The sequence below is a fragment of the Chlorocebus sabaeus genome, chromosome 10 (genome assembly GCF_047675955.1).
Source record: "Chlorocebus sabaeus isolate Y175 chromosome 10, mChlSab1.0.hap1, whole genome shotgun sequence".
NCBI lineage: Eukaryota > Metazoa > Chordata > Mammalia > Primates > Cercopithecidae > Chlorocebus > Chlorocebus sabaeus.
In genome coordinates this window covers 70,396,470-70,468,558 of record NC_132913.1, presented here as the reverse complement: position 1 = coordinate 70,468,558, position 72,089 = coordinate 70,396,470, and the positions used below count along the sequence as shown (strand labels likewise).

Genomic DNA, 72,089 nt, shown 5'->3' with positions numbered 1-72,089 from the left:
GATAACAATAACAGGAGGAATCTTGGAAAACTTCACAAGTATGTGAAAATTAAACAGCACGCTCCTTAACTACCAATGAGTCGAAGAAGAAATTAAAAGGGAATTTAAAAATATCTTGAGACAAACAAAAATGGAAATACAACATACCAAAGCTTACAAAATGCAGCAAAAGCAGTCCTGGGAGGAAAGTTTATAGCAATAAAAACCTACGCCAAAATAGTAGAAATATCTCAAACAACCTAACGGGAGAGGCTTCAAGATATCTGATTAGAGGCATCTACTCGCCTCCTCCGCTAAGAAGAACCAAATTAGTCAGTAGTCACCCTTCAAATAGATCATCCAGGAAAGAACACTGGAATTCAACAGAGAAGTGACAGGAAACACCTAAAGTAAGGAAAAAGAGGGAAGCGCGACAACCTGCTTGGTGGAGACTGAGATTGGCTACGAACCAGGAGAGACTCCCCAAGGTTGGAAAAAGATAAGTGAGGGAGCCCCAGCAATCCTCATTCCCAACACAGGATCCCTACAATCCTAGCCTCAGGAGAGCCCCTCAACATTCACTAGCCCTGAAGCTCCCTGGAAACTGCACGAAGGCACTGCTCCAGAGAGAGCACACACTGGATCCCACAAAACCCTGAATCCTAAGCAGTGGCAGCACAGCACCACTTTAAGAGCCTACCCCGGGAGGGATTGCATTGGGAGTTATACCTGATGTAAATGACGAGTTGATGGGTGCAGCACACCAACATGGCACAAGTATACATATGTAGCAAACCTGCACGTTGTGCACATGTACCCTACAACTTGAAGTTTAATAATAATAAATAAATTTTTAAAAAAAAAAAAAAGAAAAGGATTAAAAGTCATATCAAAAAAAAAAAAAAGAGCCTACCCCACACTGGACGGCATACTACCCTACAACTGGAGTGAGGAGAGAGTCACCAGCAGCAAACCTACCCCACTGCAGAGGGTTTGCCAAGCATTCTCACACACCCCCAAGGACAAATTCCACTGCCTGCAACTGCCACAGCTGCACTAGCAAGCCTATGTCTCCTAGCTGCCTGCCTAAGACTGCTCCCAGGAAAAGCCACTCTGTCCTCCCCAGTAGCAGGGGCACAGCACAGCCACTGTGTCTTCCAATTGAGCATTCTACTGGGGGTCTGGGGTCCATTCCACCACTGCATACCACCCCTAGCATCTATATGCACCTCTTGGGGCTCTAAAAGCACAGCCCAGCCTGCCTCCAACCCCCCAATTCCAGTACCTGAGCACACAGTCCAAAGCCCTGGGGAACGCCCAGCCAAGTCCACTACCAGTGGCACACCTGAGCACCCCTCATGGGATCTGAGGTCAGGTCCACTCAACCTGCTGCCACCAAACACACACACCACCCAGATTCATAAAGAAAATATTATGAGATCTAAAGAGATAGACTCCAATATAATAATAGTGGGGACTGTCAGCATTAGACAGACCATTTAGATAGAAAATAAGCAAATTAACATTGGATTTAAACTGAACTTTAGACAAAATGAACCGAAAAGACATTTATAGAACACTTTTTCCAACAACTGCAAAGATAATATTCTTCTAATCAGAGCATGAAACATTCTCCAGAACAGACCATATGTTTGGCCAAAAAATAAGCCTCAACAAATTTTAGAAAGTCAAAATCATATTAGGTATCTTCTCAGACCACAGTGGAATAAAACCTGGAATCAATACCAAAAGGGACTTTGGAAGCTATCCAAATTCATGAAAATTAAACAACATGCTCCTAAGAAACAATGGGGTCAATGATGAAATTAAGATAAAAATTTTAAAATTTCTTGAAACAGAAATTTTTTGAAAAAGGGAATATAGCATACCAAAACTTGTATTTTACAGAAAAACAGTGCCAAGAGGGAAGTTTATAGTAATAAACACCTACACCAAAAAAAAATAGAAAGATTTTTTAAAAATAACAATGCACTGCAAGGAACCAGAAAAGTAGAAACAAGCCAATCCCGAAGTCAGCAGCAAAAGAGAAATAATAAAGATCAGATCTGAACTAAACAAAATGAAGACTGAAAAAGCAATGCAAAGCATCAGTGAAATGAAAAGTTTGTTTTTGGAAAAGTTAAGTAAAATTGATAAATCACTAATTAGACTAACCAAAAAAAGAAGACAGTAGATCCACATAAACAAAATCAGAAATGAAAAAGAAGTCATTACAACTGATACTACAGAAATACAGAAGATCATCCTAGACTTTTTTTTTTTAATTTATTTATTATTATTAAACTTTAAGTTGTAGGGTACATGTGCACAACGTGCAGGTTTGCTACATATGTATACTTGTGCCATGTTGGTGTGCTGCACCAATCAACTCGTCATTTACATCAGGTATAACTCCCAATGCAACCCCTCCCCCCTCCCCCCTCCCCATGATAGGCCCCGGTGTGTGATGTTCCCCTTCCCGAGTCCAAGTGATCTCATTGTTCAGTTCCCGCCTATGAGTGAGAACATGCGGTGTTTGGTTTTCTGTTCTTGTGATAGTTTGCTAAGAATGATGGTTTCCAGCTGCATCCATGTCCCTACAAAGGACACAAACTCATCCTTTTTTATGGCTGCATAGTATTCCATGGTGTATATGTGCCACATTTTCTTAATCCAATCTGTCACTGATGGACATTTGGGTTGATTCCAAGTCTTTGCTATTGTGAATAGTGCTGCAATAAACATACGTGTGCATGTGTCTTTAGAGCAGCATGATTTATAATCCTTTGGGTATATACCCACTAATGGGATGGCTGGGTCATATGGTACATCTAGTTCTAGATCCTTGAGGAATCGCCATACTGTTTTCCATAATGGTTGAACTAGTTTACAATCCCACCAACAGTGTAAAAGTGTTCCTATTTCTCCACATCCTCTCCAGCACCTGTTGTTTCCTGACTTTTGAATGATCGCCATTCTAACTGGTGTGAGATGGTATCTCATTGTGGTTTTGATTTGCATTTCTCTGATGGCCAGTGATGATGAGCATTTTTTCATGTGTCTTTTGGCTGTATGAATGTCTTCTTTTGAGAAATGTCTGTTCATATCCTTTGCCCACTTTTTGATGGGGTTGTTTGTTTTTTTCTTGTAAATTTGTTTGAGTTCTTTGTAGGTTCTGGATATTAGCCCTTTGTCAGATGAGTAGATTGCAAACATTTTCTCCCATTCTGTAGGTTGCCTGTTCACTCTGATGGTAGTTTCTTTTGCTGTGCAGAAGCTCTTTAGTTTAATGAGATCCCATTTGTCAATTTTGGCTTTTGCTGCCGTTGCTTTTGGTGTTTTAGACATGAAGTCTTTGCCCATGCCTATGTCCTGAATGGTACTACCTAGGTTTTCCTCTAGGATTTTTATGGTATTAGGTCTAACATTTAAATCTCTAATCCATCTTGAATTAATTTTCGTATAAGGAGTAAGGAAAGGATCCAGTTTCAGCTTTCTACTTATGGCTAGCCAATTTTCCCAGCACCATTTATTAAATAGGGAATCCTTTCCCCATTTCTTGTTTCTCTCAGGTTTGTCAAAGATCAGATGGCTGTAGATGTGTGGTATTATTTCTGAGGACTCTGTTCTGTTCCATTGGTCTATATCTCTGTTTTGGTACCAGTACCATGCTGTTTTGGTTACTGTAGCCTTGTAGTATAGTTTAAAGTCAGGTAGCGTGATGCCTCCAGCTTTGTTCTTTTGACTTAGGATTGTCTTGGAGATGCGGGCTCTTTTTTGGTTCCATATGAACTTTAAAGCAGTTTTTTCCAATTCTGTGAAGAAGCTCATTGGTAGCTTGATGGGGATGGCATTGAATCTATAAATTACCTTGGGCAGTATGGCCATTTTCACGATATTGATTCTTCCTATCCATGAGCATGGTATGTTCTTCCATTTGTTTGTGTCCTCTTTGATTTCACTGAGCAGTGGTTTGTAGTTCTCCTTGAAGAGGTCCTTTACATCCCTTGTAAGTTGGATTCCTAGGTATTTTATTCTCTTTGAAGCAATTGTGAATGGAAGTTCATTCCTGATTTGGCTCTCTGTTTGACTGTTACTGGTGTATAAGAATGCTTGTGATTTTTGCACATTAATTTTGTATCCTGAGACTTTGCTGAAGTTGCTTATCAGCTTAAGGAGATTTTGGGCTGAGACAATGGGGTTTTCTAAATATACAATCATGTCATCGGCAAACAGGGACAATTTGACTTCTTCTTTTCCTAACTGAATCCCCTTGATTTCTTTCTCTTGCCTGATTGCCCTAGCCAGAACTTCCAACACTATGTTGAATAGGAGTGGTGAGAGAGGGCATCCCTGTCTTGTGCCAGTTTTCAAAGGGAATTTTTCCAGTTTTTGCCCATTCAGTATGATATTGGCTGTGGGCTTGTCATAAATAGCTCTTATTATTTTGAGGTACGTTCCATCAATACCGAATTTATTGAGCATTTTTAGCATGAAGGGCTGTTGAATTTTGTCAAAAGCCTTTTCTGCATCTATTGAGATAATGATGTGGTTCTTGTCTTTGGTTCTGTTTATATGCTGGATTATGTTTATTGATTTGCGAATCTTGAACCAGCCTTGCATCCCAGGGATGAAGCCCACTTGATCATGGTGGATAAGCTTTTTGATGTGTTGCTGAATCCGGTTTGCCAGTATTTTATTGAGGATTTTTGCATCGATGTTCATCAGGGATATTGGTCTAAAATTCTCTTTTTTTGTTGTGTCTCTGCCAGGCTTTGGTATCAGGATGATATTGGCCTCATAAAATGACTTAGGGAGGATTCCCTCTTTTTCTATTGATTGGAATAGTTTCAGAAGGAATGGTACCAGCTCCTCCTTGTACCTCTGGTAGAATTCAGCTGTGAATCCATCTGGTCCTGGACTTTTTTTGGTTGGTAGGCTATTAATTATTGCCTCAATTTCAGAGCCTGCTATTGGTCTATTCAGGGATTCAACTTCTTCCTGGTTTAGTCTTGGAAGAGTGTAAGTGTCCAGGAAATTATCCATTTCTTCTAGATTTTCCAGTTTATTTGCGTAGAGGTGTTTATAGTATTCTCTGATGGTAGTTTGTATTTCTGTGGGGTCGGTGGTGATATCCCCTTTATCATTTTTAATTGTGTCGATTTGATTCTTCTCTCTTTTCTTCTTTATTAGTCTTGCTAGTGGTCTGTCAATTTTGTTGATCTTTTCAAAAAACCAACTCCTGGATTCATTGATTTTTTGGAGGGTTTTTTGTGTCTCTATCTCCTTCAGTTCTGCTCTGATCGTAGTTATTTCTTGCCTTCTGCTAGCTTTCGAATGTGTTTGCTCTTGCTTCTCTAGTTCTTTTAATTGTGATGTTAGAGTGTCAATTTTAGATCTTTCCTGCTTTCTCTTGTGGGCATTTAGTGCTATAAATTTCCCTCTACACACTGCTTTAAATGTGTCCCAGAGATTCTGGTATGTTGTATCTTTGTTCTCATTGGTTTCAAAGAACATCTTTATTTCTGCCTTCATTTCGTTATGTACCCAGTAGTCATTCAGGAGCAGGTTGTTCAGTTTCCATGTAGTTGAGCGGTTTGGATTGAGTTTCTTAGTCCTGAGTTCTAGTTTGATTGCACTGTGGTCTGAGAGACAGTTTGTTATAATTTCTGTTCTTGTACATTTGCTGAGGAGTGCTTTACTTCCAATTACGTGGTCAATTTTGGAGTAAGTACGATGTGGTGCTGAGAAAAATGTATATTCTGTTGATTTGGGGTGGAGAGTTCTATAGATGTCTATTAGGTCTGCTTGCTGCAGAGATGAGTTCAATTCCTGGATATCCTTGTTAACTTTCTGTCTCGTTGATCTGTCTAATGTTGACAGTGGAGTGTTGAAGTCTCCCATTATTATTGTATGGGAGTCTAAGTCTCTTTGTAAGTCTCTAAGGACTTGCTTTATGAATCTGGGTGCTCCTGTATTGGGTGCATATATATTTAGGATAGTTAGCTCTTCCTGTTGAATTGATCCCTTTACCATTATGTAATGGCCTTCTTTGTCTCTTTTGATCTTTGATGGTTTAAAGTCTGTTTTATCAGAGACTAGTATTGCAACCCCCGCTTTTTTTTGTTCTCCATTTGCTTGGTAAATCTTCCTCCATCCCTTTATTTTGAGCCTATGTATGTCTCTGCGTGTGAGATGGGTCTCCTGAGTACAGCAGACTGATGGGTCTTGACTCTTTATCCAGTTTGCCAGTCTGTGTCTTTTAATTGGAGCATTTAGTCCATTTACATTTAAGGTTAAGATTGTTATGTGTGAACTTGATCCTGCCATTATGATATTAACTGGTTATTTTGCTCGTTAGTTGATGCAGTTTCTTCCTAGCCTTGATGGTCTTTACATTTTGGCATGTTTTTGCAATGGCTGGTACCGGTTGTTCCTTTCCATGTTTAGTGCTTCCTTCAGGGTCTCTTGTAAGGCAGGCCTAGTGGTGACAAAATCTCTAAGCATTTGCTTATCTGTAAAGGATTTTATTTCTCCTTCACTTATGAAACTTAGTTTGGCTGGATATAAAATTCTGGGTTTAAAATTCTTTTCTTTAAGAATGTTGAATATTGGCCCCCACTCTCTTCTGGCTTGAAGAGTTTCTGCCGAGAGATCTGCTGTTAGTCTGATGGGCTTCCCTTTGTGGGTAACCCGACCTTTCTCTCTGGCTGCCCTTAAGATTTTTTCCTTCATTTCAACTTTGGTGAATCTGGCAATTATGTGTCTTGGAGTTGCTCTTCTCGAGGAGTATCTTTGTGGCGTTCTCTGTATTTCCTGGATTTGAATGTTGGCCTGCCCTACTAGGTTGGGGAAGTTCTCCTGGATGATATCCTGAAGAGTGTTTTCCAACTTGGTTCCATTTTCCCCCTCACTTTCAGGCACCCCAATCAGACGTAGATTTGGTCTTTTTACATAATCCCATACTTCTTGCAGGCTTTGTTCATTTCTTTTTCTTCTTTTTTCTTTTGGTTTCTCTTCTCGCTTCATTTCATTCATTTGATCCTCAATCGCTGACATTCTTTCTTCCAGTTGATCGAGTCGGTTACTGAAGCTTGTGCATTTGTCACGTATTTCTCGTGTCATGGTTTTCGTCTCTTTCATTTCGTTTATGAGCTTCTCTGCATTAATTACTCTAGCCATCAATTCTTCCACTTTTTTTTCAAGATTTTTAGTTTCTTTGCGCTGGGTACGTAATTCCTCCTTTAGCTCTGAGAAATTTGATGGACTGAAGCCTTCTTCTCTCATCTCATCGAAGTCATTCTCCGTCCAGCTTTGATCCGTTGCTGGCGATGAGCTGCGCTCCTTTGCCGGGGGATATGCGCTCTTATTTTTTTAATTTCCAGCTTTTCTGCCCTGCTTTTTCCCCATCTTTGTGGTTTTATCTGCCTCTGGTCTTTGATGATGGTGATGTACTGATGGGGTTTTGGTGTAGGTGTCCTTCCTGTTTGATAGTTTTCCTTCTAACAGTCAGGACCCTCAGCTGTAGGTCTGTTGGAGATTGCTTGAGGTCCACTCCAGACCCTGTTTGCCTGGGTATCAGCAGCAGAGGCTGCAGAAGATAGAATATTGCTGAACAGCGAGTGTACCTGTCTGATTCTTGCTTTGGAAACTTCCTCTCAGGGGTGTACTCCACCCTGTGAGGTGTGGGGTGTCAGACTGCCCCTAGTGGGGGATGTCTCCCAGTTAGGCTACTCAGGGGTCAGGGACCCACTTGAGCAGGGAGTCTGTCCCTTCTCAGATCTCAACCTCCGTGTTGGGAGATCCACTGCTCTCTTCAAAGCTGTCAGACAGAGTCGTTTACGTCTGCAGAGCTGCTGCGTTTGTTATTGTTTACTGTGCCCTGTCCCCAGAGGTGGAGTCTACAGAGACAGGCAGGTTTCCTTGAGCTGCTGTGAGCTCCACCCAGTTCGAGCTTCCCAGCAGCTTTGTTTACCTACTTAAGCCTCAGCAATGGAGGGCGCCCCTCCCCCAGCCTCGCTGCTGCCTTGCCGGTAGATCACAGACTGCTGTGCTAGCAATGAGGGAGGCTCCATGGGTGTGGGACCCTCCCGGCCAGGTGTGGGACATGATCTCCTGGTGTGCCTGTTTGCTTAAAGCGCAGTATTGGGGTGGGAGTTACCCGATTTTCCAGGTGTTGTGTGTCTCAGTTCCCCTGGCTAGGAAAAAGGATTCCCTTCCCCCTTGCGCTTTCCAGGTGAGGCAATGCCTCGCCCTGCTTCAGCTCTCGCTGTTCGGGCTGCAGCAGCTGACCAGCACCGATCGTCTGGCACTCCCCAGTGAGATGAACCCAGTACCTCAGTTGAAAATGCAGAAATCACCGGTCTTCTGTGTCGCTCGCTCTGGGAGTTGGAGACTGGAGCTGTTCCTATTCGGCCATCTTCCATCCTAGACTATTAAGAATAACTATATGCTAACAAACTGAAAAATCTAAAGAAAATGGATAAATTTCTGGAAGGATACAACCTACCAATCATTAATTAGGAAGAAATAGAAAACCCGAACAGACCAATAATGAGTGGTAAGATTGAATCAGTAATAGAAAGTCTCTCAACAAAGAAAAGTCCAGGACCAGGTGAATTCACTACTGAATTAAAGAAAAGTTAATACCAATCCTCTTCAAACTATTTCAAAAAATTGAAGATGAGGGAATCTCCCTAACTCATTCCATGAGACCAGCATTACCTGAGACCAAATCAAAGACACAGCAAAGAAAACTATACACTAATATCCCTGATGAACAGACACAAAAATCCTCAAAAGCGCATAAAAAAGATCATTCAGTATTATCAAGTGGAAATCCTATCAGGGATGCAAGGATGGTTCAACATATGCAAATAAATGTGATACATCAAATCAACAGAATGAAGCACAAAAACCACATGATCATTTCAATACATGCAAAAAAAAAAGCATTTGACAAAGTTCAACATTCTTTAATATTGAAAACTCTCACAAAAAAACAAAAGGTATGGAAGGACTATACCTCAACATAATAAAGGCCATATATGACAAGCCCACAGCTAACATCATACTAAATAGCGAAAAGTTGAAAGTTTTTCCTCCAAGATCAGACACAAAACAAGGAAACCTATTCTCATAACTTCTATTCAACAAAGTACTGGAAGTCCTAGCCAGAGCAATTAGGCAAGGAAAAGAAATAAAAGGCATCCATATAGGAAAGGAGGGAAATCATCTCTGCTGATGACATGATTTAATATTAAGAAATCCCTACAGATTCCACCAATAAACTGCTAGAACTGATAAGTTCAGTAAAGTTGCACATTACAAATTCAACATACAAACATCAGTAGCATTTCTATACACTAACAGTGAACTATCTGGAAAAGAAATCAGGAAAACAATCCCATTTATAAGAACATCAAAAAAAGAACTTAGGAATACATTAACAATCAGTTGATTTTTGACAAAAGGACCAAGAACACATAATGGAAAAGGACAGTCTCTTCAACAAGTAGTGTTGGGTAAACTGCATAACCACAAGCAGAAGAATGAAATTGGACCCTTATCGCACACCATATATAAAAATAAAAACATATAAGACTTCAATTTTAAAGCTACTAGAAGAAACACAGGGTCTCAACACATGAAAATCAATTAGTATGATATACCACATCAACAGAATAAAACATTTGTATCATATGATCATCTCAAAAGATGCAGAAAAAACATTTAACTAAGTTCAACACTGTTTCAGAGACACACTCTCAACAAACTAGAAATAAAAGAAAAATGCCTAAACACAATAAAGGCAGTACATGAAAAGCCCACAGCTAACATCATACACAACTGTGAAAAAAAATGAAAGCTTTTCCTCTAAAATCAGGAACAAAACAAGAAAGTCCACTCTCACCACTTCTATTTAACATAATACTAAAAGTCCTAGATAAAGCAATTCAAAAACAAAACGAAATATAAAAGGCATCTGAATTGGAAAGAAGTAAAAATATCCCTGTTTGCTAACATGATCTTATATAGAAAACCCCAGGCTGGGCACAGTGGTTCACATCTATAATCTCAGCACTTGGGAGGCCAAGGTGGGAGGATCACTTGAGTTTAAGAGTTCAAAATCAGCCTTGTCAACATAGTGAGACCTTGCCTCTACAAAAGAAAAATTTTAAAATTAGCCAGATATGGTGGCACATACCTGTGGTCCCAGCTGCTTGAAAGGTTGAGGCAGGAGGATCACTTGAGCTCAAGAGTTCAAGGTTTCAGTGAGCTTATGATTGCACCACTGTACTCCAGCTCAGGTGAGAGAACAAGATCCTATCTCTAAAATAAAAAAGATAGAAAATCACGAACACTTAAAAATATATATTTTAAATAATAAATGAATTCAGTTAAGTTGCAGGATACAAAACCAACATACAAAAATAAGTCGCCTTTCTATACATTAACAGCAAACTACCTGAAAAGGAAATTATGAAAGCAATCCCATTTACAAAAGTACTGAAAAGAATAAAATACATTGAAATAGGAATAAACCTAGGGAAAAAAGACGTAAAAGATTTATATACTGAAAACTACAAAACATTCTTAAAGAAATTAAACAAGAGACAACAAATGTAAATACATCTTGTGTTGCTGAATTGGAAGACTTACTATTGTTCAGATGTCTATACTACTCAAAGCAATTGACATATTCAATGCAATCCCTTCAAAATTTCAAAGACATGTTTTACAGAAATAGAAAAAGGTTATATACTTCACATAGAGCAAAAGATTATGAACCAAATCAATCCTGACAAAGAACAAAGCTAGAGGCATCACATTTCCTGATTTCAAAATATTTTATGAAGCTACAGTAATCAAAACAGTATGGTACATGGTACTGGCATAAAGACAGCCATATAGACCAATGGAAAAATAGAAAACGCCAAAGTAAACCTACACATATATGGTCACTGACCTTTGGCAAGGATGCAAAGAATACATGTTGGAACAATAATAGTCTTTTTCAACAAATGTTGTGAGGAAAACTGAATATTCACACGTACAAGAATAAAATTGAACCCTTATCTTACACTATATACAAAATCAACCCAAAATGGATTAAAGACTTAAACCTAAGACCTGAAACTATAAAACTCCTAGAAGAAAACATAGGATCAGGACTCCTTGACTTTGGTCTTGGTTGTGATTTTATGGATATGACCCCAAAAGCAAAATAAATAAGTAGGACTATATCAAACTAAAAATCTTCTTTTTTATTTTTTTATTTTTTTATTTATTTTTTTTTTTTGAGGCGGAGTCTCGCTCTGTGGCCCAGGCTGGAGTGCAGTGGCCAGATCTCAGCTCACTGCAAGCTCCGCCTCCCGGATTTACGCCATTCTCCTGCCTCAGCCTCCCGAGTAGCTGGGACTACAGGCGCCCGCCACCTCGCCCGGCTAGTTTTTTGTATTTTTTAGTAGAGACGGGGTTTCACTGTGTTAGCCAGGATGGTCTCGATCTCCTGACCTCGTGATCCGCCCGTCTCGGCCTCCCAAAGTGCTGGGATTACAGGCTTGAGCCACCGCGCCCGGCCACTAAAAATCTTCTGCACAGCAAAAGAAACATTGACAGAGTGAAAAGGCAACCTACAGAATGGGAGAAAATATGAAAACAATATATCTGATAAGTGGCTAATGCTCAGAATGTACAAGGAATTAATACAGATCAAAGCAAAAAAACTAATAAGCCAATAGCAACAACAACAAAAATGGGCCAAGGGCTTGACTAGACATTTCTCCTGAGAAGACTTCAGCTTTTCCAGTTTAGAAAGGATAGTGGAAGCAGCATATCTATTGTAGCTAACATTTTAGCATAAAGACCAGAGGAATGGGAGTTTTTTTCTTAAGAATGCTTATATATTATAGTTCTATCACTGAAGAGTGATTTTTGAAGCTAGTGGTCTTCTAGTATACAGTAAGGTCAACTTATTTTGAAACACAAAAGCACAATAGAGGATTAGCTTCCATCAATATACATACTATACTGAATACAGCCGGTTTGAGGAAACCTCTTTTTAAGAACATTCTATAAGTGACTGCTAAATCCTATTTCTGATCTTTCTACATGTTGGCCCAAAAGTTTTCCTTTGTCATATTCTCCTACAGCTATAATTTAACCATCACTGATTGGAGCAGTTCTGTTGTTCCAAGCTGAAATTGATTGCCTCGGATGGAGGTAGGTCTTTTTTTTTTTTTTTTTTTTTTTTTTTTTTGATACGGAGTCTTGCTCTGTGCCCCAGGCTGGAGTGCAGTGGCGCGATCTCGGCTCACTGCAAGCTCCGTCCCCTGGGTTCACGCCATTCTCCTGCCTCAGCCTCCCGAGTAGCTGGGACTACAGGCGCCCGCCACCACGCCCGGCTAATTTTTTCTTGTATTTTTAGTAGAGACAGGGTTTCACCGTGTTAGCCAGGATGGTCTCGATCTCCTGACCTCGTGATCCGCCCGCCTCGGCCTCCCAAAATGCTGAGATTACAGGCTTGAGCCACCGCGCCTGGCCGGAGGTAGGTCTTATTGAGCCACTATTTCATACAAATTTAGAAGACAGTTATTTACTGATGATCAATTAATAAATCTCATGTGCTGTTACTGCTTGAGGCAGCCAAATTGGAATGCTGTGAAAAATATACCCATTTTTTTAAAAAATACTGAAACATGGGCTTAGAGACAATATCTTTTTATTCTTCACTAAATTTTCAGCAACGTTAGTTTTAACAAGGACTTAGTTTGTGGGAAGAAAGATGAAAAAAGAAAAAAGGTAAATGGAGGGTCAGGACTGGCTTCAGAGAAAATTTAGGCTTGGCTTTGCTACCAAAAAAAAATATGTCATTTTTCCATAAATGAATTAAATAACTTTAAACTTATTTAATTGTTCCTGATCATATTAATCTGGATTTCCTGGAAAAAATACATACATATTAATGCTGAAATCTAGTATAAAAGGCTTTTTGAACTGTCAAAATTCAGTGTCTGGTATCAAGGATATAAATTACTCAGCTCTACTACTAAAGCTGAAAGGATTTTTACCTTAATGAGAGATTGTGAGAACCATTAACAGGTCATGGAAATTTACATGATAAGACATTAGTCATATCATGATTACTCCTCTACTCAGAAGCATCCAATGTTTCACTCAGAGCATATTAGTTTTCTATGACCACCATTACAAATCATCACAAATTTAGTTGCTTAAAACAATGCAGATTTATTATTTTACAGTTCCCATAGGTCAGAGTCAGGTGAACTCAGATGAGTCTCTGCTTAAAGTCTCACAAAGCCAAAGTCAAGAACTCAGCAGGGCTGCATTCCTTTTGGGAGCCTCTAGGAGAGACTCCGTTTCTTGCTCATTCAGATTATTGGCAGAATGCAGTTTCTTGCAGTTGTAGGACTGATGTCTCCATTCTCTTACTGGCTGTCAGTTGAGGGCTATTCTCAGATTCTAGAGGCTCTATCTCTGACAGGGAAGTTAGGAGGTATCATGTTTAAAAGCTAATGTGAATGATTAGATTGGACCCACCTGAATAATCTATGATAGTCTCCCCATCTTGAGGTCTAGACTCTTAATCACATCCACGCAGTCCCCTTTGCCATGTGATATATGTAACACATTGACAACTTAAGAATCACACAATTTATAAATTTTAAAAGGAGAGTTTATTTCTTATGGAAGTTACAACCTGCAAGCTAAGAAGCAGCCTCTGGTCAAACTCAGAGGCGGGCACTTCGAAGGAGGAGGGACTAGGGCAGGAGCTTTATGCTGAAAGGGTGGTCTAAACATACATATTCAACAGCTTGCAGGAGTAGCTAGATGCACAAAGGAGGTTTACTGAATAAACATTATGTTACATACAACCCAGGTTCATTTTAGGATGAAGACTTAACATTTAAATGTATTACAATTAGGCCCGCACATCAAAAAGTAAAGCAGGGGCATGAAGGCATTCAGTGCCTCTGTAAATCAGCCAGAACCAGTCCATGGCAGGTGACATCTTATCAAGAGAAAGTTACTGGAATGAGTCTGTTGTCCAATCGAAGCTGTAGTTATGGCTTGTGGAATAGGGGGTTAGTCAGTGTCTAGCAATGGATGAGATGCAATTGTTTCATCTTGCTTATCTCCAGGCCAGTGCTTGTTTAGCTGCTAGAGAAAAAGAAAAACCTTGTGGCAGTTAGAACATGGCTTATTTTTTAAATGTAGGGGTGCATGATTTAACCCTTGCCTAGTATGGCCGTAGGTGTTATCATTTTGGTATCTTATTGCCACAGAGTCCATTCCACTAATCTTATGATCTCTATTTTATTAATGCTGGTCAGTTGTGTCTAAACTGCAAAAGGAAGGCGGCATAATGAAGAATGTCCTACCTCCCATCCCATCATGGCCAGGAACTCAGTTTTTAAGGTTTCTCTGTGGTTCTCTTGGCCAAGAGCGGGTTCGTTCAGTAAACTGGGGGGCTTAGGATTTCATTTTTAGTTCTCAATATTCACAAGTACTGAGAGTTAGAATGCTGACATCTTTATTCTGCCTACCACAAAGAGTAAAAGCCAGTCTTTATAAAGGTCTAGCAGATCCCATGCAACCTAAGCTCCCACTACCTCTGATCTCTTTTCCTACTACTATTCCCCTTGCTCACTGAACTCTAGCCTCCTCCATGCCGTTCCTTGAACACACCAGGCAAACTCCTGCCTTTGTTCTTAATGTTCACTCTGCCTAGAATGTTCTTACCCAGAGTCCATTCTGCTAACAACCTCATCCCCTTTAAATCTTTGCTCAAATCTCATCTTTTCAATAAAGCCTACCATGAGTGCCCTGTTTTAATACTCCAGCATTTCTTATCTTTTCTCCCCGTAGCACCTATTGCTCTTTAACTTACTCTATACCTTATTTACTAGAATCATTTCCTACTGTTTCTTTCTGCTAGAATGTTACCTCTGCAAGAGCAGGTAACTATCTTTCTTCCTCTGATGTATCCCAAGGCCTTGCACATATTAGGAGCTCAATAAATATTATAATACTTGTATTGGTTGTTGAATGCAGTTCTCCAAGTATTGACTGATGGAATGAGTTATATACAACCTATGCTGTTCTCGCAGCTCCTATAGACTGCAGTAAAGCTGCTTGAAACACTGAATTATATTCTCTTATTCTTACTCATTTCTAGTTTTTAAATCAATGACATAAATCAATGCCAAAATCCAATATTCTTTTTATTCTGGCTTTAAAAAAAACCCAAAAGTTCGGGCGCAGTGGCTCACGCCTGTAACCCCAGCACTTTGGAAGGCCAAGATGGGCGGATCACGAGGTCAGGAGATTGAGATCATCCTAGCTAACACGGTGAAACCCCGTCTCTACAGAGCAAGACTCTGTCTCCAATAAATAAATAAATAACTCTGAAAAAGAAAAAGTATTTTTAGAAAAATGTTTTAAGAAAAATGTTTTGAAAAAGTATTTATGCCTGTTCATCACACTCAAAAAACATTTCTGATCCTTTCTAATAAAAGTAAGTATGTATAATAGGACTAAAACCAAGTCTTAAGAAAGGTGAAAAGGAAAAAAAAATGTAAAGGAAAAGTTGTCAATCTTCCTAAAATCTTAAATACAGCAACTGATTTTTATGTCAGATTTTCCAGCTTTTGTATTTAAATTTTTCTCTAGGAGTTCCTGGGCAAGATGGCTGAATAGCAACAGCTCCTGTCTGCAGCTCCCAGCGAGATCAACAAAGGCGGTGGGTGATTTCTGCATTTCCAACTGAGGTACCCAGTTCGTCTCACTGGGACTGGTTAGACAGTGGGTGCCGCCCATGGAGGGCTGGGGCGTCAACTCACCTGGGAAGTGTAAGGGTCCAGGGACCTCCCTCACCTAGTCAAGGGACTGTGCTATCCAGCCCAGATACTACAGTTTTCCCACAGTTTTTACAAACTGCAGACCAGAAGATTCCCTCGTGTGTCTACACCACCAGGGCCCTGGGTTTCAAGCACAAAACTGGGTGCCTGTTTGGGCAGACACTGAGTTAGCTGCAGGAGTTTATTTTTCATACCCCAGTGGCACCTGAAACCCCAGTGAGACAGAATCGTTCACACCCCTGTAAAAGGGGCTGAAGCTAGAGAGCCAAGTGGTCTCACTCAGCAGGTCCCACTCCCACTCTTAGCTTGCTGGAACCAAGCAAGCTAAGAACCACTGGCTTGAGATTGTCGCTGCCAGCACAGCAGTCTGAAGTCGAGCTGGGACACTTGAGCTTGGTGGGGGTTGGGAAGTCTGCCATTACTGAGGCTTGCATAGGCGGTTTTCCCCACACAGTGTTAAGGAAGCAACTGGGAGGTTCGAATGTGTGGAATTCACCCCAGCACAGAAAAGCGGCTGTGGCCAGACTTCCTCTTTAGATTCCTCCTCACTAGGCAGGACATCTCTGAAAGAAAGCCAGCAGCAGCCCCAGTCAAGGACTTATAGATAAAACTCCCATCTCCCTGGGACAGAGAACCTGGGAGAAGAGGCAGGCTGTGGGCACAGCTTCAGCACTGAAACGTTCCCGCCCGCTGGCTCTGAAGAGAGCAGCAGATCTCCCAGCACAGCACTCCAGCTCTGCTAAGGGACAGACTGCCTCCTCAAGTGGGTCCCTTACCCCCATGCCTCCTGACTGGGAGACACCTCCCAGCAGGGGTCAACAGACACCTCATACAGGAGAGGTCTGGCTGGCATCAGGGGGATGCCTGCTAGGATGAAGTTCCAGAGGAAGAATCAGGCAGCAGCAATCTTTGCTGTTCTGCAGCCTCTGCTGGTAATATCCAGGCAAACAGGGTCTGGAGTGGACCTCCAGCAAACTCCAGCAGACCTGCAGAAGAGGGGACCAACTGTTAAAAGGAAAACCAACAAACAGAAAGCAGTAACATCAACAAAAAGGACACCCACACAAAAACCGCATCCAAAGGTCATTGACATCAAAGACCAAAGGTAGATAAATCCACGAAGATGAGGAAAAACCAGGGCAAAATGCTGAAAATTCCAAAAACCAGAATGCGTCTTATCTTCCAAATGATCACAACCCCTCTCCAGCAAGGGCACAAAACTGGACAGAGAGTGAGTTTGATGAACTGGCAGAAGTAGGCTTCAGAAGGTGCGTAATAATAAACTCCTCTGAGCTAAAGGAGCATGTTCTAACCCAATGCAAGGAAGCTAAGAACCTTGATAGAAGGTTACAGGAACTTCTAACTAGAATAACCAGTTTAGAGAAGAACATAAATGACCTGATGGAGCTGAAAACCACAGCAGGAGAACTTCATGAAGCATACACAAGTATCAATAGCGGAATCAATCAAGTGAAAGAAAGGATATCAGAAATTGAAGATCAACTAAATAAAGTGTGAAGACAAGACTAGAGAAAAAAGAATGAAAAGGAATGAACGAAGACTTCAAGAAATATGGGACTATGAGAAAAGACCAAATCTTTGATTGATTGGTGGACCTGAAAGTGACAGAGAATGGAACCAAGTTAAAAAACACACTTCAAGATATTATCCAGGAGAACTTCCCCAACCAAGCAAGACAGGCCAACATTCAAATTCAGGAAATACAGAGAACACCACTAAGATACTCCTCACGAAGAGCAACCCCAAGACACATAATTGTCAGATTCTCCAAGGTTGAAACAAAGGAGAAAATGTTAAGGGCAGCCAGAGAGAAAGGTCAAGTTACCTACAAAGGGAAGCCCATCAGACTAACAGTGGATCTCTCTGCAGAAACCCTAGAAGCCTGAAAAGAGTGGGGGCCAATATTCAACATTCTTAGAAAAGAATACTCAAACCAGAATTACATATCCAGCCAAACTAAGCTTCATAAGCAAAGGAGAAATAAAATTCTTTACAGACAAGCAAATGCTGAGAGACTTTTGTCACCACCAGGCCTGCCTTATAAGAACTCCTGAAGGAAGCACTAAATATGGAAAGAAAAACTGGTGCAATCAAATTAGAACTCAGGATTAAGAAACTCACTCAAAAATGCACAACTACATGGAAACTGAACAACCTGCTCCTTAATAACTACTGGGTAAATAACAAAATTAAGGCAGAAATAAAGAAATTATTTGACACCAATGAGAACAAAGACATAATGTACCAGAATCTCTAACACAGTTAAAGCAGTGTTTAGAGGAAAATTTATAGCACTAAATGCCCACATCAGAAAGCAGAAAAGATCTAAAACTGACATCCTAACTTCACAATTAAAAGAACTAGAGAAGCAAGAGCAAACAAATTCAAAAGCTAGCAGAAGACAAGAAATAACTAAGATCAAAGCGGAACTGAAGAAGATAGAGACATGAAAAACCCTTCAAAAATTCAATGAATCCAGGAGCTGGTTTTTTGAAAAGATTAACAAAGTAGATACACAGCTAGCAAGCCTAACAATGAAGAAAAGAGAGAAGAATCAAATAGACACAATAAAAAAATGATAAAAGGGATATCACCACAGATGCCACATAAATACAAACTACCATCACCTCTATGCAAATAAACTAGAAAATCTAGAAGAAATGGATAAATTCCTGGACACATACACCCCCCTAAGCCTAAACAAGAAAGAAGTCGAATCTCTGAATAGACCAATAACAAGTTCTGAAATTGAGGCAGTAATTAATAGCCTAGCAACCAAAAAAAGTCCAGGACCAGACGGATTCACAGCTGAATTCTACCAGAGGGACAAAGAGGAGCTGGTCCCATTCCTTCTGAAACTATTCCAAACAATAGAAAAAGAAGGACTCCTCCTTAACTCATTGTATGAGGCCAGCATCATTCTGATACCAAAACCTGGCAGAGACACAACAAAAAAAGAGAATTTTAGACCAATATCCCTGATGAACATCAATGTAAGAATCCTCAAAAAAATACGGCAAACTGAATCCAGCAGCACATCAAAAAGCTTATCCACCATGATCAAGTCGGCTTCATCCCTGGGATGTAACGCTGGTTCAATATATGCAAATCAATAAACATAATCCATCATACAAACAGAATCAATGACAAAAACTACATGACTATCTCAATAAATGCAGAAAAGGCCTTCAATAAAATTCAACACCTCATCATACTAACAACAATAAACTAGGTATCCATGGAACATATCTCAAAATAATAAGAGCTATTTATGACAAACCCATAGCCAATATCATACTGAATGGGCAAAAGCTGGAAGCATTCCCTTTGGAAACTGGCATGAGACAAGGATGCCCTCTCTCACCACTCCTATTCAACATAGTATTGGAAGTTCTGGCCAGGGCAGTCAGGCAAGATAAATAAATAAAGTGTATTCAAATAGGAAGAGAGGTAGACAAATTGTCACAGTTTGCAGATGACATGATTGCATATTTAGAAAACCCCATCATCTCAGTCAAAAAACTCCTTAAGTTGATAAGCAACTTCAGCAAAGTCTCAGGATACAAAATCAATGTGCAAAAATCACAAGCATTCCTATATACCAATAATAGACAAACAGCCAAATCATGAGTGAGCTCCCACTCACAATTGCTACAAAGAAAATAAAATACCTAGGAATACAACTTACAAGGCATGTGAAGGACCTCTTCAAGGAAAACTACAAACCACTGCTCAAGGAAATAAGAGAGGACACAAGCAAATGGAAAAACATTCCATGCTCATGGATAGGAAGAATTAATACCATGAAAATGGCCATACTGCCCAAAGCAATTTACAGATTCAGTGCTATATCCATCAAGCTACCATTGGCTTTCTGCACAGATTTAGAAAAAAACTAATTTAAATTTCATATGGAAACAAACAAAGAGCCCATATAGCCAAGACAATCCTAAGCAAAAAGTAACAAAACTGGAGGCATCACACTACTTCACACTATACTACAAGGCTATAGTAACAAAAACAGCATGGTAGTGGTACCAAAACAGATATATAGACCAATGGAACAGAACAGAGGCCTCAGAAATAATGCCACACATCTACAACCATCTGATCTTTGACAAACCTGACAAAAACAAGCAATATGGAAAGGATTCTCTATTTAATAAATGGTGTTGGGAAAACTGGCTAGCCATATGAAAAAACTGAAACTGGAGCCCCTTCCTTACACCTTATACAAAAATTAACTCAAGATGGATTAAAGACACAAACGTAAAACCCAAAACCATAAAAAGCCTAGAAGAAAACCTAGGCAATACCATTCAGGACATAGGCATGGGCAAAGACTTCATGCCTAAAATACCAAAAGCAATGGCAACAAAAGCCAAAATTGACAAATGGGATGTAATTAAACTGAAGAGCTTCTGGACAGCAAAAGAAACTAACATCAGAGTAAATAGGCAACCTGCAGAATGAGAAAAAATTTTTTCAATCTATCCATCCGACAAAGGTCTAACATCCAGAATCGACAAGAAACTTAATCAAATTTACAAGAAAAAAAACAAACCCCATCAAAAAGTGGGCAAAGGATATGAATAGGCACTTCTCAAAAGAAGACATTTATGCAGCCAACAAACATATGAAAAAAAAAGCTCATCATCACTGGTCATTAGAGAAATGCAAATCAAAACCACAATGAGACACCATCTCATGCCAGTTAGAATGGTAATCATGAAAATGTCAGGAAACAACAGATGCTGGAGAGGGTGTGGAGATATAGGTACACTTTTACACCATTGGTGGGAGTGTAAATTAGTTCAACCATTGTGGAAGACAGTATGGCAATTCCTCAAGAATCTAGAACTAGAAAATACCATTTGACCCAGCAATTCCATTAGTGGGTATATATCCAGAGGATTATAAATCGTTCTACTATAAAGACACATGCACACTTATGTTTACTGCAGCACTATTTACAACAGCAAAGACTTGGAACCAATCCAAATGTCCATCAATGATAGACTGGGTAAAAAAAAAGTGGCATATATATACCTCAGAATACTACGCAGTTATAAAAAAGAATGAGTTCATGTCCCTGCAAAGGACATGTCCTTTGCAGGGACATGAATGTAGTTGGAAACCATCATTCTCAGCAAACTAACACAAGAACAGAAAAACACTGCATGTTCTCACTCATAAGTGGGAGTTGAACAATGAGAACACATGGACACAGGGAGGGGAACATCACATACTGGGGCCTGTCAGGGGGTAGGGGGACAAGGGGAGGGAGAGCATGAGGACAAATATCTAATGCATGCAGGACTTAAAACCTAGATGATGGATTGATGGGTGCAGCAAACCACCATGGCACATGTATACCTATGTAACAAACCTGCAGGTACTGCATATGTATCCCAAAACTTAAAGTATAAAAAACCAAAAGAAAGAAAAAAAGGAAAAAAATTTTTACTCTAAAAGTTTTTCATGTTGAACACTTCTGACAAGTCACCACAAGATGGAGGTACATCTGAAGTTTGAGTTAGATATGTTTTTAAAGTATTGAGTACATGAAAGTTGTTTTCAATAATAGACAATCGCCCAGGGCCGGTGGCTCACGCCTGTAATCCCAGCACTTTGGGAGGCCGAGGCGGGTGGATCACCTGAGGTTAGGAGTTCAAGATCAGCCTGGCCAACGTGGTAAAACCCCATCTCTACTAAAAATACAATAGCTGGGCGTGGTGGCAGGCGCCTGTAGTCCCAGCTACCCAGGAGGTGGATTCAGGACAATCGCTTGAACCCAGGAGGCGGAGGTTGCAGTGAACCAAGATTGCACCATTGCACTCCAGCCTGGGCAACAAGAGCGAAATACCATCACACATAAAAAAAAAAAGACAATCTATTTAAATGCCACTTGAAATTGTGCTTTAAATCCTGCTGCAAGACTTTACTACATATGAAAAAAAAAAAAAAAACAACCAGGAAGAGAGAGATGGTTTAAATTTATAAAATATCTTCCGCTGATGAGCCAAGAAATAACCTGATAACTTAAGACATGACCCAAAGGCTCCAGACAAACCTTTTTCACCAACCCTCCTGAGACCAGCCTGGCCAGCATGGTGAAACCCCGTCTCTACTAAAAATACAAAAATTAGCCAGGCGTAGTGGTGTGTGCCTGTAATCCCAGCTACCTGGGAGGCTGAGGTAGGACAATCACTGGAACCCAGGAGGCAGGGGCTGCAGTGAGACAAGATCGTGCCACTGCACTCCAGCCTGGGTGACAGAGCAAGCGTTTGTCTCAATAAAAAAGAAAGAAAAAAGTTTGGAGTCCCTTCCCTGTGTCTTTGCCTCTACCCCAGCACACATTGCCCTGATGTTTCTCCCAGTTGGCAAAACATGGAGATCTTGGAGCTAAAGGATGCATATGTGTCCTCTGAGTCAGAGCTGCTTTTTTGTCCCAAGAATGTCCCTGTGCCTCAGCCTAGGCAGTAAGTGCTAGCACAAAAAAAATATATGAAGAAGTCAGCACTTTGACACTATTTAAATATTCAGTTAACAAATGTGTCCAAATGTGTCCAGTAATTTACACTGAGATCATCCTTTGCATGTTGTAAAGTTTTAAGTATACTTTTTTTATATGACCAAAAAGAAATGTTTTATTTGGCTTTATGTTTTTAAAATACAATCTTTTCAAATATTCTTTAATTAGTAGTTAATTAAGGACCTGTGATTGGAACGCAGGAGATTCATGTAAAATATTTATCCAGTTCACCTAAGTTTAAGTGGTTTAAAAATCAAATAACCTTGGGGGTTGGGTCAAGATGGAAGACCAGAAGCAGCTCATGCATGCCATTCTTATGGAGAGGAAACAAAAGGGCTAGTGAACACTGACCCTACAGGCCAATCATCTGAGAAACCACATCAGGATGCATCAAGGCAGCAGGGGGGCAGAGAGAACAGAGAGGAGCGAAGCTGGGCACCAGCCTGTCTGGGCTTAGGGTGGAGGCAGGAGAATCTCTTCAACACAGAAAAAGATCAATAAGCAAGAGCCCCCTGGGGGATACACACTCTCCACAGGGACCTGTGCAAGACTGAGAACAGGAGAATCCTCCTGGCTCCCCTGCACCTCCCCCACTGTGCTTTGAGGACTGAGGTGGAGAGACACCGGGACATTTTGTAGGGGCAACACTCAAGTCCAAGGGGACTTCGACAAGCCTTGAGCCCCAGAGCAGACCAGCACTGGTGCCACAGACCCAATAGAGGCTGTAGTCACGGTGCCAGGGAGCAGTAACATTACTGCACACCCCCTCGCTGGACAAGGCTTGGTGCCGGCCTCCAGCCCTGCGGAACCACTTCTGCCTGGACTCAGCCAGTGGCTGCAGCCTCTTGTCCTGGAAACACCCAGACAGCAGGGTGGGTGACCCCACTCACCCCACCCACCCCACTCACCCCTACTACTAGTAGCCTGGTGGGCAGTGCTTGCCAGAGCTTCCAGCTCAGGGGTTGCACTTCCGTGTGAACTCAGCCAGAGTTTGCAGCCCCCTATTGCCCAGGAAGCACCTGGATAACAGGGTGAGTGACCCCACCCAACCCCACTACTAGAAGCCAGGTAGGCAATACCTGCTACAGATTCCAGCCCACTGGTCCCCTTCTGTATAGACTTGGCTGGTGGGCACAGCCTCCTGTTGTCCCAGGAAACACCTGAATAACAGGGTGGATGACCCCACTCACCCCTGCAGCTGGCAGCCAGGCAAGCAATGCCTAATAGAGCTTCCAGCCTAGCTGTCCCACTTCTGTCTGATTGTAGCACCCTGTTGTCCTGGAAAATACCCAGAGGGCAGGGTGGGTGACTCCAGGAGAACCACACCTGCTAGAGCTTCCAGTCCAGAGGTCCTACCTCTGCCTGAATTTGCTGAGGGGCACAGCCTCCTGTTGCCCTGGAAATGCCTGGATAGCAGGGCAGGCAACTCCATCCACTCTCTTAAGAAGGGCCATACCCATTAAAGCTTCTAGTCCAGGGGTCCTGCTTATGCCTGGGCAGGCACAACCCTGTGGCCCCCCAGGAAGCACTCGGAGAGCAGATTATGGCTGACCCAGCAAGTATATGGCTTGTCTACAACTGTGAAACCTGCCTGAGGGAGCTCCATGGACAAGAACATCCAACAAAAGAAAAGCAGGGGCCAGGTGCAGTGGCTCATGCCTGTAATCCCAGCACTTTGGGAGCCCAAGGCAGGCGTATTACTTGAAGCCACAGGTTCGAGACCAGCCCGGCCAACATGATGAAACCCTGTCTCTGCTAAAAATACAAAAATTAGCCAGGCATGGTGGCAGGCACCTGTAGTCCCAGCTACTCAGGAGGCCAAGGCAGGAGAATCACTTGAATCTGGGAGGCAGAGGTTGCAGTGAGTCAAGATTGTACCACTGTACTCCAGCCTGGGCAACAGAACAAGACTATGCCTTAAACAGAAGAGAAGAGAAGAGAAGAGAAGAGAAGAGAAGAGAAAGGAAAAGAGAAGAAAAGCAGGCACAGAGACAGTAATTGAGGGGGGAATCCTTCAAGACCCAGGAGCAGACTAGAATTAAGGCCAGTTGACTGAACTCACCTTATACCACAGTGAAACCACAAAGGGCATCAAAGAAGGTAAAAGAGGGGGGAAAAAAACATTCAAAAGACAGCAACTTCAAAGATTGAAGGAACATCAGCCCACACAGATGAGAAAAAACCAACACAAAAACTCTGGTAACTCAAAAATCCAGAATGTCTTCTCATCTCCAACCACACTAGTTCCCCAGCAATGGTTCTTAACCAAGCTTAAATGGCTTAATGTCAGAAATAGAATTTAGAACATGAATAGGAATGAAGATCATCAACTTTCAGGAGAAAGCTGAAACCCAATCCAAGGAATCTAAGGACTACAATAAAATGATAAAGCCAATAAAAGACAAAATGATCCTTTCTACTTTTCAGTAGAAAGAACTACTGAATTGACAGAGCTCAAAAATTCACTTCAAGAATTTTATAATATAACCACAAGTATTAACAGCAGAATTGACCAAGATGAGGAAAGAATCTCAGAACTTGAGACTGCTTCTCCAAAATAACTCAGACAAAACTACAAACAAACAGTAAACAGAAAAAAGCAGGGGTTGCTATTCCAATTTCAGACAAAACAGACTTTCGACCAACAATGATCAGAAGAGATAAAGAAGGGCATTACACAATGGTAAAGTGTTCCACAAGAAGACCAAACTATCCTAATATATTAATATATGCACCCAACACAGGAGCACCCAAATTCATAAAGCAAGTTCTTAGAGACCAACACAGAGACCTAGATAACCACACAATAATAGTGGGAGACTTCAACACCCCACTGACAATATTAGACAGATCATCGAGGCAGAAAACTAACAAAGATATTCAGGACATGAACTCAACATTTGACCCAGGGGCCTAACAGAACTCTCTACCCCAAAACAACAGAACATATATTCTCATCTGCACGTGGCACACACTCTAAAATCAACCACATAATCAGTCATAAAACAATCCTTACCAAATTCAAAAAAATTGAAATCATACCAAACACAGTCTTGGACCACAACACAATAAAAATGGAAATGAAAACTAAGAAAATCACTCAGAATCATGTAATTAAATGGAAATTAAACAACCTGCTCCTGAATAACCTTTGTTTAAACAGGAAATTAAGATAGAAATAAAGAAATTCTTTGAATAAACCAACATATCAGAATCTCTAGCACACAGCTAAAGAAGTGTTAAGAAGGAGAAGTTGGCTGGGCCCAGTGGCTCAAGTCTGTAAACCTAGCACTGTGGGAGGCTGAGGTGGGCAGATCACTTGAGGTCAGGAGTTCAAGACCAGCCTGACCACATGGTGAAACCCTGTCTCTACTAAAAATACAAAAATTAGCCGGGTGTGGTGGTGTGCGCCTGTAATCCCAGCTACTCTGGAAGCTGACGCAGAAGAATCGCTTGAATTGAATGAACCTGGGAGGCGGAGGTTACAGTGAGCTGAGATCGTGACACTGCACTCCAACCTGGGCAACAGAGTGAGACTGGGAAAGGAAAGGGGAAAGGGGAAAAAAGGAAAAGGGAAAAGGAAAGGGAAAAGGAAAAGGAAAGAAAAGAAAACTAAACTTCAGGTCAATATCCTTGATGAGCATAGATGCAAAAATCCTCAACAAAATACTATCAAACTAAAACCAGCAGCATGGTAAAAAGGTAATCTATAAAAATCAAGCAGGGTTTATCCCTGGGATACAGGGTTGCTTCAACATTTACAAATCAGTAAATATGATTCACCGCATAAACCAAAACTAAGCACAAAAACCATTTCAATAGATGCAGAAAAGGCTTTCAATAAAATTCAACATCCCTTCACGTCAAAAACTCCCAACAAACTAGTCATTGAAGGAAAGCACCTCAAAATAATAAGAGCCATCTATGACAAACCTACAGCCAACATCATACTCAATGGGCAAAAGCTGAAAGCATTTCCCTTGAGAACCGTATCATGACAAGGATGCCCACTCTTACCACTCCTATTCAATGTAGTACTGGAAGCCATGGCTAGAGCACTCAGTCAAGGGAAAGAAATAAAAGGCATCCAAGAAGAGAGAAAGTCAGTCTATCTCTGTTTGCAGACAATATGACTCTATACCTAAAAAACTCCATAAGCTCTGCCCACAAGCTCCTAAATCTGATATACAACTTCAGCAAAGTTTCAGGATATAAAAATCAGTGTACAAAAATCAGTAGCATTTCTAAACACCAAGACCGTCCAAGCCAAAAGCCTAATAAAGAATGCAATACCATTCACAATAGCCACGAAAGTTATAAAATACCTAGAAATACAGCTATATACAGATATATATACATATATATATGAGTATATTAAGTATTAACTTACAAGATCACAAGGTCCCACAATAGGCTGTCTGCAAGCTGAGGAGCAAGGAGAGCCAGTGAGTCCCAAAACTGAAAAACAGAGTCCGATGTTCGAGGGCAGGAAGCATCCAGCACGGGAGAAAGATGTAGGCTGCGAGGCTAGGCCTGTCTCTCTCTTTTCATGTTTTTCTGCCTGCTTTGTATTTGCTGGCAGCTGATTAGATTATGCCCACCAGATTAAGGTGGATCTACCTTTCCCAGTCAACTGACTCAAATGTTAATCTCTTTTGGCAACACACTCACAGACACACCCAGGATTAATACTTTGTATCCCTCAATTCAATCAAGTTGACCCTCAGTATTAACCATTACACAGACCAAACAGACAACCTACAGAATTAAAGAAAATATTTGCAAACTATACATCCCACAAAGGTCTAATATCCAGAATCTATATGGAACTTAAATTAACAAGCAAAAACAACCCCATTAAAAAGTCAGCAAAGGATATGAACAGATACCTTTCAAAAGAAGACATATATACAGCCAACAAGCATATGAAAAAATGTTCAACATCACTAGTCACAGAAATTCAAATCAAAACCACAATGAGATATCATCTCACACCAGTCAGAATGGCTATTAAAAGTCAAGAAAAATGTTGGCAAGGTTGCAGAGAAGAGAGAACACTTATACACTGATGGGAGGAAGGTAAATTGGTTCAGCCATTGTGGAAAGCAGTGTGGCAATTCCTCAGAGAACTAAAAACAGAATTACCATTCAACCCAGAAACCTCATTGTTGGGTATATACCCAGAGGAATATAAATCATCCTACCATAAAAATACATGCACACGTACGTTCATCACAGCACTATTCACAACAGCAAAGACATGGAATCAACGTAAATACCCAACAACAGTAATAGACTGGATAAAAAAAATACGCTACATATACTCCATGGAATACTACACAGCCATAAAAAAGAACAAAATCATGTCCTTTGCAGCAACATGGATGGAGAGGCAGGCCATTATACTAAGCAATCTAACACAGGAACAGAAAACCAAATACTGCATGTTCTCATTCCATGTGTACTCAATGTGGAAGCTAAACATTGACTACACAAGGACACAAAGAAGGGAACAACAGAAGTTGGATGGTGGGAGAAGGGAGAGGACTGAAAAACTACCTATCATGTACCATGCTTATTATGTGACAAAATAATCCCTGTAACACACAATTAACATATGTAACAATACTGCATATGTACTCCTGGACCCAAAATAGAAACTAAACACCTAAATCTTAAAATGTTACAGTTCAACAAAACTGCATTCTAAAAAAAAAAAAAGTTTTTATCCTATTGCTGTTACTACATATCTATGTGATCTTAGGCATTAATGTATCTGTGTTCTTACCCTCTGTTCTAGTTGTTGTGTACCCTACAACAAATCAAAAAATGGATGATCAAATATGGTAATATAAATATGAGAGAATATTATTCAGCCTTAAAAAGGAAATTCTGACATATGCTATAACATATATCAATCTTGAAGATATCATGCTAAATGAAATAAGCAAGTCACAAAAATACAAATACTGCAAGATCCCACTAATATGAGAAAGCATAGTCAAAATTCTGGAGCTAGAAAGAATAGCGGTTGCTAGGACCTGGGAGAAGGGGAGGGGTATTATTTAATGGATAGTTTCATTTTTGCAAGATTAAAAGAATTATGGCAATGGATAGTGATGATGGTTGCATATTATGAATGTATTTAATATCACTGAACATCTTTTAAAAAACTGTTTCAAGATGAGATGGGCACGGTAGCTCTCACCGGCAACCTAGCACTTTGGGAGGCTGAGGTAGGCAGATAGCTTGAGCCCAGGAGTTCAACACCAGCCTGGGCAACGTGGCAAACTCTACTAAAAATACAAATTAGCCAGGCATGGTGGTATATGCCTGTAGTCCCAGCTACTCAGGAGGCTGAGGTAGGAGGATCACTTTAGCCCAGCAGGTTGAGGCTGCAGTGAGCTGTGATTCCACCACTGCACTCCAGCCCAGGTGAGAGACCCTGTCTCCAAAAAAAAAAAAAAAAAAAAAAAAAAAAGTTAAGATGGTAATTTTTATGTAGTATGTATTGTACCACAAGAAAAAGTATTTTTTTAAAGAAATAACTGGCCGCGCCCGATGGCTCATGCCTATAATCCCAGCACTTTAGGAGGCTGAGGCGGGTGGATCATCTGAAGTCAGGAATTGAAGACCAGCCTGGCCAACATGGGAAACCCTGTCTCTACTAAAAATACAAAAATTAGCTGTGCATAGTGGTGGGTGCCTGTAATCCCAGCTACTCAGAGAATCACTTGAACCTGGAAGGCAGAGGCTGCAGTGAGCCAAGATCCTGCCATTGCACTCCAGCCCACACAAGAGCAAAACTCCATCAAAAAAAAATTAATAACTGGAAGTACTCTGGATGCCCTAAGTTACATGCATCCCAAAAGGTTAGAGATAAACCACAAAAATTCAGAGGACAACCACATTGGTGAAGTTATGAGGGGTTCACTGGTCTGGAGCATGCTAGGACTGCCCCTCACTAATGGATAAATTATTTCACCTTGATCCTCCTACCATTAAAAAGAGATACAGCATTTTATAGGCTTCTGGATTTTAGCAACACAAATTGTAGACAGGAAAACTCCTTTGACCCATTTCTTATGTGGCTTAGATTTTAAAGGGGCCCAGAGTGAGGGCACTTGGGAGCAAGTTCAGGCTTATAGTACAAATAACTCAACATTTAGGCCATAGGACCTGGCAAATCCCATGATGCCAGAGACAGTCCTGGTAGACAAGGATGCTACATAGTCTCTGGCAAGCCCTGGTTGCATAAGTTGTAACACAGACGTTTAGGTTTCTGGAGCTAAGTCAGTCTTTCCGCAGCAGATAACCAGTCACTATTTAAAGAGTAGCTCCTCACATCAGAGCACATCAACTATGTGACCAGAGCTATCCATCACAAGCTGGGTATTGTCAGATCCACCAAACCCTAAGAATAGACCAGCATAGTAATAACTCATGGTACATTCAGGATGGTGCCCAAGCAGTTCCCAGGGCTCCAACTTTCATGAAAAGGTGGCCCATGTAACTTACCTCCAAGACATCAGCACCTTTCCCTCAGCTCATGGCTTCGTTGGGGTTCACCACTACTATCAGGTGACAGAGGAGGAAAAAACCCCGGGCTTGATTCACAGATAAATCAGCTTGGTATTTTACTATAAACCAAAGACTGACTCCTGCCATATTAGCCTGAGTAGACTTGAAAGGCACAGATAAGGGAAAAGCTCCGTAGTGGCCTGAGCTTCAAGCAATAAACCTGGTCAGCACTTTGCTCATGATGTAACATAAAATTAAATGCTCACCAGACTTTATGTCATCTTTCTAGGCATTTAGCTTGCTGAAGGTGCATTTTCTAGTCTATTCCTCAGGACACACTCAAGGGAAACACGTTCCCTGAATTCTTGCACGTTGATAGCGTCTGAGGAGCTATTTTTATACTTAATCAGTTTTGGTAGATACAAAATCTTTCACTAACATTTTCTTTCTACAGATACCTTAAAGGGGCTATTTTTTTTCCTCCTGACATAGTGCTGCTGTTTTAACTCTTGCTCTTATAAGTCAGTTGCTGTTTTTGTCTAGTCAAACCCAGTTTGTATATTGCCATTGGTTGTTCCGGTATAATCTCAGGTAGGCAGGGTTGTTTTCAAAGTAGTCATTTGATTTTGTTCTGTATGTTGCATTTTTTCTTTTCTGTCTCTAAAGTTTGTCATATCCCTACTAATCCTTTTTAACTCTTTTCTTTCTGATTTCTAAAAGTCCTCCATTTTTATTTTTCATTTCTCTTAGGATATTATCATCAGCTGTTATTTATTCTAGTCTTAATTTATGGTGATTTTTTCCTCTATTACTACTATTTCCCCAAGTTCTTCAATTTTATTTTTGTTTTTTCATATCTTGCATCATTTTCTAAACATCTTAAAACTCAATTTTAAGTATACTCTATAGCTTTCATCCATTTTATGGGCATGCCTTTCTGGTGTGCTTTCAATGTCTACAGGGATGTTATTTTTTTCCTTATACTCTTTAACAACCTTGCATTGACTATAGTTTCATGTCATTTATTTTTGTTTGAAGTCAGCTTCTCTGAGGTTTTAAAAGGAGGCTTAGTTCAGGGTAACTTTTCTAACATCACAGATATTCCACTTTTGTTGTTTTTATATAATGTTCAAAAATAAGTCAGCTTGCTTTCTGAAATTTTCCTGGATCTTTTAAACTAAATGACAGATACAAAGATGGGTAGGATATGATACTGGGAGAAATAACAAAACAAAATATAGCAAACAAGTATTTTTGGCCCAAAAGCAAACTTCACACTCCATGAAGGCCTATGCAAATAAATAAAACACTCCCTTCAATAAACAACCCTTTTAATAAAATGTGTATTAATTCAAATACAAATGCAGAACTTTTAAAATGGAATTTAGTAGCCAGTTCTAAATTGAATAATTGAGTTCTGCACATAATGAAATAGGATATAAATATAATCCTAAATTGGAAGAAAAAGACTTCAATGTAAAAGTTTTCAGATGAAAATATACTTTATAAACGCATTTTCATTCATGCCAGTACATTCCTCAGTATTACTTAGTAATAATTCCCAGTACTTTGGGAGGCCGTGGCAGGTGGATCACTTGAGTTCAGGAGTTCCCTATCAACCTGGTCAACATGGCGAAATCCTGTCTCTACTAAAAATACAAAAATTAGCCAGGCATGGTGGCGCATGCCTGTAGTCCCAACTAATTGGGAAGCTGAGGCACAAGAATCACTTGAGCCCAGGAGGTAGAGGCTTCAGTAAGCCAAGATTGCTCCACTGCACTCCAGTCTGGGTGATAGAGCAAGACTCTGTCTCAAAAAAAAGATACTAATTATGTCCAGTGGGATACTGACATTGTAATTCCATGTAGAAATATTTTTTGATATATCCTCAAGTATTTAGAGTACAATGACATCTTATCTGAGATGTGCTTTAAACAAAATAAAAGATGTGCTTTAAACAAAAGGGGAAGAAAAGAAACAAGTATGGCAAAATTTAATGGTAATTAAAGCTGGTATATAGTGGTTCATATTTTCTCTTTCAAAGAATACTTAAAGCTTTTTATAATAAACTGCCCTTTCAAAAAATGTTCAATACATATTGATATCATTTGGGTATCTGTCCCCTCCAAATCTCATGTTGAAATATGATCCCCGATGTTGGAAGTGGGAACTAGGGTGAGATGTTTAGATCATGGGGGCAGACGCCTCATGAATGGCCTGCTGCCCTCCCTGCAGTAATGAGTTCATGTGTGATCTGGTTATTGGAAAGAGTCTAGAACCTCCTTCTTCCTGCTCTCTTCCTCTCTTTCACCATGTGATACGCTCACTGTCCTTCACTTTCCTCCATGAGTAAAGCACCATGCTTCTTGTACAGCTACAAGTCAAATAAACCCTGAGTTAAATAAACCTCTTTTATTTTTAATAAATTACCCAGCCTCAGGTATTCCTTTATAGCAATGCAAACAGACTAATACACATATCATTGACAATGTTTATTATCAAGAAACTTTAGTAGTAGGTTTTTAAAAAGAATGCTCGTTTTAGAATACATCAAGAGGACATTCTGTGACAGGACATATACAAACAAGGATAATTAAAATATTAAATACTATCTAAATTAAAAGACCATAATTCAAATTGCTAATTATAATCTTTGTGTCAGTAGAAATAACTACAGTTCCCCTTCATGAAATTCACCCCCATGTTCTCATGAAGACTAAGAAGTCTCACCACAGTTTCAGTTATTTAATTTACAATAATCAATGCTGAGTTTTCTGTGCTGAAGCATGCACTGTTACAGAAAGCACAAAATCCTATTCACAGGGATTTTTAGTTTTCTTTAAAATGTATCTCAAGCATCTTTTAAAGTGCGAGCTACAAAAAGGCTGTATCCTTAATGAAAAAGGCTTCTTTCTAAAAGAAGTATGAGACAGCTATCCAATATTGCAGGAACGGTTATATAACTAACCGAAGGAACCAGCAGCACTCTGCCAACTCGGTTTTAGTGTAGCAACCTCCTCCTTGGTCTTCTGCTACCAGCCAAACATGTACTCCATTGCTTTGGATACAAGACTTTCATCTTTTTTTGGTGTTTGTCTGTCAGAAATAACCTATTAAAAACACATACACAAAGCTGTTAGGTTATTGTTACTTCAGTGTCATAGTCAATTCTAGAATTGCTCATTTAAAAGAGAAACACCAAAATGCATGTATAGCACTGAATTGTATATTTTTAAAATTAATATATGGACTTAGAATATCCTTATGCTTTTAAGAATGCCAAAATTTCATTTCTTTGGAAAAGCAAATAATATCTGTTTCTTAAATTAGAAAATTTAATAGCTGGGTGCAGTGGCTCATGTCTGTAATCCCAGCACTTTGGGAGGTCAAGGTGGGCAGATCACTCGAGGTCAGGAGTTCGAGACCACTATGGCCAACATGGCCCCATCTCTACTAAAAATACAAAAAATTAGCTGGGCGTGGTGGCACGTGCCTGTAATCTACTCAGGAGGTTGAGGTAGAAGAATCACCTGAACCCAGCAGGCAGAGGTTGCAGTGAGCTGGGATCGCACCATTGCACTCCAGCCTGGGCAACAGAGTGAGATTCCATCTCAAAACAAAATAAAGAAAACTGAATAAAACAAAAGCTGCAAAAAATGGGAAATTTAAAATAACAGTAACAGAAACTAAAGAAACAGTTCTAGAATGATCTCCAAATTTCAGAGGAAGTCAAAAAACTGAACTACCACTATCTGCCCTACTAAAGCACAAGTGTTTCATGTACTGTGTTTTCAGGACCTGTTTCTGCAGCTGGTTAAGTTCAAACACTTGGCTAATCAGTAGGAGACAATAATATACTGAATGAGGTCATAATACTTCTACCATTCTTTGAAGAACATAATTAACTTCTTTAAGCTTTTTTGAAATGACAAATTTTTTTTCTGTCTGAATGGGAGTTGGTCAATGTCTTCATTTCAATAACCAAAACTACTCCAACCTAAGGTTCTGCAGTTTGGATACCATCAATTTAGTCATCAATTTAACAGAGCTTTAATGCGCCCTCATGTCAAAGATGTACATGGGATACATTTTGTATGTATGCAAATATAACTTAGAAAAAGCTAAAACAACTCTCAAAAAATTTTAAGGAATGGCAAATAAATTGTTTTTTAATTCATGATAACTTTCCAATTGGCCAAGATGCTAACTTTAAAAAAGAAAATTTTTAAAGTGTAAAGGTTTCATCAAGGTAATAGCCTCATCAAGAAACATTTAACGGCATACAAATCAATACAATGAAAAAGTTAAGCATGCTATGCACTCAGCCGCTAAAGTACATCCTTTTTTATCTAATCCTTAAAATACCTGATAATCACTAGTAGAGGCTTTGTATGCTGTAGCAAGAGGTCTCATGGTAGAAATCCTAGGAGTACTTCCAGGTTGTGTTGGTGTACCTAGAGTTTTGATTGGTGGTGTAAAGGCTAAAGATGGAGATGATAAAGCACATCTGTCACTGCTTTCCATAACACTCTGGAGAAACAAAGAAACAACTCCTTTGTTTATAAACATAATACATATCACCCAGTATTACAGTCTACTTAGAAAGAAAATTTAATTAAAAGATAAAGATGAAATACTTTATTTGCTCTAATTAAACTTCCAAATAATTTTAAGCTTGAGAAAACATTTGCTCCTTAGGTAGCATTTGAGATTGAATGCTCAGCCAGAAATCTCACTTCAGTGACCTCAAACAATCTCAATACAACTACAGACCACAAAAATAAGAATTTCCTAAAACACTATGAAAAATCATCAAGGACAAAAAAAATTCTTAGGGAAACCTGGAAAAGAATCAAAATCCAGAGATTTTTAATGCTCAGTAACCCCAAATATTCTCTGGCCTCTGCAAACATTTGTTACAACACAGTATTATAACTATATAACTACACTGCTATAACAGATTCTAAGAATAGGAACCACGTCTTGCTTTGTTCATTAATGTGTGTATACTGGCACCAAGCACAATGCCTGGTATGTAGTACAAGTTCACATATACTTAAAAAGTGTTCACAATGATTTAACAAGCCACAAAGAACAGTTTAAATTATACTCTGTACTAGTTAATGAGTATATATAGAATAATTTTAAAATAGTTTGAAATAGAAATATTTTGAAACAAAAACCTTTGGCATTTAAAAGTTAACTATCAGTTAACATTCATATGAACTAATTCATTCTGAAATAGTACCATTCCATTTAAGTACTTTAAAGAATCTGGTATCGCTATGCACAAGAAAGAGAATGAATTAGTAGTCAAGAGACCTAAAATCTAGGCCTCATCTTTAACAACTCTGGACAAGTTACTTAAGTCCTCTCGGTTTCTTTCCTTTATCTGAAAAATAAAGAAGTGAGGACAGATTATCTCTAAATTCTAAAGTCTATGATTAAATACCTTCGGCTTACCACAAAGAGTACTGTAAGTATCATCACATGTTACAAACTAAGAAAAAGAGACACAGTGAAACCAAGTGACACAACCACCAATTTCAATCCTTGGTCTTGTGTTCTTCATACAGATTAAGCTACTTTCCTTACATCACCAATAACTTACTTTGTCAATACATGGTTTTACACCAATCATGATGGATTCTCCAAAAATCCTCCCATCTTTGCTTAAGGCTTTCCGAGCCTGCAGTTTAGATTGGTAACGAATATGCATCCAATTTCCTGTATTAGACATCTGCAAAGAATGAAATTCTCTTAAAATAGAAAATATATAAAATCTACATCTAATGAATTCTACTACAAAATAGAAACGTGAAGATAAATTTACTTCCACTTCATATTTGATGCCTTGTAAAAAGCTGTGAAGTTCAACAAAAATCATATTTAAAACAGCTTCAACAATCTCTCAGTTCTCTACAATCAATATGTACATATTCTCTGAAAGTAAAATACTTCTCAAAATATGTTTATTGTAAAGAGATCATAGCAACACTTGCCATAAAATTATTTAAAACTACTCAATTTGATTTTGTATAAGAGTTAATTAAGTCAATCTCTAGTAACAAAAAAAGATTTGTTACTCATAACTTGTAGCACAAGGTAAGATAATTTTTTAAATTTTAGAACTATAAAGCTCTAAAAACTCTAAAAGCTCAGGAACCTCCTACTTCCTTTATCCCCAATAAAAGAAGCTCAAATTGGAAAACAGTAATATAATACTTGGTATAATCTATCTTTTTTAAGACTGTAAACTGTTTAAGGAAGGGGGTGAGAAGAGGTGGATTTTCAAACTCATTTTATCTCTATCAAAAACTATGCAACTTCCAGCCTTCCAGATTTCAAAGGATATACGGTATCAAAACTTCAAAAAAAATTAAGTTTAAAAAAAAAACCCACAAAATTCAGAAGCAAAGTTTCTCTCAATTCACGACTTACCCCTCTTCAGTCAAAACTCTGAACTGAAAAAAAATTAAGCCTTACCACATGTTTTAAGATATTCCCATACTGTGCAAATTGTAATAATATGTAGGACGCAGATGCTTGAGGAAACCTGAAAAAAACAGTTGTCCAAAGAAAACAGTCAGCTTCTACTATCAATGTGAATGCAAATTACTACAAGATAATGTTTCAAGATACATTCCCCCCAACTGTCTAGAACGTTAACAGGAGAGCACTGATCATCCTGTATTCCCCAATACGGGCTAATTCTGTCAAGGACCAGTCACTCAAAAGCAAATACCTTAAAGTTAGTCTTATTCTGCCATTCTTCTCCACCCTCAAATTCTACCTCTGAAATCTCTAAAAATGCTACTCTCATTGCCATTATCCAGGACTTAGAAAAAAACTATAAAGTTGCAGTTCTATATATAATTTATTTCAATATATGTACGTTAATATGTAATACATTTAGGTATACTACAGTTACGAAAAGATAAAGAATTTTAAATTATAAGCAAATCATTATACATTGAGCATCACTTAAAAATTCTGAAATTAAGTCTTATAACAAAGATAAAATTCAGCATCAATATCTATGGTATAGAATCACTTAAAAGGACGGTTACCAAAATTTGATTAGCCATATCTCTGCATGAGAAAATTCTAATTTTTACTTTCTTCTTTATAAAGTTCTGTATGGTTTGAATATTTTACAATGACACATTATTATTTTATAGTCCTAACAATAAAGCTATTTTCAATTTGAGAACAATAACCACTACCAACAGAATAGAAATGGCTATCTGGAGGCTCTCTAACCTCTAACTTCAGTTATCTGAAGACTGAATTAGAACCCTAAAGACAAAAAAAAAATCTGAGTCTCAAAAATAAATCAGAAACCAAACACATTAAAAATCTATGTGAGGCCGGGCGCGATGGCTCACGCCTATAATACCAGCACTTTGGGAGGCCGAGGCAGGTGGATCACTTGAGGTCAGGAGTTCGAGACCAGCCTGGCCAACCTGATGAAACCCCGCCTCTACTAAAAATTAGCTGGGCATGGTGGCGGCGCCTGTAGTCCCAGCTACTCAAGAGGCTGAGGCAGAAGAATTGCTTGAACCTAGAAGGGAAAGGTTGCAGTGAGCTGAGATCATGCCACTGCACTCCAGCCAGAGTGACAGAGTAAGACCTTTTCTCAAAATAAATAAATTAATTAATTAATTAAATCTGTATGAGTAAAATATTCACTGCAATCAGAACTGAAAATTCATTTGTATAAAATCTGGACATGGAATTTCCAACCACAAAGAAAAACAACAAATAGGTCGGGTGCCTACAGGGCAGAGATAAAACAAAAATGAAAAGAAGAAAGAACGGCTGCAAGTGAGGGAAGTACTTAAGAAATAAAACATAATTCTAAAACTCTTGGACCACTTTGAGTAGAAGCTTACATTTTAGTACTCTAGAGTAGAATCACCCAAAATAATGAATGGTATTTCATAACCCTAAGTCAATAGGAAAAAGTTAAACTACCAAAGAAAGAACATATATAGTGCATCTTTTAGAGGTACTTCCCCATAAATGATCAAAATAAAATACTTTATCCCTTAAAGGAGAATGCTTCAGTTCTTGAAATTAAAGTCACAGAGGGTTGTTAAAACCTGAAAGTAAAAAAATAAATAGCTGGGAAAATTAATGTCTGAAATTCGAAAACATACTAGGAGTGCTTCAAGTAATTTATCTAATTACTGGAAATCATAAAAGTTAAACCACTACTATTGAGCCTGAAAAACAGATTTAAGAGTGTGTATCTATTTTCAAAAACATGCAGCCAAGCTGGCTCATTACTGTTATCCCAACTACTCATAAGGCTGAGGCAGAAGGATTGCTTGAGGCCAGGAATTGGAGACTGCAGTCAGCTATGATCAAGCCACTGCACTCCAGCCTAGATGACAGAGATTGTCTCAAAAAAAAAAATCAAAAACAAAAACAAAACAAAGCAAAAAGCCATTTTATGAGAGAATATAAAAATGTCAAAGAAGAAGAAGAAAAAAAAAACATGCCAGCCCAATTGCTATGGATATAGGACTGAGTATGGGCTTTCTAGAGAACAACAGAATGCAATGACCCTGCTTTTTACCTAAATAGAAATCAATAACACAGAAAATCTCTCTGGAAACATACACAAAAAACAGGTGGCAATCATTGCCTTAAAGAGGAGGAAAACTAGCTGGGGAGAAAAGCAAAAAGGAAGATTTCATTGTTCATTTTTACATACCTTTTGAACTTTTTAATTTTAAATAAATTGAATACACTAAACATTTATTGTGCGCCTTTCTTCCTTCAAGGAGCTCATGTGTTACTTTATGTTTTTTAATCCCCCCAAAAAATATAATAAATAGATACATTCCAGTATCAGCATGTGATACAGTTTGGCTGTGACTCCACCCAAATCTCAACTTGAATTGCATCTCCCAGAATTCCCATGTGTTGTGGGACGGACCCGGGGGAGGTAACTGAATTGGGAGGGCTGGTCTTTCCAATACTGTTCTCATGATAGTAAGTCTCACAAGATCTGATGGGTTTATCTGGGGCTTCCGCTTTTGCTTCTTCATTTTCTCTTGACATCACCATGTAAGTTGCCTCCCGTCATGATTCTGTGGCCTCCCCAGCCATGTGGAACCGTAAGTCCAATGAAACCTCTTTTTCTTCCCTGTCTCAAGTGTGTCTTTATCAGCAGCATAAAAATGGACTAACACAGTAATTGCTACCAGTAGAGTGGGGCATTGCGGAAAAGATACCCAAAAATGTGAAGCGACGTTGGAACTGGGTAATAGGCAGAGGTTGGAACAGTTTGGAGAGCTCAGAAGAAGACAGGAAAATGTGGGAAGTTTGGAACCTCCTAGAGACTTGTTGAATGGCTTTTACAAAAATGCTGATACTGATATGAACAGTAAGATCCAGGCTGAGGTGGTCTCAGATGGAGATGAGGAACTTGTTGGGGACTGGAGCAAAGGTGGCTCTTGTTATGTTTTAGCAAAGAGACTGATGGCATTTTGCCCCTGCCCTAGAGATCTGTGGAGCTTTGAACTTGAGAGAGATGATTTAAGGTATCTGGCGGAAGAAATTTCTAAGCAGCAAAGCATTCAAAAGGTGACTTGGGTGCTATTAAAAGCGTTCCATTTTAAAGGGGAAACAGCATAAAAGTTCAGAAAATTTGCAGCCCGACAAGGCAAAAGAAAAGGAAAACTCATTTTCTGAGGATAAATTCAAGCCAGCTGCAGAAATCTGCCTAAGTAGAAAGGAGCCTAATGTTAATGCACAAGAGCATGGGGAAAATGTCTTTAGGGCATGTCAGAGCCCTTCAAGACAGCCAATCCCATCACAGGCCGGGAGGCCCAGGAGGAAAAAGCGGTTTCGTGGTCCGGGCCCAGGATCCCTGTGCTGTGTGCAGCCTAGGGATGTGGTGCCCTGTGTCCCAGCCTCTCCAGCCATGGCTGAAAGGGGCCAATGTAGAGCCTGGGCTGTGGCTTCGGAGGGTGGAAGCCCTAAACCTTGGCAGCTTCCACATGGTGTTGAGTCTGTGGTGCACAGAATCAAGAATTGAGGTTTGGGAACCTTCGCCTAGATTTCAGAAGATATATGGAAATACCTGGATGCCCAGGCAAAACTGTGCTGCAAGGGTGGGGCCCTCATGGAGAACCTCTGCTAGGGCAGTATGGAAGGGAATTGTGGGGTCAAAGCTCCCACACAAGGTCCCTACTGGGGCACTGCCTAGTGGGGCTGTGAGAAAAGGGCCACCATCCTCCAGACCCCAGAATGGTAGATCCACTGACAGCTTGCACTGTGTGCCTGGAAAACCCACACACTCAGTGCCAGCATGGGAAAGCAGCCAGGAGGGAGCCTGTACCCTGCAAAGTCATAGGGGCAGAGCTGCCCAAGACCATGGAAACCCACCTTTTGCATCAGCGTGACCTGGATGTGAGACTAGGAAGTCAAAGGAGACCATTTTGGAGCTTTAAAATTTGACTGCCCTGCTGGATTTTAAACTTGTATGGGGCCTACAACCCCTTTGTTTTGGCCAATTTCTCCTATTTGGAATGGCTATATTTACCCAATTCCTGTACTCCCATTGTATCCAGGAAGTTACCAGCTTGCTTTTGATTTTCCAGGCTCATAGGTGGAAGGGACTTGCCTTAGCTCAGATGAGACTTGGGACTGTGGACTTTTGGGTTAATGCTGAAATGAGTTAAGACTTTGGGGGATGTATCAGGAAGCCATGATTGGTTTTGAAATGTAAGGTAAGGACATGAGATTTAGAGGGGTCAGGGATGAAATGAAATGGTTTGGCTGTGTCTCCAGCCAAATCTCAACTCAAATTATATCTCCCAGAATTCCCATGTATTGTGGGAGGAATCCAGGGAGAGGTAATTGATTCATGGGGGCCAATCTTTCCTGTGCTATTCTCATGATAGTGAATAATTCTCACGAGATCTGATGGGTTTAGCAGGTGCTTCTGCTTTTGCTTCTTCCTCATTTTCTCTTGACATCGCCATGTAAGAAGTGTCTTTCACCTCCCACCATGATTCTGAGGACTCTCCAGCCATGGAACCGTAAGTCCAATTAAACCTCTTTTTCTTTCCAGTCTCAGGTATGTCTTTATCAGCATGAAAATGGACTAATACAGTATGGCAAATCATACTTTCAGAAACAAATCTTATATTGTACAGTATAAATATTAGCTTGAATATCAAAAGACCTAAGTTTTGGCTGGAGCTTTGCTAATAATAACTAGATGTGAACTGCTGAATAAATCACTTAAGCTGCCTACACCTCAGTTTCCTCACCTGTAAAATAAAACATTATACAATATGATCTCTAAGGTGTTTTACAGTGATATACATACACACACACACACACACACACACACACACACACACACACACACACACAAAATGGAATACTACTCAGCCATAAAAAGGAATTAATTAATGGCATTTGCAGCAACCTGGATGTAACCAGAGACTATTATTCTAAGTGAAGTAACTCAGGAATGGAAAAAGCAAACATCGTATGTTCTCACTCATAAGTGGGAGCTAAGCTATAAGGATGCAAAGGCATAAGAATGATGAAATGGACTTTGGGGACTCAGGGGGAAATTGTGGGAAGACGCTGAGGGATAAAAGACTATAAATTGGGGTCAGTGTATACTGCTCAGGAGATGGGTGCACCAAAGTCTCTCAAATCATGTAAAGGACTTACTCATGTAACCAAATACCACCTGTTCCCCAAAAACCTATGGAAATAAAAATTTTTTTTTAAAAAAAAGGTATTTTAAAGTATTTTTTGGACCTAAAAATCTATTCAAAAATGTAACGAGGAGTGTCATACTCTGTTTCTATTAATATTTAATACTTTGTGACTAGAAAGTATCAACCCTGTGACTGTGTGTGTGTGTGTGTTTGTGTATGTAAATTCATTTTGAACTTCATTCTGTAAGTTCAAAACTGGTGAATTCCACTAGATGTAGAGAACTAGTCACTAGAAAAAGGGGAAGGAGTCCCTAGGTCTAAAGGGACAACTGTGTTCCATCTAGCAAATATGCTTAAGAGAAAATAAGTTGGGAAGAAATAAACAGACAAATGATTAAAAAAACTACAAACAAATATCAAACTCTAGTTAATGACATGCATGCTCAAGTGTCAGGGTAATATGTATTGTTGTCTACAACTTATTATGAAATGTACCAACAAAAAGAATGAATTGATAGATGGATAAATGATAGATAAAGCAAATGTAGCAAATTGTTAACCATAGAATCTAGGTAGTAGTAATATGGGTGTTTGCTATGCGCTTCTTTCCATTTTTCTGTATGTTTGATTATATTCATTATAAAATGTTAGGGTGGGGTTTTTAAAAGGCAAATGATCTAAAAACCTTACCCAAACACAGTCACCCAAGAGTCATCGAGGTGATCTTCTGAAGTCAAAGAATCTCCTTGAGTATAAAAAGGATCCAACTGGGCAGGAGATAATGTCGTCTTTCGTGGCTGACCGATACTTGCTGGACTAAACATACTTTGCCCTATATTAAGATATTTAGCAAGTTAGTTACCAGTATGAACACCTTGATTGATTCTAAATCAAAAATCTTACTTTTAAATGATACAGTCTAATAAAGTTGGCAATTACATAAATAGTTCAAAACATACAACTGTGGTCAAATAGCAATTTCACGCTACCATACAATTAGAGGAAGTAATAATTGGGCATAGTTTATAATTTTTCAAATATTTTATTATGTATGATAAATTATCTAAATGCTTTATTAAGCATGTCTGGTTAAGCCGACACCAGAAGGATATCCCTCAGAAGGCAACCTCAAAGTCTTCCGCTGGTTTCATCTTCCAAACCCACCACTTTCATCACAGCACCTCTGCCTTAAGAACGTGTAAAAATGTATTACCCACAGAACAAATCCGAATGCCTCAGCCTTGGCTATACAGTTGCAATCTTACTTTTCCGGTATGCACTAAACAATATCTACCCTACCCTTTAAAATGTGAATGCAATTTCCTTTTATTCAGGTCATTTCTATCTAAAATGTCTTATCCTTGTATTTATTATTCTTCAGTAACAGCCACCAATTAATGAGTACTTCTATGTATCCAACATGCCATGCTAAATAAACACTTTACAAATTCATTTTATCTCAGAAGCACTGTCCAATTAAGGTTATACATTTGTGAGAAACAGAGACTATTTCCCTTTCATCTTCACAGTAGCAATAATGATTTACTCATTCAAAAAATATTTTGTCAGCACTTAAATATGCACCAAGCATCAACCTAGGTATTGAAGGTATAGCAGTAAACAAACACATTAGACAAATAAAAACAAAAAATCCATCCCTACTGGAGCCTACATTCTAGAGAAAGAGAGACAAATAAGTAAATACTTAGTGTGCTACAAAACTAAAAATGCTAAAGGGAAAAAAAAATAAAGCAGAGAAGGGAGACAGGGCCAATTTGTGTGGATGGGTTAAATGAAAAAGGATTTCACTCAGGTGCGTTAAAGCAAAAACCTGAAGGACAAGGGAAGCAAAACAATATTTGAAGAAGTGAACATTCTGTGGAGACAATAATAAAACCAAGGCCCTGAGGAAAGACATGACTGGTTTTAGATGAACACAAGAAGGCCACTATTTGCACAGTGAGTGGGGGGATGTGAGATGAGAACAAGGATATGAAAGCAGAGAGGCAGCAATATGCCAGATCATGAAGAAAAACCTTATAAAGCCACTGTAAAAGCCAAAGCTCTAAGTGAGGTAGGAAACCAACAGAAAATTCTGAGCAAGCGTGACATAACAGGACTAAAACTTTGATAGTAAAAGGTAGCATTTTAAGGGCCAGGCCAGTGGCTCACACCTGTCATCCCAACACTTTGGGAGGCCAAGGCGAGCAGATCATGATGTCAAGAGTTCGTGACTGGCTTGGTTAACATGGTAAAACCCCATCTCTACTAAAAAATACGAAACTTAGCCAGGTATAGTGGCACATGCCTGTAATCCCAGCTCCTCGCGAGGCTGAGGCAGGAGAATCACTTGAACCCGGGAGGCGGTGGTTGCAGTGAGCTGAGATAGCGTCACTGCGTTCCAGCCTGGTTGACAGAGAGACTCTGTCTCAAAAAAAAAATAAAGGTAACATTTTATTAAATGATAATTATACTTTACGAGTGTAATTATATTTAATCCTAACAATCCTATAAAATCGGTCCAATTAGTCCATTTAACAAATTAGGAAAATGATAATACTAAATAACATCCAGTAGGGAAGTTGGAATTCCAATCCAGGCAATAGGAATCCAAAGCATGAGCTCTGAGGCGGTAATCTAGTTAACATGTTTATTTCCTATGGTGGTACTACAAGCGTGGTCTGGAGACCCTGGGCTCCCCCAAGACCCTCTCAAGAGATCAGCCAACTCAAAATTATTTTCACAAAAACATGAAGTTTCATTTGCCTTTTTCTCAGTCTCTGATGAGTGTACAATGGAGTTTTCCAGAGGCAACTTCATGTGATTATGTGATTCAACGGACTCAGGTTGAACAGAGAAGCAGATTCATGAGAATTCAGAGGTATTTTACTAAGCCAGACACTAAAAAGATTTTTAAAACAAAAACAATGTCACTCTTTCCACAAAATTTTTTTATCTTTAGAAAATAGTTACTGTTCACTTCAAAAAGGGTTGTTTATATGAAATAGCTTTATTATTTTAAAATCAGTTAAAACCAGTTTAAAACCAGTTAATACTTAAGTTTTAAAATTTTGTTTTAATTTTGAATGCAGTAAATATTGATAGCTATAATCTATATAAACAAAAGCTCTAACTGTTAAGAGTATAAACAAGGTAAAAACTATAAAATTAAGACGTTTGAGAACCACTGTTCTACAGGTCAATGCACATGAGTCACACTCCATTTTTACTGATTTTCTGGAGGCTACGTAACACATTCTAACTATTGTATATATCTCCTGGCTTGTCATTTATCCTTAATTCCCAAATGAGCTGAAAACCATCCTAACTCATTCCAAAGTGTTTATAGTCACCTGGATTTCTCAATGTTCTCAAGAAACCAAAAAGACTATCTATAGAAGGTGGGGGAAAAAGCTACTGTGATAAAAAGCTTGGCTTTGCACCGTGGCTCACGACTGTAATCCCAGCGCTTTGGGAGGCCAAGGCAGGAGGATTGCTTGAGCTTAGGAGCTCAAGACCAGCTCTGGCAACATGGCGAAATCCTATCTCTACCAAAAATACAAAAAATTAGCTGGGCATAGTGGTGTGCACCTGTGGTCCCAGCTATTTGAGACGCTGAGATGGAAGGATCACTTGAGCCTGGGACATGGACGTTGCAGTGAGCCGAAATTGCGCCACTGCACTCCAACCTAAATGACAGAGTAAGACCCTATCTCAAAAAAAAAAAAAAAAATATATATATATATATTTGATAAAAATAACTTACTAAAGAAGTGGGCAAAGAACATGAATAGACATTTTTCAAAAGACATACAAATGGCTAAGAGGTATATGAAAAAATGCTCAACATCACTAATCATCAGAGAAATGCAATTCAAAACTACATTATCATCTTACCCTAGTCAGAATGGCTATTGTCAAACAAAAAAAAACAGATGCTGGCAAGGATGCAGAGAAAAAAGAACTCATACACTGATGGTGATAACATAAATTAGTACAACCTCTATAGAAAGCCGTATGGAGATTTCTCAAAGAACTAAAAATAGAACTACCATTCAATCCAACAATCTCTCTTACTGGGTATCTAACCAAAGGAAAAGAAATAATATACCAAAAAGATAGCTGGACTCGTAAGTTTATCACAGCACTATTCACAATAGCAAAGATATGGAATCAACTAAGGGTTCATCAATGGGTGAGTGAATAAAGAAAATGTGGTATACATATACAATGGAATATTATTCAGCCATTAAAAAGAAAGGAATCAATTTTGCAGCAATATGGATGGAACCGGAAGTCAGTATCTTAAGTGAAACAACACAGGCACAGAAAGACAAACATCACATATGCTCACTCATAAGCAAGTGCTTTAAAAAGTATTCACAAAAATCAGTAACATTTATATACAGCAGTAACATTCAAGCTAAGAACCAAATCAAAAATGTAATCCCATTTACAATAGCCACATACAAAAAAAAATTAAAATACCTAGGAATACATCTAACCCAGGAGGTGAAAAATCTCTACAAGGAGAACTCCAAAGCACTGATGAAAGAAATCACAGATGACACAAATGGAACAACATTCCATCCTCATAGATTAGAAGAATCAATATCATTAAAATGACCATATTGCCCAAAGGAATTTAACACATTTTCAATCAAATAACCAACATCATTTTTCACAGAATTATAAAAAACTACTCTAAAATTCACAGGGAAGCAAGAAGAGCCCAAATAGCCAAAGCAATCCTAAGCAAAAAGAACAAAGCCAGCAGCATCATATTACCTGACTTCAAACTATGGGGCTACAGTAACCAAAACAGTATGGTACTGGTACAAAAATAGGCACGCAGACCAATGAAACAGAATGGAGAATCCAGAAACAAAGTCACACACCTACAAACAATAGATCTTCAACAAAGTTGGCAAAAATAAAGAATGGATAAAGGATGCCTTATTCAATAGATGGTGCAAGGAAAACTAGCTAGCCATATGCAGCCTGCCTCTCACCATATAAAAAAATTAACTCAAGATGAATTAAAGACTTAAATGTAAGACCTCAAAATAAAAGTTCTAAAAGAAAACCTTGAAAACCCTCTTCTGGACATTGGCCTAGGCAAAGACTTTACAACTAATATCACAAAAGCAAATACAACAAAAACAAAGATTGACAAGTTGGTCCTCATTAAACTAATGACTTTCTGCACACAAAAGAAACTATCAAAAGAATAAACTGACAACCTACAGAATAGGAGAAAATATGTTCAAAGTATGCATCCAACAAAGGAATCTGTAAGGAACTCAAATTAACAAGAAAAAAAGACACATTAAAAAGTGGGCAAAGGACATGAACAGGCATTTCTCAAAAGAAGACATGCAGGTGACCAACAAAAATGAAAAAATGTTCAATGTCACTAATCAGAGAGACTGCAATTCAAAACCACAATGTGATACTATCTCACACCAATCAAAATGGTTACTATTAAAAAGTCAAAAAATAGGCCAAGCACAGTGGCTCACACCTGTAATCCTAGCACTTTGAGAGGCCAACGCATTTGGATCGCCTGAGGTCAAGAGTTCGAGACAAGCCTGGCCAACATGGCAAAACCCCATCTCTACTAAAAACACAAAAACTAGCTGGGCGTGGTGGCGGGCGCCTGTAGTCCCAGCTACTTGGGAAACTGAGACAAGAAAATCACTCGAACCCAGGGAGCAGAGGTTGCAGTGAGCCGAGATCGTGCCACTTCACTCCAGCCTGGGTGACAGTGAGATTCCATCTCAAAAAAAAAAAAAAAATCAAAAAATAAGAATGTAAGAATGTTGGTGAGGCTGCAGAGGGAACCCTTATATGCTGTTGGTGGGAGTGTAAATTAGTGCAGCCCCAGCAGAAAGCGGTTTGGAGATTTGTAGAACTCAAAATAGCACTACTATTTGAACATCTTGTTGTCTAGTAAGGTATAGAATAGCGTTCTGGATAAAATAGATTATTTAATAAGCTTAATAGATGTGAGGTGATCTGAAACATATTTTTCCTAGAGAAAAGTTTACATTAATAGGTTAAATTAGATTAGTTCTAGTTTCTAACTTTGAATTCAAAGCAGTCTAGGAACTCAAATTGTTTAGTAACCCTAAAGAGGTAAGATTTTTGAAATACTTTTTTTTTTGAGACAGAGTCTTGCTCTGTTGCCCAGGCTGGAGTGCAGTGGTGCAATCACAGCCCACTGCAACCTCCGCCTCCTAGGTTCAAGGGTTTCTCCTGTCTCCGCTTCTGGAGTAGCTGGGATTACAGGTGTGCGCCACCACAGCCAGTTAATTTTTGTATTTTTAGTAGAGACAAGGTTTCACCAGGCTAGTCTCAAACTCCTCACGTCAGGTGATCTGCCCGCCTTGGTCTCCCAAAGTGCTGGAATTACAAGCGTGAGCTACTATGCCCAGCAGACTTTTGAAATTCTTAAGTGATTGTATTTTTTTCTCTTCAGTTAGAATGATATTATTGCATTGTAGCTTTTACTTGACAACTCTTTTGATCCTGTCCAGGCTGTAGTTTTGTTTTGATATCATTTGGAGGCAAGACATGGACATCATTCCTAGAAGTCTTTTAGACTTGACTTTATAAATTAACATTTGTGCTGTAATTGAAGTTATGTATTACTAACAACAGTTAACTTTTTTAAGTTCTTGTTTATTGTCGCATTTTATTTTTGGAGTAACACCTAAGTCTTGTGTTACAGGTTCATTATAAACATAATAACTAAGTAATATTTGTTAAACCTTTTTAAAATTTTATTTCAGGTAATCTTCAACTATACGGGATAGTTTTTTTTTATTTGTACAAATGTATGGGGTAGATGTGCAGGAATACTAAAGTACATCATCCTATAATACATTTAACAATTTATTTCCCTCATCACCACAGAAGCATTTAATAGGTATAGGCTGAGTATCCAAAATCTGTAAATACAAAATCCAAAATGTTCCAAAACCTGTAACTTTTGGAGCACCACCATAACACTCAAAGGAAATTTCAGATTTTCAACGCTCAACTGATAAGTATATTGCAAATATTCCAAAATCTGAAACTCTTCTGGTCCAAAGCAGTTCTGATAAGGGATACTCAATCTGTTCAATATATTTCTAAAATAAGGCTAATTTAAAATGAAACATCCCACTTTGACAAGAGATATTATATTTTTAAGAATCTGCTTATCAACTAAGTTACCAACTATTGCTTTAGTAAGTAAGCAAAAGCATATATTTATACAAAAGATACTCTTAACTAATTTTAGTTACTACAAAGATTCCATTAACAAACCAAAGACAGTAAAAGGCATTTAATCTGAAGCCAATCCAAATTTTCTATGGTCTATATGTATTACCATTAAGATAAAATTTAGTTATGCTACATCATGTAATAACCTTCAAGCAAGAAATCAAATGAAGGTTCGAATTATGACAACCATTACAACCTTTAAAAATAAAACAAATCAAAAAATAAGTCTCAAACGAATAAGCAATCTAATTTTTGCCCTGTCAACTACTCTGAGTAACATAATTACTTATACATAATCTAAAACTATTTACATAACTTTAGCATAATTGCTCCCCACCTAGTTAATGTTTAATTGCTCCACTGATTTTACTTCCTTTCAATCAGACTTCTGGTGCCCACATGCCATGCTTTATAAGATGAAAATAAAGTGTGCCTATCAAACCACATCAAATCGGAGTGTAATGTGTCTCCCTGAGTAAATCACTATTCAAACATTCTTCCTAAAACTGGATTAAAGCAGAGGGCAAAAGACCTTATTACTCTTTATGACAATGTCTTCAATTAAAGAAAGATTCAATTATTTCAAAATAGACCACTAACGTAAATGAAAACAAAAGAGATAAAAAGACTGGTAAATTTTAAACAGATATAAGCCAAATGAAACTTAGAAAAAAAGAGGTTTCTGGCAGTGTTAACTTCTTATCATGAAACAAAGTAGCACAAAACATACTAAGGGATTTGGTCTCTGCTCAATGAGAGGAGGAAGACTGGAGATTGAACTCAACCATTTGATTGGTAATTCAATCATGCCCACGTAATGAAACTCCAATAAAAACTGTGGACATAGATGCTCCAGTGAGCTTCCCCAGTTGGTAGTACTCCATGTATATTGCTATACATTGACAATGGGAGGATAACACATCTCCCTTCACATTTGGAACCCTTTCCAACTTCGCCCTGTGTCTCTTCCTTTAGCTGGCTCTACTTTGTTTCTTTTTGCTGTAATAAAACTGTAACCATGAGTACAGCACTTTCAGTGGGGTTGTGAGTCTTTCTAGTAAACCACCAAACATTACAAGCAGCCTTGGGAATCTCTTACTTTATAGACAGTTGGTATAAAGTGATCGTTCCAAACTTAACAGCTAGTATCTGAAGTAAGGATAATCTTATAAGGACTATTTAATCAGACTTTGTAGTATGGCACACACATTGTACCCAAAAAGCATATTGAACAGTGGGTACAATGTCCAATCAAGCATAGTGAACTGAACCCTATATTCACTTGTAATCCCTTGCAAACACCTAATGACAGACACTCTAAAAAAGTATCAGGTTTTGGGGACAATGATACTGTGGAAAACTCCTGGCTGAACTTAAGGAAAACTAGTGTAAAGTATATAATGAGGGCTTAGAGACCAGGCCACTCCTTATCCCAGGCGGCCAGATAACTGTCACTTTCCCAATCTACCCTCAAAGACCAAAGAGTTTGTCTCTGGAGAAAAGGAACCTAAACAGCTCAAAACTCAATGAGTCTGACAGCAGAAGACAACTGTAACGAGATTAAGTGAAAATCTGCACACTGAAAAGGAGACTTGCCCGTGCCTAGATTCAGAACACCAGCTTAGGCAATAAGGCTATTAAAAGATTCTTCTTTGCGAACACTTAAAGGTGAAGCCCAGTAAGATACAAAACAGCTTCTCTCCATCAGTTCTACCCTGCTGCCAATACTGAACCCTATACACACAGTTATTCCAAGTAGCTTTTTAGTGCCTCATTTGATAAATATTTGCTCAGCAGCAATGACAGAGGGGTAAAAAAAAAAACAAAAAAAAACCAATAACTAGAAGAGACGAGACAGTAAGAGCAGGAATAAAAAAGACTGCTATTAACCTCACTGCTAGGACATTTTACCTATGAAAGAACAGAATGCTGTATTTCTAAGTATATTCAAAGAATAACAACAAAAATGTTCCTGGAATTAAAATGACAGAGAAAATAAACTGATTGAGATGGTGGGGCACGGTGGCTCACACCTGTAGTCCCAGCACTTTGGGAGGCTGAAGGTGGATCACTTGAGGTCAGGAGTTCGAGACCAGCCTGGCCAACATGGTGAAACCCTGTCTCTACTAAAAATACAAAAAATCAGCCCGGAATGGTGGCGCACCATCTGTAGTCCCAGCTACTTGGGACGCTGAGGCAGGAGAATCACTTGAACCTGGGAGGCAGGTTGCAGTGAGCAGAGATTGTATCACTGCACTCCAGCCTGGGCAACTCCATCTCAAAACAAAACAAAAAAAAAGCCAAAACACACACACACACACATACACACACACACAAACTTTGAGAAAATCTCTCAGAAAGTAGCATACAGATATAAATGATAACATAAAAGGGAAGAAATAATTAGAAATCTCTGCAGTAATGCAACACACAAACAGAAATAATTCCAAAAAAGGGAACACAGAAAGCAGAGAGAAAGCAATTGTCAAGCAAATAATATAGGGAAGTTTCTCAGAACTGAAGAATATAAGCTTCTTGATGCCAAGGATCCATCAATTGCCCAGAAAAACAATTTAAAAAGCTCTACACCTAGTCACATTTGTGAAACTGAGAATACCAACCATAGAGATACCATAAATTTTGGAAAACAGGTCACACAGAAATACTCAGGAATCATCATCACAAATGGCTTCCACAGAACACTGGAAGGCAGAAGACAATGGAATGATGCCTCCAAAATTCCAACCTACCCACCTACACTATCAGTCAAGTGTGAAGACTGAAAATAAAGTATTTCTGACATGAGGTCTTAGATTTTTACTTCCTAAGCAAGCTTTTTTAGAAAGCTACTCAAATATGTTCTTCACCAAAACCAGGACATAAAGAGGAAGGGATGCTTTCTAGGAAAAAGAACTTGATGCTAGAAACTTGCAAGTCCTAGGATGATAGTCATACACCATGCCAAAACAAGAAATCAAGACAGAGGCTAAGAGAGAGAAATTCTCAGTTTAAAACAAAGAAAAATGTGCTTGAAAAATGAGTGTACTAAAATAGGTGTAAACCATAGCAACAGAATGTTTGCTTAAAATAAAGGGAACAAATGGCACATAGAAAAAAAATACAATTATTAGCTATTGGCGAATCAAGAGTTTTACAGAATAATCATATTAATTGGTTCAGCACTCAGCAGAATTTACATAGTCACAATACAAACACTGACAAAGGAATAAAGTTAGATATAACTATATTCAGATAATATGATGGGAAAATATAGTATCTTCAATTACTTTAAGAGAAATACAGCAAAATTAAAAACTGAAAATTAAGAATTAGCAATATGATGATATGTGGCTGACTAAATAACAACCCTCCAAGATAACAAAATCCTAATCCCTGAAATCTGCAAATGCTATCTATGTGGCAAAAGGGATCTTGCAGATGCGATTACAGATCCCAAGATGGGGAGATTATCCAGGTGGGCCCTATATGTAACCACAAGTATCCTTCCTTACAAGAGGGAAGTAGAAGGAGATTTTACTTCGGAGAAGGTTATGTGATTATGGAAGCAGGGATTGGAATGATATGCTTTGAAGATGGAGGAAAAAGGCATAAACAAGAATCCAACTAGATGCTAAAAAAAAAAACAAGGAAGCTGATTGTCCATAGAATCTCCAGAGGTAATCCTATCAACACCTTGACTTTAGCCCAGTGAAACTGATTTTGGATTTCTGACTTCCAAAACTCTAAGAGAATGAATGTAAAGTGTTTTAAGTCACTACATTTGTGGTAATTTGTTGTAATGGCAAGAGTAAACTAATCTAGCATCTCATTTGGACATGAAAGTAAATTCCAAAAAGAATAGCTCTAAGATCTGGACTGGCTAGTTCAAAATAAGGTTAAAGATTATTGCATTTTGTTATAAGTATTTAAGTTCTATTTAATTTTCTTTCTTTTTTTTTTTTTTTTTTTCTTTTTTTTGAGATAAGAGTTTTGTTCTTGTTGCCCAGGCTGGAGTTCAGTGGTGCAATCTTGGTTCACTGCCACTTCCACCTCCCCAGTTCAAGCGATTCTCCTGCCTCAGCTTCCTGAGTGGCTGGGATTACAGGCACCCACCACCATGCCTGGCTAATTTTTTGTAGTTTTAGTAGAGATGGGGTTTCACCATGTTGGCCAAACTGATCTTCAACTCCTGACCTCAGGTGATCCACCCGCCTTGGCCTCCCAAAGTGCTGGGATTACAGTAAGCTCTATTTAATTTTCTAAAACTATCTGAATTTATTATTTTGACTAAAACATAAATATTGCCACCACCATAACTAGAGACCACTCAATGGTAGCCTAATCTGACATGAGAGTAAATAAAATTTTGGTGACTATCAAAAATAAGACTATCCTAGATTATCCAAAAAGGCCCAATATAACCAACAAGGTCTTAAAGAGGGAAGGGGAAAGGAAAAGAATGATGTAGAAACACTGCTGGCTCTGAAGATGGTAGGGGGACACAAGTCAAAGAATGTGGGAAGCCTCCAGAGGTTGGAAAAGAAAAAAAAAAAATTATCCCCTAGAGCCTCCAGAAAGGAATGCAGTCCTGCTAACATCTTGATTTTAGTTCACTGAGGCCTACTTCAGACTTCTGATCTCCCCAAATGTAACATAATACATTCGTGTTGTTTTAAGCCATTAATTTGTGATAATATGGTTCAGCAGCAGTAAGAACCTACATAGTCTAGAATAAGGATAGTGTTTATTTGGTATTATTAAAGAAAAATGCCTTGCCAAGTTGGATGCAAATACTCTAATCCTCTTATTTGGTAGTAGATACTGGTGTTGGAGCGTCATTGTCTCAAAACAATACTTACATATATTAGTTACCTGTGGCTATTGTAACAAATTAACACAAACTGGATAGATTAAAACAGAAATGTATTCTCTCACAAGTTCTGGAGGCCCAAAGTCCAAAATTATGTTGTTGGCAAGGTGGCATGCCTGCTGGAGACTCTAAGGAAGGATCCACTGCTTGCTTCCTCCATCTTCTGGTGACTTACGGCATGCTTTGGAAACAACACTCTAATCTCTGCCCCCTTATGAGCATCACCTTCTCTCTCCTCTATGTTTCTCTTCCTCTTCTGTTTCAAATTTCTTTCCACCTCGTACAAGGACCCTTGTGACTGTGTTTAGGAGTCATCCAGGCAATCCAGGATTCCTTTCCCTTCCCTCCCTAACTCTTCAGACTCTCCTTCAGAGTCTCCCCTCTGAAAATCCTTAATGCAATCATATATAAGTTAACAGTCACAGGTTCCAGTGATTAGGATGTGGACATATTGTATGGAGGCCAGCATTCAACTCTCTACAGCTTATATCCATCAATATATTCAGTCAACAAACATGTACAAAGGGCTGGGTATGGCATGGTGGCACATGCCTAAAATTCCAGTACTATGGGAGGTCAAGGTGGGAGGACTGCTTGAGCCTGGGAGTTAAAGGCTGCAGGGACCTATGATTGCACCACTGCACTCCAGCCTGGATGACAGCGAGATCTTTTCTCAAAAAAAATAAAGAAATGCAAAAACATAACGTTAAGTAATGTTTTACATTTTAGCAGCTCTATTAGTTGACTGAAAAGCATATATTTTCATTTTCTTAATGTTGTCAAGTGGAAAAGCACAGGATTAATGTTAGGCCCTTTGTACCCAGCTCTGAGATGGGTAAACACTGAAGACACAGGAAGTCTCTGTCCTGAAGGAGTTCATAATCAAGCAATAAAGACAGAAGAGAGCCAAGCAGAGAGAACTTTAAAAGGAGCACATGTTAGGAGTACCTAACCCAAACCAGAAAACAAAGAGTCACTTTTGGCCCCCACTTCCAGGAACACTATCAAAACTGTGAGGTCCTTCCATCAACAAAAGCAGCCATAAAATGCTATTATCACTTAATATCACACTTAACCCCTTAACAATATGCTAACACAAATAACGATTCTAGTTAATTAACTAGTGACCTACCATTTTGGAAGAGAGCTAATACATAAGTGAAAGAACTTCTCAAGAAAAAAATTAATAAAAAATATAAAGGAAGAAGAAAAGCAGAAGAAAACTTCAATAGCGGCAGAAAAAAATATTGAGGGATGAGGATGGAGCAAGCAGAGCAAACACATTCAATGTTCTTTACCAGGGGCAGCAATATACCATGACTAAGAGTTTCTTATATTCTCTAATCCAGGTTTCCTATTCTGACTTATGACCAATGTTTTCCTGCACCAGAAATAATATTCTAAAAAAGATCTTTACATCAGTCACAGAATGTTTAACACAAAAATAAAAACCCACCAACCTCCTTATTGGATGCAAAAAAACCCTAAGCATAAAATGGCAGTCATGCCATTACATCCCATGACATCTCTTTATAAAAGGTGCCAATCTCAGAAGGCTAAGATTTACTAATCATTCAAAAAAACTTCACTTAACACTAAATACAGGAGCTTAAAAAAAAAAAAAAAAAACAAAGCTCTAAATGAAAAAATCTAGGTTTTCCCCTCAATTTTCTTATCAATTCCCTTTTCCTATTTCTTGCCTATCATTGGCCATGGATGATAGGTCTCCACACCTTGTCATCTTTTCAAAAATATTCTTGTTAACTTATGTCCTATTAAGACTTTCTATATGCGAATTCCTTAAAGTAGAAGCAGCAGTGGCTCCCAGTGGCCAATTCATGATAGCTATTTTTCCTATCACAGCTCTTGTATTTTCATATATAGTTTCCACAATTACAAAACCTCACAGAAGTCACTATATTAGAAAAAAAATAAGTTAACAAAAAGATATTAACATTAATCCTGTGCTTTTCCACTTGACAACAGTTAACAAAACTAAAATGTATGCTTTTCAGTCAACTAAGAGAGACGCTAAAATGTAAAACATTACTTAACATTATGTGTTTTTGCTTTTTTTTTTTTTTTTTGAGGTCTCGCTGTCACCCAGGCTGGAGTGCAGTGGTGCAATCATAGCTGACAGCAGCCTTAAACTCCCAGGCTCAAACAGTCTTCCCACCTTGACCTCCCATAGTACTGGAATTATAGGCATGTGCCATCATGCCACACCCAGCCGTATTTTTGGATTTTCAATGTCCCTGGGATCACTTACTGACTCAATTATTTTATTTATTTGAAACAAGGTCTCACTCTTGTCACCCAGGTTGGAATGCAGTGGTGTGATCACTGCTCACTACAGCCTCGACTTCCCAGGCTCAAGTGATCTTCTTAACCCCAGCCTCCGAGGTAGCTGGGACTACAGGTGTGTGCCACCATGCCAGGCTTATTTTTTAATTTTTTTGTACAGACAGGCATCTCACTATGTTGCCTGGGCTGGTCTCAAAACTCCTGGACTCAAGTGATCCGCTTGCCTCAGGATTACAGACGTGAACCAGTGGTACCTGGCATGACTCTAACTGTGAATAGTCACTATTTCTGTGTGTAACAAAGCATCATCATCCACCTATTTGTTACAGTTTGATCAGCTTAAGGCTGTTCAGAACTAATTTTCCTAGACATTCAACCTCAGTTATGTAGCTGAAAAGATTAGGGTGATTTTCTAGATGTTTGATATCTGAAGATGGAAGATGGAGAGCCATGAGCCAAGGAGTGAGGGCAGCCTCTAGAAGTTAAGAACCTTAAGGTAACAGTCAGCAAGGAGAGGGACCTCATTCATTCCTATAACCACACGGAACTAAATTCTGCCAACAACCTGAAAGAGCCTAGAAACAGATTCACACCCAAGGCCTCCAGAGAGAAACACAGCCCTGTTGACACCTGAGCTCTAAGCAACGACCCAGATATCTGATCTCCAGAAACTAGAAGATAATACATGTGTTGTTTTAAACCACTAAGTTTGTAGTAACTTCTTATGGCAACTACAGCAAACTAGTACAGAGTGTTGGGACAAGTCAGGTGCTGCTGTTAACACACAGCTAAAAATGTGGAAATGGATTTAGAAATCAGGCAGTCGGTAGAGGCTGGAAGAATTCTGAGCATCGTGATAGAAAATGACTAAGTTTCCTTGAACAACCTGTTACTAGAAATGTAGACTTTAAAGACACGGCCAATGAGTGCTCACAGACTGCCTGAAGAAATTCAGACTTGCAGGATTCAAAGGATCCAATTTGTATTGGGTGTTCCTTTTGTTATTTATTCTGACAACATCTGCCTTAACCAGAGTGTTTAATATATTTTACATAATTGTTCATTTGGTTAGTTTTGCTTTTTTTTTTTTTTTTAATTTTATTTACTTATTTTTAGAGATAGGGTCTGGCTCTGTCACCCAGGCTGGAGTGCAGTGACAAAATCAGCTCACTGCAACCTCGAATTCCTGGGCTCAAGCAATCCTCCTGCCTCAACCTTCTGAGTAGCTGGAACTACAGGCACATGACTGATTTCTTAGTTTAAAATCTACTGTCTTACTATTGTTTCTAATGTTCCATCTTTCTGTTACTGTATTCTTTTCCTTCTTGCCTGCCTTCTTTTTCTATCACTATCATCTCTCACCTAGATTGCTACAAGTAGCCTCTCAACTTGTCTCCTTGCTTCTAGGCTAATTTTTACTCCCAAACTAGTTGTATCCAACAACAGTCTCATCCTTATTGTCTTCCACCTTTTCTGGGTAAAGACCAATTGTGACAATAACCTACAAGGCCCTGTAAGACATCTGCCCCCATTACCTCTCCTCTCTGACCTCGTTTTCTACTATTCTCCCCCTCGCTTACTCCATTTCAGTCATACTGTCCCCTCATTCTTCCTTCAACACCCCAGACACACTCCCACCTCAGGACCTTTGTGTTTGCTGTTACCTCCATCTAGAATACTATTCCCTACTTCCCTCACTTACAGACTTTTGAGTAAAGTTTACTTGTCCCGTAACTATCAGTGGTAGGTGAAATAATCTGGGTAGGTCCCCAAATGATGTCCATGATCTAATCCCTGGAACCTGTGAATGTTACATTACATGGCAAAGGGGAATTAACGTTGCAGGTGAAATTAAGGCTGCTAATCAACTGACCTAAAAATACGAAGATTATCCTACATTACCTAGAAGGGCCCAATATATTCACAGGGGTCTTTCAAAGAGAGAGGGTGATGTGACTACAGAAGAAGGGTCAGAGAGTTACAAAGTTGCTGACTGTGAAGAGGAAGGGAACCACAAACAAGAAACATAAGCAGCCTCCAGAAATGGAAAAGGCAAGAAAATAGATTATTGCTGGCCAGATGCGGTGGTTCAGGCCTGTAATCCCAGCACTTTGGGAGGCCGAGGCAGGTGGATCACAAGATCAGGAGTTCGAGACCAGCCTAGCCAATATGGTGAAACCCCGTCTCTACTAAAACTACAAAAAAAAAAAAAAAAAATTAGCGGGAACAGTGGTGGGTGCCTGTAATCCCAGCTACTCAGTAAGCTGAGGCAGGAGAATCACTTGAACCCAGGAAGCAGAGGCTGCAGTGAGCCGAGATCGTGCCACTGCACTCTAACCTGGGTAACAGAGCAAGACTCCATCTCAAAAAAAAAAAAAAAAAAGATTATTGTCTAGAACCTCCATAAATGAACACAGCCCTACCAATGTCTAGATTTTAGCCCACCAAGACCCATTTCAAACTTCCGACCTCCAGAAATGAAAGATAATGAATTTGTATTGTTTAAGCCACTTTTATGTTTGTGGTAGTTTGTTATGGCAGCAATAGAAAACTAATACATTACCCTATTTAAATCTCTAAGTCCCCACCCCTTTCCCCACTTTGCTGCTTAATCTTTTTCCTCCACAAAATGCAATACCTTCTAACAAACTTTATAATTTACTTGTTTTGTTTATAAATGTAAATTCTGCAAAGAAATGTAAGTTCCATAAAGGCAGGGAGTATCTATTTTGTCTTCTATTTCCCAGAGTACAGTTAGGTGCTCAAATATTTGCCGAATAAACATTTGATGGGATTATACACATGACTACATATGAAGAACTGTGCTAAGGATAATGATGATGATTAAAAAGCCATTAATCTTAAAAAAAAAAACTAGGTATATAATCAGTGATTGCTTCTATTCAACAGCATTTAGATTTATAACTATGCATTAACATCTCTCAAAACACCTTTATTATTCAGTGTCTTAACTATTCCTTTTCATCTCAATTGCAACGGCTTTTTGGTTGACAAATTTTAATAACTAAGGAGACACTTCAAACATCTATTAAGTATACAATTTCTTAAAAAGACATTCTGAATATTCACCCATCATGCCTTTGGGGTGATTTGATTCAGAAAATAATCAATACACAAAGTATTTCCTTCCTGAAATAAGTTATAGAGATTTTGGAAAATCCCCAGGTTTGAAATATAAAACAAAAAATTTTGGCAATTACCAACAAACATATTATCTTCATTCAACGAACAGAGAAGTCTTCGGTGTTAGAGTTATTTACTCCATGATTACACCACTGCACTCCAGCATAGGTAGCAGAACCAGACCCTGTCTTTAAAAAAAAAAAAAAAAAGAAAGAAAGAAAGAAAAAATCACTTACCTGTTCCAGGAGTAGATGTAACTCCAACAAGAGGACTCTGCATTACTGAAATGTTTGGCTACGCAAAAACAGAAGAAAGTGTTATGGTAAAAATGCAAAACACAAATACAGTAAGCGTTAAAAGGCTTCATTCAACAGATAACTGAACTTTTATCAGGTGCTAGAGATGCCTCTAATTAGATCAAAGTACAAAGGCACTCTTTTTTTCTGTAAGTTAAACAGTATTAACCTAAAATATACTAGACCCCTTAGTATTTGTTAAAATAAGAAAAGTCATGTTTAAAAAAAAAAAAAAAAGACGTTATCTTCTATAAAAGGTGACATGGTAACTATTTGTTTTTAGTTTCTAAAGTGCAATATTTGAAATAACAGAGATAATGGTAATTTTCAAAATGGCCAAGTTCATACAGAAAAACAGAAGAGTGACAGAATATGATTTTCAACAGATAATTAGAAATCATGAAATACTATAGATTCAAATCAGTCTAAACAATAATAGACAGCATATCCCTACCACTACCAGTAGAACGTTCCAAAACTGGTAAATTATCCATTTTAAAACAGTTAAAAATCCTTCTAAAACAAAGACAATATTCAATCAATAAATGAGAACAGACTCTACCTAGAACTCAATATTTTTAAAAACAGATTCTAATTAAACTAAGGAAATCTCAAATAGCTTCATCTAGCAACCAGAACTAAATGCTGAGAGAATGTTGGGAGAGATATAAAATGTATTCTTCAATTATTAATGCCAATTATTTCATGATTAGAAAAAGGTTGAGCAAATTCCAGGGGGCATAACTAATTTGGGCTCTAATCTAGCAATGATATTCTTACCAACTTTCAAATCAAAAACATTCTCTATAAATTATGACCCATGAGTCTTTCAAGCATTTTGAATACAGCAATATCTGCAAGCCTTTGCCTATATCATCAGAGAAGTAATGAAAACTTGCACAAATTTAGAAGCCAGTGGTTCTTGTAACAAACAATTTTTAAATTTTTATTATTTTATTTATTTTTGAGACAGGGTCTCACTCTGTCACGCAGGTTGAGTGCAGTAACACAATCACAGCCCATTGTAGCCTGAGCTTCCCAGGCTCAAGTAATCATCCCACCTCAGCTTTCTGAGTAGCTGGGACTATAGGTACACACCACCACACCCAGCCAATTTTTTTTTTTTTTTTTTTGTATGTTTAGTAGACACAGAGTTTCGCCATGTAGCCCAGGTAGATCTCAAACTCATGGGCTCAAGTGATCTGCCCAAAGCCCAGCACAGGGGCTCACACTTGTAATCCCAGCACTTTGGGAGGCCAAGGAAGGTGGATTACTTGAGCTCAGGCGTTCAAGACCAGCCTGGGCAACAGGACAAATCCCATCTCTACAAAAAATACAAAAATTAGCCAGCCATGGTGGTGCACGTGTATAGTCCCTGCTACTAAGGAGCAGAGGTGGGAGGATCACTTGAGTCCAGGAGGTCAAGGCTACAGTGGGGCATGAGCATTCCACTGCACTCTAATCTGGGTGATACAGCAAGACCCTGTCTCAAAAAATAATAATAATAAAAATGATAAAAATACATAAAAATCAAGCAATCCGCCCACCTCAGCCTCCCAAAGTGCTGGGATTACAGGCGTGCACCAACACGCCCAGCCTTCATACCAAACTAAACATAAGCTTTACTTACCAACCTTTAGAAAACCATCCCAGACCAGAATATCTGTCCATTAGGAACATATGCCATACATGTAATTTTACCATTTCTAGTAGGTACATTTAAAAAGTACAAACAGGTGAAATTTAGTAATGGTTTATTTAGCCGAACACATCCAAAACATTCTCATTTCAATATGTAATCAACATAAAAAATAAGATACCTTACATTCTTTCTCAGTCTTCAAACTCTGGTGTGTATTTTATACTTAAAGTATATCTCAATTGAGACTAGTTATATCTCTAGTATCAATAGCCACACTTAGCTAGTGGCTCCTGTTAGACACGAAGGCAGGTCTAGAAGTGCTCGGAAGAAACAGTAATCTGTTTACCACAGTGAATGAATTTTGCTTTACTTGACAAGTAAGCCTAGTATGCCAGATATATCAAGCATATAAATAGCAGGAATCTACTGAAAAAAGCTTTCTAATATTCTTGAACTCTTAACTTCACTAAATACAATTTAGGGAAAAGCATAAAACATATATCTAAAGCAAACAGCAGACATATCTTTATATAAAGAACTTATCAACTTAACTGATAAACTTTGTTTATGATTGTCCTACTAAGCACAATAATAATAGGAAACAACACTTGTGTCTATGAAGCTACTAAATTTTCCACTTAAAAGAAAAGTTGGCCAGGCACAGTGGCTCACACTTATAATCTAGCGCTTTGAGAGGTCAAGGTGCAAGGATCACTTGAAGCCAGCAAGACCTCATCTCTACAAAAAATAACACAATTAGCCAGGCATAGCAGCACGTGCCTATATCCCAAGAGGACAGCTGAGGCAGAAGGATTGTTTGAACCCAGGAGTTCAAGGCTGCAGAGTTATGACTGCATCACTGCACTCTAGCCTGGGCAACAGAGCAGGACCCTGTTGGGACCTTAAAAAACAGAAGAAAATAAAGAGAAGTCCATACTACTTCTCAGCTGACAAGTGCCCTAGATCTACATGAAACTCTAAATTTTCATTTATTCTTTCACATAATTTTTAAATATTAAACTTCTTAAACAATCAGAAAGATTTAAACCATAATCACATTCTACATGTATATTAAGCAGATTGGAGGTATGAGCAGGTGGATAAGGCAAACCTATAAAAACCTGAGAATTACCTATGAGAGAAAATCTAGAGTTCTACGCTGTTAAGTACAGTTCATCATCAACAATTTAAGCAGATTGTACGATAAATGTGTTTAATGCTTATTCTGTGCAACAGAGTTACATTAAAATAGACCTCAGGGAAACATTTCAAAGTATTGACTCTCACTGAACAGTCACATAAAACCATGATGTTGTTCACTGTGGATCAAAATGGTATTTATATTACCTGTCTTCTTGAAGTTAAAGGTGTTGATCCAAGTCCTGGGCTAGAAATGTCATCATATATACTTCTAACTGGTGGAGCGCCACTTTTATCTTTATGAGCTGGTAAAACTGGTTGTGGTGGTGACCCACCTACAGTGTACAAAAAAAAAAAAAAAAAAAAAAAGGTGAGAAAAGAAAGGATTCTTCTATCTTTTTGGTAAGATTTTTAAAAATTTATATTTTTGAAATATTGACTTAAAATCTTGTCTCCTAGTTCTTTTCAAACTTTAATAAGCTGAAGAGTCACCTGGGGACCTTGTTAAAATTCAGACTCTGATTCAGAAGGTGTAGGGTGAAGCCTGAGATTATACAGTTCTAACAAGCTCCCAGGCGATGCCAATGCTGCTGATCCACAGACTGCACTTTGAACAAAAGGATTCAGAGTAAGTAGTTAATGAAAATCTTAGTTTTCAGAAAACACATGTAACTTTTGCTCTCTCTACAAAATGCTTAATATTTAAATACAAAACTTGATCCCATTTCTCACTTGAAAGTAGGTACTAAACAACTCCAGTCTGTAGATTCCTGAATAACTATAATTCCCTAATGTAGAGTCTGACTATCTAGATTAAGTACATCCCATTCATGTTTCTCACAGTAGAAATATATTTAAGTACATAATAAAGACGTAATAAAAGGAACAATTTCTGTGACATAAAGATGTCTTTTTCGATCAGAGAACATGCAATGCCAAATAGTGATGCAGCCCAGGCCATTGGTAAGACTAATGTCTGAGCTTGGACAGTACAGCTTGAGCTATTTAGAGCACAGTCTATGGAATAAGACTAACCTGAGGTTTATAGCACTCTCTCACTAGCAAGTGAGCTTCAGCAAATTATTTGTTGCAGTTAGCCTGTTTCCTCTTTTTAAAAATGGGGATACTGTTACCTACCCTTTAAGATTGACAAAATAAGGATTAGCATACTGCCAGGCTCATAAGTAATCAATATATGTTGGCTACCATAATAAAACACATTTGAAATTTAATGTTTAATGTTAAATGAATTATTTCAAATATAATTTATAATTCTCCTGGATAAATCCTAAATAATAATAAACCATTTTAAAGCAAAAATACTTTAAAGGGCAATTAAGGTAAAAAGAGTTTTCATTTGAACAACTACTAAAGGATATTAGCTCACAATTAGAATTCAACCACTTTCATAGCTAATTCTCACTACTCAGTTAAAACTTTGAAGTCATTTTCAAAAATATTTCTTTGCTAAAGGAGTTCTGCAATAAATACAGGCTGCATTTATAATACTTTGCCCTGACAATCACAAATTCTGTGTATAAAACCTCCTCCTAGTTTGCAAAGTCAGTCCTTTCCTCAAACATGCTATATGTGACAATCTCAATTCACTAAGACTAAAGGCAGAATTCATATCTACATCTTCAAGTTACATTTCTTTCGACCAATCATTTCCTATTCTTGTATCTTAAGATGAATTACTTTAAATTAATTCAGTTGAAGCTAAATGATGGTATTTCATCAACTCTATGAGGCACTCTCCCCCCACCACACTCTGACATCTCCGAAACAGAAATTTTACAAAAAATGGCATCTTAGCATTATGTCATATTTAGGGTTATTTTTGCTAGTGGTACTTAAAAGCCAATTCAATGGCATCTTAGAATGAATAAAACGTAGAATACATTTTAGTGGCTCTAGAAATTATAGCTTATACTGCTTACATCTCTATTCCAAGAGCCTTAAAATAAAAGCTTTGCTTTATAATAGACACATTGCTTAATTTTTTTTAAATTAATGAACGTATTGACGAGGGTGAATGCTGCACCATTACACTTTTTAAAATTCTAGCATAAGCTTGTCCCACCCGTGGCTTGAATACCACATGAAGCCCAGGATGGCCTTGAATGTGGCCCAACACAAATTGCTAAACTTTCTTAAAACATTATAAGACTTTTTTTGCAATTTTTTTTTTTTTAGCTCATCAGCTATTGTTAGAGTTACTGTATTTTATGTGTGGCCCAAGTCAATTCTTCTTCCCATGTGGTCCAGGGAAGCCAAAAGATTGGACATCCCTGTATGCAGCACATCTATAAAATTATTTTAAGCAATTCACCTACCTGCAAGTAAAGGTGATCTCATTTCCATTACTCCTACCGAAGGGCCACTAATTGATCGAGGTTGGGGAGTCACTGGAGCTGGCAAATCCCCCATTAAAAATCCAGGTAAGAACTGGGCATTAACTCCTGGCTTTGGAGATGTGGGTGAACCCAGCATCATTGGTTCAGATCCTACATGAATCAAAAAATAAATTAAAGACTTTTCTGTTACAATATCTGACAAATACATGCAAGAATCTAGCATAATTTTGAAAGTTTAATCAAAACTTTTAGATATAATAGAACTATAGTTGAATTTATTTTAAAAGCCAACAAAAATTATTTCTAGAAAAATGTAAAGTTATCTTGTATTCACTTTTTTTTTTTTTTTTTTGAGTCAGAGTCTCGCTCTGTCACCAGGCTGGAGTGCAGTGGCGCAATCTCAGTTCACTGCAACCTCTACCTCCTAGACTCAAGCGATCCTCCCTCCTCAGCCTCTCAGTAGCTGAGTCTACAGGCCTGCACTACCACGCCCAGCTAATTTTTGTATTCTTTTGTAGAAATGGGGTTTCACCATGCTGCCCAGGCTGGTCTGGAGCTCCTGAGCTCAGGTGATCCACCAGGCTTGGCCTCCCAAAGTGCTGAGATTAAAGGCATGAAGCCACCATGCCTGGCAGCACAATATTAATCCGTGACAGCTATTTTTGTTTACATTATTTCAGGGATTTAAAAATCACACTGATAACTTCTTTCCATTTCCGAATCAGTTTGGACTATGTAACAACCGAAAACAAGGACAGGCTGCACTACTTATACAAAGTCTTAGAATATCAAACACGGCCGGGCGCGGTGGCTCAAGCCTGTAATCCCAGCACTTTGGGAGGCCGAGACGGGCGGATCACGAGGTCAGAAGATCGAGACCATCCTGGCTAACACGGTGAAACCCCGTCTCTACTAAAACTACAAAAAAACTAGCCGGGCGAGGTGGCGGGCGCCTGTAGTCCCAGCTACTCGGGAGGCTGAGGCAGGAGAATGGCATGAACTCGGGAGGCGGAGCTTGCAGTGAGCTGAGATCCGGCCACTGCACTCCAGCCTGGGCGACAGAGCCAGACTCCGTCTCAAAAAAAAAAAAAAAAAGAATATCAAACACAACGGGTTTAGCTTGCTAAATTGTTTCTTTTTCTTCCCCATAAAAAGTGCATCATTATTGTGATAAAACTGTAACCATGCATATATTAGAGCACTTACAAAATAACAGTGATAACTAGCACCCTAACTCAGAAACATGTTGAAAAGAATTGAAAACTTATTTTTGTATCTTTTTTCTTAATCATTAGTTTAAGTCAAGAATAATCACAGCTGGGTGTAGTGACTCAAGCCTGAAATCCTAGCACTTTGGGAGGCCAAGGCAGGAGGATCACTTGAGCTCAGGAGTTCAAGACCAGCCTGGGAAACACAGTGAGAGCTCATCCTTTTTATTAAAAAAAAAAAAAAAAAAAAAAAATTAAAGAATCATCTCTAAATATTCCCCTAATATAAAGCCAACTTAGAGAACTGAAACCTCTCACAATTGTTGATACAAAATTAATCCTCACAATCTATAGATATTATTTCCCTTATGAAGATGAGTGAGCTATATAATTCTATTTTCATAGCAAAATAGCAGAATAAGGAAAACGACGGGCTATGGAGTCAAAGATGTGTGTTCAAGGTCTTTCAGCAAAAGGGAAACAGAGCTTTTGTTAGAATTACAGCAAGTACAGCTTGACCTGGTACCTGATACACAGTTAAGTAATCAGTAAATACGAATTATTATTTTCTACAAGTATTTCATAATAGCAAAAACTGAGTAGTGAAAGTATAAATGTAGAATTTGCAATCTCTGCTTATGAAAATAATTTTCAACTAGCTGACAAGCCTGAGTGTGACTCATGGCACCCAGAAGGGTCAAATGTTTGCTATGTTATTTGTATGTTTTTTATTAACTATTACTTAACTTCCAGACAGCCTTAAAAATCTGTTTCTTGATATCTAAAAGCTGCCAACTCTTTACTCTTCCTCTTATTTCCCATTATACTAGGCCTACATATTAACAATACAAGTGTATAAAAGACAAAAAAAAATTCAATAAATGGATAAAGGAGATGTTAAAACAAGGTGTAAAAAAACTCTAATTACATTGTAATTACTTTAAAAAGTGCTAGTTACTATGTTACATGGCACTACAGAAATATTTCCTAAGACTATCCACTAAAATCAAATCAAAAGTCTAAACAAAGGCATATTCCTAACAGATATTTAGAAAACCATATTAAATGCAAAGTTTTTGGTAACATCCACTACATTCACTCCCCTCCCTAAAAGAAAAAAAAAAAATTATAGCAAAATAAAGTAAGAATTGGCTTAAGAAAAGTTGTGATATATCTGGATACATATAGACACAGTAGAAGCCTCAAGCCTGTAATCCCTGGATTTTGGGAGGCCGAGGGGGGCGGATCGCTTAAGCTCAGTTCCAGACCGGTCTGGACAAAAGGGCGAAATCTTGCCTCCACCAAAAACACAAAAAGTAGCTGGGAGAGGCGGCACACGCCACTGGGAGGCTGAGGTGGGAGGATTGTTTGAGCCCGGAGGCGGAAGTTGCAGTGGGCTGAGATTGCACAACTGCACTCCAGCCCAGCCCGGGTGACAGGGCGAGACCCTGTGTCAAAAAAGAGGAAGGCAGGGAGGGAGGAGGGAGAGAGGGAAGAAGGAAGGAAAAGAAAAAAGAAAGCACCAGACAGCAAGGAGGGCACAATGGGCTCTCAATCAGGACTGTCACTAACCACCCTTCAGACTAAATTTCACTTAAAGCAAACTTAAGGAAAAAAATGCTGCATGTCCTCAATTCCATTTCATATTCTGTGCTCCTAAAAGATTCATACTCAGCTAGTACAGTTTGTTGAAGTCAACCCTTAGTTTTACTACACCAGTGGGCACCTGGAATATCTGCAAAATGTGACTTGCACATTAATACTGGCTAATGTCAGATTTCTGGCAAGGCAATATACAGGGATTGGTTTACTCACATTTGTAACCCCAATAAATATGCACTCCAAAATGTTTTTGTTCAATAGAAAAATTTGGAACTGGAAATGAAGAGTTTTCTGATCTCTAAAATATATTAAAAATAAATACCAAGACGACATTTGTACATAAATTTTAATGCAGAGTATCTGCATTATTGACATTATGCATTTAGTTTTTTTATGACATGGCAAGCATTATATACCCTTCAAATCTTTTTTTTTTTTTTTTTTTTGAGGCAGAGTCTTCACTCTGTCGCCCAGGCTGGAGTGCAGTGGCACCATCTCGGCTCACTGCAAGCTCCGCTCCCGGGTTCGTGCCATTCTCCTGCCTCAGCCTCCCGAGTAGCTGGGACTACAGGCGCCCGCCACCGTGCCCGGCTAATTTTTTGTATTTTAGTAGAGACGGGGTTTCACCGTGTTAGCCAGGATGGTCTCGATCTCCTGACCTCGTGATCCGCCCGCCTCGGCCTCCCAAAGTGCAGGGATTACAGGCGTGAGCCACCGGCGCCCGGCCTACTCTTCAAATCTAAAAAGACTCTTTCTACACTATATATATATATACACACACACACACACTTGCTCTCTTTTCCAAGCTCAGAAAGTTATAACCTAACTTTCAGGTAAGTCTCTATGACAGTAAGACGGTTTATTTTCCGTTCTAAAATTTTCGACGGTTCTCACAAGTCGCAAAACTCAGCAGGAAAAAAAAAAAGGAATCCGCGTGCTGTTACATTGGTAGATTTTTTTCAAAGACGACATGTTTCAATGAGGCTCCGCAATAAATAATGGGAGTGAATCTTTAAAAAATTCAGATCGTGACCTATTAGAGAAAAATACCTCCTACAATACTTAAGAGTCACTTTCCCCAAATAAAGGCGGGAAATATCGTGCGAACTCCTAGCTTGCTATTAAGGCCAATATCTCAATGATTACCAACCACCTGGTTGATTAAACGTTGCACGATTCAAGCTTCCATTAATAACAAGATTCCTTTTGCAAAGCCCGGGAGAGAGGAGCAGTCAAAACAGGAACTAGAAGCACAGGTGATCAAGAAGCAGTGGACTGCACCCACACACTTCAGGGCACCGCCCACCCACGTGTACCGCGGTCAGTTCCTCCCAGGGAGGCTTCCGGGGAACCGGGGAATTCAGCAACTAGCATCGCGTCTCGGGTATTAGAAGGAGGTTAAGGTATGGGCCAGTCTGGCGTAGCTGGCGTGTGGGGGCAGAAACACAGCTCAGTCACCGTCCGACGGCCTTTCCTTCACCCTCCCAGGCCCACAGCTTCCCGGCGCCACCTCTGTAGCAGTGTGGAGGCGATGCGTTGAGTAGGGGACCGACTAGGAACTTGGGGGCACCCAAGGGTTCCCTCTCCGCGACTGAAACCAGCAGACGAGAGCCTGACGACTGCCCTTCAGTCTTGCCCGCCTCCAGGCCCAAAGCAGGGATGGCAGTGCCAACAAGGAAAAGCAGTATTTCACTCACCTAACGCGGGCCCCTGAGGTTCCACGGCAAAGGCTGCCATTGCGTCGGCAACTACACTTAAAACCAGGACCTTACCAATTTTCAAAAATGGCGGAAACGCTCCCTACGGGTAAGGGCGTGCTACCTCTTGGGGTTGCGTAACTTCCGGACCTGCGCTGTGCTTAAGTTGTGGGCGCCGGAGCCATTTTGGAATAGGGCAAAGTTTTTGCGCTAAGAATCTCCGAAAAAAGGGTTTTTCCACCGGGAAGGTGGCGAACCAGCGTGTGGTTCTGGGAATGCTTTTCGTCCCTCTGTGAGCTTCCTGATTTGTTGGCACTTGAGTTACACAGAAGCACAGATTATTTTACTCACGGTTTCATAATTAGCGTGAGTTGACCCAGTGCTCTATCACCCGTCAGCTTTTCCGAGTAACACCTGGGAAAGTCAGCTTGATGAAAACAATTGGTGCCTCTTTCCAATGTAAATTTCTGGACTTAGTGCATGACGCTTTTTTCTCAAAGCATGTTTTCTACTATCTGTATGCCATTTCTTTTAAATTTTGTGTTATGTAGACAATTTTACATTAAAGCATAACTCATACGATGTTTTGTTGCATATTAATACATACAAAAATATAGCTAACGAACGCATAAGTACACATGTAGATAATGGAGGATAATCATACGCAACCACGAACCCTCCACACCGCGGAATCTTTCGTGCTCCTGCCTGTGCCATCCCTGCCATCCATCTCCCCTCACTTTGCTGCTTTTCTTTAGGGCATAGTCATATGTAGATCACATACACATATTCTGCATATGTGTGTGTAAAAATATGTTGTTTAGTTTTGCTCAGTTACTAACTTTATACAATAATGTGCTACATATGTATAACTGGGGTGTTCTCAGCTCCATACCATGAGGTTTATTTCCAAAATATCCACCCATGCTCAGCTATTTCTTCTACGACTTCCAAAATCTCAAATCCAGTAAAAATTTTGTCTTTGGAATGAGGCAGTAACAATTCCAGAATTAAATGGTAGGTTCCCAGAAATCAAATTTTGAAACTACTCACAGAGCGAATTGACTTTTTGAAAATGGGTGTGTGAATTGAATTGTGTCCCCCAAAAATTTATGTTCATGTCCTAACCCTCATACTTATGAATATGACCTTATTTGGAAATTGGGTCTTTGCAGATGTAATAAAGTTCAGATAAAGTCATATTGGAGTACCACAGGCTCGGTAACCTAAGCCAGCACAAATGTATCTCTTATAATTCTGGAGCCCAGAAATCCAAAATGAGTATTGTGGGGCTAAAATCAATAAGGACTATTTTCTTCTGGAGGCTCCAGGGGAGAATCTATTACCTTGCTTTTTCAAGCTTCTAGAAGCTACTTATATTTCCTAGCTTTTGTCACCTTCCTGCCTTTTCAAAGCCAAAGATGAAGCATCTTTGGTCTGTCTGACACTGCTTTGTTCAGCTTCTGCCATCACATAGCCTTGTGATTACATTTAGGACTTGCCCAGGTGATCTAGGATAATCTTACTATTTCAATATCCAGTAGAGGTGATTAAGTTAATAATCACATCTTCAAAAATACCTTTTGCCATATAAGGTAACATTCACAGGTTCTAAAGCTTAGTGTATGGATATCTTTGGGGACTAGTCAGCCCACAACACGGAGCAATCCACTTTTTAGAATTAAGCTACCAAGAAAGGTTCATCAATGAAGAAATTTCTACACACATTGAGGCTAGATGTGGTGGCTCACACCCGCAATCCCAGCACTTTGGGAGCCTGAGGGGTGGATTGCTTGAGCCCAGGAGTTTGAGACATAGTAAGAACCCAGTTCGCTACAAAATAAAAAATAAATTTTTAAAAAAGAAATTTCTATACAAATTATGATCTAGTCAAGCAAAAGAACACTATACACTGGCTAAAATAAATTAGATGGATGTGATATGAGTGTAAATATTAACCTAGAAAGATCTCTGTGATAGATACAATGAAAAAAAGTAATTTGAAAACATAAATATATATGCATACATATGTGGCACCATTTTATTTTTATTTAATAACAGGTTTATTTAGGAACAGATACAGAGAAAGAGAGAGAGAGAGAGAGAAAAGAGTGATGCTTCTTTAAATAAAGGAAGATGTTGAAAAAGATTTGCACTGGCCAGGCTCTGTGGCTCACACCTGTAATCCTAGCACTTTGGGAGGCCAAGACGGGCAGATCACAAGGTCAGGAGTTCAAGACCAGCCTGGCCAACATGGTGAAACCCCATCTCTACTAAAAATACAAAAATTAGCCAGGCATGGTGATGCGTGCCTGTAATCCCAGCTGCTTGGGAGGCTGAAGCAGGAGAATCGCTTGAACCCAGGAGGTGGAGGTTGCAGTGAGCCAAGACCGTGCCACTGTACTCCAGCATGGCGACAGAGCGAGACTCTGTCTCAGAAAAAGAAAAAGATTTGCACTAAACTATTAACGGTAGAAATAAAGTAGTAAAGGTTTGTAAATTGGAGGAATGGCCTTTAACTTATTTTATACAATTTTTGTGGTTGATTACAGGTGTTACTGCTATTTTATTTATTTATTTATTTATTTATTTGTTTGTTTGTTTATTTATTGAGATGTAGTCTTGCTCTGTCACCAGGCTGTAGTGCAGTGTTGCAATCTCAGCTCACTGCAACCTCCACCTCCTGGGTTCAAGCGATTCCCCTGCCTCAGCCTCCGGAGTAGCTGGGACTACAGGCGCCTGCCACCACACCCGACTAATTTTTTTTTTTTTTTTAATTTTGGTAGAGACAGGGTTTCACCACGTTGGCCAGGATGGTCTCGATCTCCTGACCTCATGATCCACTCGCCTCACCCTCCCAAAGAGCTGGGATTACAGGCATGAGCCACTGTACCCGGCCCTATGTTCTTTATTTTTTTAAT

General features: G+C 39.0%; 1 protein-coding gene across 2 annotated transcripts; it reads right to left on the bottom strand.

Moving 5' to 3' along the window:
• Window positions 1-32,417: 32,417 nt before the first annotated feature.
• On the bottom strand, window positions 32,418-69,282 carry NUP35 (nucleoporin 35). 2 transcript variants are annotated; one of them, XM_007965569.3, is made up of 9 exons: window positions 69,169-69,282; window positions 64,641-64,811; window positions 62,512-62,639; window positions 59,463-59,520; window positions 42,327-42,468; window positions 36,427-36,496; window positions 35,552-35,680; window positions 34,306-34,470; window positions 32,418-33,050 (listed from the first exon to the last, which is right to left on the bottom strand). In XM_007965569.3, exons 1-9 carry the CDS (start codon window positions 69,206-69,208, stop codon window positions 32,973-32,975), a joined length of 981 nt encoding a protein of 326 aa, XP_007963760.3. In that variant the 5' UTR covers window positions 69,209-69,282; the 3' UTR covers window positions 32,418-32,972. The 2 variants fall into 2 exon arrangements, with proteins under 2 accessions (XP_007963760.3, XP_072875964.1); XM_073019863.1 differs by lacking the exons at window positions 59,463-59,520; window positions 62,512-62,639; window positions 64,641-64,811; window positions 69,169-69,282 and adding an exon at window positions 43,945-44,060.
• Window positions 69,283-72,089: the final 2,807 nt, after the last annotated feature.

Bases quoted from the DNA above. Each gene is read 5' to 3' on its own strand.
- NUP35 (XM_007965569.3), bottom strand. From the start codon at position 69,208: ATGGCAGCCTTTGCCGTGGAACCTCAGGGGCCCGCGTTAG. The intron at 64,812-69,168 runs GTGAGTGAAATA...TGATTCATGTAG, and splicing joins ACCTCAGGGGCCCGCGTTAG to GATCTGAACCAATGATGCTG. The intron at 42,469-59,462 runs GTAAGTGATTTT...ATCTTAATATAG, and splicing joins TACATCTACTCCTGGAACAG to GGCAAAGTATGTTTAGTCCA.